At 56.6% G+C, this 69,903-nt stretch overlaps 1 protein-coding gene across 21 annotated transcripts; it reads left to right on the plus strand.

The window, feature by feature from the left end:
- Window positions 1–6,173: 6,173 nt before the first annotated feature.
- TLE3 (TLE family member 3, transcriptional corepressor) lies at window positions 6,174–37,786 on the plus strand. 21 transcript variants are annotated; one of them, XM_086849793.1, is made up of 21 exons: window positions 6,247–6,525; window positions 7,017–7,159; window positions 7,273–7,373; window positions 7,461–7,524; window positions 8,413–8,457; window positions 19,012–19,074; window positions 19,420–19,524; window positions 24,991–25,195; window positions 26,881–26,897; window positions 29,012–29,131; window positions 30,537–30,587; window positions 30,725–30,880; window positions 30,971–31,103; window positions 31,549–31,745; window positions 32,461–32,537; window positions 32,694–32,943; window positions 33,512–33,759; window positions 34,349–34,496; window positions 34,709–34,859; window positions 35,736–35,812; window positions 36,346–37,786. In XM_086849793.1, the coding sequence occupies exons 2-21, from the start codon at window positions 7,136–7,138 to the stop codon at window positions 36,451–36,453; spliced, it is 2,340 nt and encodes a 779-aa protein (XP_086705919.1). In that variant the 5' UTR covers window positions 6,247–6,525; window positions 7,017–7,135; the 3' UTR covers window positions 36,454–37,786. The 21 variants fall into 21 exon arrangements, with proteins under 21 accessions (XP_086705927.1, XP_086705921.1, XP_086705926.1 ...); XM_086849796.1 differs by having other exon boundaries at window positions 31,549–31,730; XM_086849799.1 differs by having other exon boundaries at window positions 6,277–6,525; window positions 19,420–19,494.
- Window positions 37,787–69,903: the final 32,117 nt, after the last annotated feature.

Below are 69,903 nucleotides of genomic sequence, written 5' to 3' on the forward strand. Positions count from 1 at the left end.
AGCCTTTGGCCGCTGGGGTTTCACAGGCGGGATCCTGGGATGTTTCACGGGTCACAGCCCTGAGCCGGCTCCTCCAGAGCATCCCAAAGCCGAGCCCGGGCGCTCGGGGGATGCGGGGCTGCCGTGATCCCAGCCTGGAGTGGGTACCGGCTCCTCCAGAGCATCCCAAACCTGAGCCCGGGCGCTCGGGGGATGCGGAGCTGCCGTGATCCCACCCTGGAGTGGGTACCAGCCCCTCCAGGGCATCCCAAACCTGAGCCCGGGCGCTCGGGGGATGCGGAGCTGCCGTGATCCCACCCTGGAGTGGGTACCGGCCCCTCCGGCCCCTCCAGAGCATCCCAAAGCCGAGCCCGAGCACTTTGGCGATGCGGCGCCGCCGTGATCCCGGCCCCGCCTGGGTACCGGCCCCTCCCGTGGCCACCGGCGGGCTGGGAGCAGTAGCCACGCAGCTCAGGCAGCGTCTGCAGCCACGCTTGGCAGGAGAGCCAGAGAGAAACCTCATCCCTGAGCGAAACTGCGGAGTTTCTGCTGAGTCACAGCCATCAGGGAATGGGGAGAGCAATTACAGCCGAAAACTGGGAAGGCATCCCAAACAAATTGGTTATAATTAACAAGTAGAAGAATAACACCAGTAATACCATTAGCAGGCCCAAAAGCCATTTGCAATATAATATCTGTAATTAGACAGCGCTCAGCAGCAGCCGGGGCTGAGCTGTTTGCCCCGGGAGGGGAGGGCAGGTGAGCCCGAGGGATCGGGGCTGGGATCCGGGGGTGGCGGGCACGGGACAGCACCCGGGAACATCCAGGAACATCCAGGAGTATCCAGGAGCACTCGGGAACACCCAGGAATATCCGGGAACATCCAGAAACACCCAGGAACACCTGGGAACACCCGAGAGCACCCAGGAAAATCCAGGAGCATCCGGGAACATCCAGGAACATCCAGGAGCACTCGGGAACACCCAGGAGCACCCAGGACTATCCAGGAGTATCCAGGAACACCTGGGAACACCAGGGAGCACTCAGGAATATCCAGGAACACCCGGGAACATCCAGGAACATCCAGGAACACCTGGGAACATCCAGGAGCACTCGGGAACACCCAGGAGCACCCAGGAGCACCCAGGAACATCCAGAAACACCCAGGAGCGTCCAGGAACACTTGGGAACACCCAGGAGCATCCAGAAACATCCAGGAGTATCCAGCAACACCCAGGAACACCCAGGAGCACCCAGGAACATCCAGGAGCACTCGGGAACATCCAGAAACACCCAGGAACACCTGGGAACACCCGGGAGCACCCAGGAATATCCAGGAACACTCGGGAACACCCAGGAACATCCATAAGCATCCCAGAGTGACCTGGCTCCAGCCACGGGGCAGGAGGGGGATGTCCATGGGATTGAATGTCCTGGGCCATTCCCACCCCTGGCAGTGTCCAAGGCCAGGTTTCCCTGCCCATGGCAGAGGTGCCACTGCATCAGCTGGGAGCTCCCTTCCAGCCCAACCTGGAGCTGCTGGGGCTGGACCCAACCCAGGATCCTCCTTCCCGCTGTCCCAACTGCCCGGCCAGAACAATTCCAGCTCTTTGGAGCCGTCTCTGCTGCCGGGAGGCTCCGGGGGGCTCCCCCTGTCCTCAGCGCCCCCAGCCCAGGGGGACACGCGGTGGGGCTCCCGGAGCCGCCGGGAAACCTCACCGGGCCCGGAAGGGTCTGGAGGGGACGGCAAAGGTCTCATCCAGCCCCTGCACCCTGCAGGGACATCTGCGGTCACACCGGGCTGCTCCAGCCCCATCCCGGTGCTCCTCAGCGCTCCCCGGTTCTCCCTCTGCTCCCCAGTGTGCCCGGTTCTCCCCAGTTCTCCCCGGATCTCCCCGGTTCTCCCCGGTTCTCCCCGGTTCTCCCGGTTCTCCCGATTCTCCCCGGTTCTCCCGGTTCTTCCCGGTTCTCCCCGGTTCTCCAGGCTCTCCCCGGTTCTCCAGGCTCTCCCCGGTTCTCCCGGTTCTCCCGGTGCCCGCGGGTTCCCGTGGCCAGCCCGGCGCAGCCCCGCGGCCGCAGGGCTCGGTGCTGAGCGCTGTCCGGAGCCCAGCGGGGCTGAGCAGAGCTCCCCGCCCGGAGCGGATCCGGCTCCCCGCAGAACCGAATCTCCGGGCTCGCTCATTCCCGGCCGCTCCCCGCCCCGAAATCCCCGCTCGGATAAACCGAGGGGAATCTGGCAGGCAGGGTCCTGCCCTGCGCCGAGATCGTGTCACCTGCAGTGTAAACACACACCTGAGCGGGCTGGCACCGCCCCGGCAGCGATAAAGTCACCTCTGGGGCGGCTCCCGAAGGAGGGGACACGAGGGACACTCGCGGCGTGTGCGGCCTCTGTGTGCGCCCCGCCACCCGCAGCGCCCCGGGGAGCGGCCGGGGGACATTCGGGGTGTCCCCGCGGGGTGGCCGTGAGGGTGTTCAGATCCTTCCAGAAGGCTCTTCCCGAGGGATTCTCCCTCCCTCGTGTCCCACAGCCGCCTCCTGGGGGTTTGGGGGGGCTGTGGACACCCCCGAGGGGGCACCGGGGCCGGGGCTGGTGGCGCACGGGAGCTCCGGGAAGGGGAAGGAAGGGCAGCTCCGCCGGTTCCCCGAAAGGCTGCCGGGGACAGGACAGTGTCACCGAGTGTCACAACACCCCCGGCCAGAAGCTGGGCCCGAGGTTTCCCCTCCGAGGGGAGGGAACAGCTCCCGCTTCCTTTCCCGGCTGTGCCACCTCACAGGGCACCGGGAAGGGGACACACGGGGGCAAAGCCACCCTTGGGGCTGTGACATCCCCGGGGAGGGATCGTCACCCTTGATGTCCCCACGATGTCCCCATGATGTCCCCACGATGTCCCCACTGATGTCCCCATGATGTCCTCACTGGTGTCCCCATGATGTCCCCATGATGTCCCCATGATGTCCCCACTGATGTCCCCATGATGTCCCCACTGATGTCCCCATGATGTCCCCATGATGTCCCCACTGATGTCCCACTGATGTCCAGCTGGGACAGCTTCTCCCACCGAGGCTTTTCCTAAGATCCCTCAGAAAAAGAAAGCCCAACTCGGAAAAAGAAGAAGAAGTTCTGGGAAAAGATCACGGCTTTCTAATTGGGATGTGCAAATATCAATTTAAGCAGACCTTAAATCAATATGAACCAGAACGTTTCCTTTCACCCCTAATCGTTCTTTTGATTCTTTTATTTTTTTTTTTTCCCCAACCAGGTGAGTTTTAATAAGCTAAAATAAAACATCTCCTCTTTCAGTGCAGTCCCAGCATGAGGAATATCAATTAACGAGAGCCATCCTCGGCTGTTGGAGTTCACCACAACAGCGCTGGAGCTGCGGCTCGATGGGAATGGGAAGAAAATTACAACCTTTTCAGGGAAACCATTAAGTAAAAATCAGAATTTGTCCATAAGTACCACGGGGGGAGGGGCACAGCCCAGCTAATGGCTTCTATTTTGAGCAATAAAGTGAATTTTCAGTGCAAAATCGCCGCTTTCTGTTCCTCTCCCCGTGGCCTCACGTCCCCCGAGTCTGGCCCCGGAAAGTCCCTGGGACAGGGAGTCTGGCTCAGTCCCACCACGGGAATCACCCCCTTTCCCACATTTTCCAGCTCAGTGGGAATGGTGAGGACTGGACAGAATCCTTGAATCCTCCCAGTTCCAGCCTGGCCTGGGACATTCCAGGGATCCAGGGGCAGCCACAGCTGCTCTGGGAATTCCATCCCAGCCCCTGCCCACCCTGCCAGGGAACAATTCCTGCCCAAGATCCCATCCAACCTCTGGAGCCATTCCCTGTGTCCTGTCCCTCCATCCCTTGTCCCAAATCTCCAGCTCTCCTGGAGCCCCTTCAGGCCCTGCAAGGGGCTCTGAGGATCCCCATGATCCTTCCCTTCTCCAGGTGAACATTCCCAGCTCTGGAATTGCTCCAGCAGCTCCACATCCCTCGGATGCTGGGATCTCAGTGGGGTCTCACCTGGGGAGGCAGAGAGGGACAATCCCTGCTTTCCTGCCGGGAATGAGCCCGGGATGAGCTGGAAGGGCAGCGTGTCCCATCCCCAGTCCCTCCCCGAGGACAGGAATTCCAGGTGCTGTTCCCTTTGCTTCGGGGTCTCCTGGCAGCGATGGCAGTGTGTGACACCGGGAGCTTGGCCACGTCCCTCCACTCAACCTTGTCCCCCTCGGCGGCAGGAGCGACGGAGGGAGCGCTTCGCAGCAGGAATAAGGCTCAGTTTCACCAGGAATATTTCCAAGCTTGTTCCTTGCCGTTAATTTTCCTTGTTTCCCTGGCACCGGCGCTTCCAGGAGCTGCTCCAGCTCCGAGTGCTTCGGAGAGCTGTGTTCCCACATTGTCCCAGCTCCCAGGAGCTGCCTGCCAGGGGGGCTGTCCCCAACACGGGGGTCCCGGTGGGTCACTCGATGGGCACCCCAGGGGGACTGCAGTGTCCATCCTGATGGATGCTCCAAAGAACATCCAGTGTCCATCCTGATGGATGCTCCAGTGGACACCCAATGTCCATCCCAATGGACACCCCAATGGACACCCAATGTCCATCATGATGGATGCTCCAAAGAACATCCAATGTCCATCCCGATGGATGCTCCAGTGGACACCCAATGTCCATCCCAATGTGTTCCCCAACGGACACCCAATGGACACCCAATGTCCATCCCGATGGATGCTCCAATGGACATCCAATGTTCACCCCAAAGGACACCCCAGTGGACACCCAATGTCCATCCCGATGGGTTTTCCAATGGACACCCAATGTCCATCCCGATGGACACCCCATGTCCATCCTGATGTCCATCCCAATGGGTGCCCCAATGGATCCTCCAACTCCACCCCATGCAGTGCAGGGGATTCACAAAGATCTGCTGCCTCGGCAGAGGAAAATCCAAACTCCAAAGGCCGAGAGGCGGCAGAATGTGGGAATTAGGAAGAGCTGGGAATGGCGGAGGAGGCGGGAAGGGCGCGGGGGTGACTCCGCTCCGTGTTTATCCGCACCGCGTTTTGCGGCGCTCCGGCCGCGCCCCACGTGGGGCAGAGGCGTGGCCTGGCGGCGGCAGCCAATCAGCAGCGCCGGGCGCTGACAGCGCTCGTCACGTCAACAACCGGAACGCGCCCAATTAGCGGCGGGCGGGGGGGGGGACCGGGGCACCCCCATCCCGCAGCCCGGGGGTCAGCGGGGCGCTCGCACCCCCGCGCCGGGGAACCAGGAGCGGGGCGGCGTTTCGGGGCGTTTCGCCCAACTGTTTGTTATTTAAACGGCGGCGCTTGGTTCTGCTCGAGAAAGCGGCGAGGCTTGGCGTTGGCGCAGAGATCGCGGCGGTGCCGCGGCCCGCCCGGCTCGGCGGTGACAGATTGTTTGAGCTGGAGGAAGCGCCGGCCCGGGCTAATTACGCCGCCATGGCGGGCGGGCGGCGGGCGGGGGCTGCGCGCCGGCGGCCCCGCGTGGCTTTGATTGACAGCGCCGCTCCCGCCGGCCAATAGCGTTGGAGCGGCGGTCCGCTCCGCGCTGTGATTGGCGGAGCGCCGGTGAGCGGCGCGCGGCCCCACGTGGGGCGGAGGCTCCGTCTGACGCGCGGGCCAGCGGCCATTTTGTGCGCTGGGCCGGGCCCGACCCGCCCGTGGGGCCGCGGCCGCCCGGGCCCCGCTCCTCTCGGGCCGCCGGCACCGGGGCCGCTCCCGCTCCGGTGGGGCGGGCGCGGGGTGTTCCCCGAGGGCGCAGCCGGGTGTCCCCGGGGCGCGGCGGGAGGCTCTGACGTTAACGCCATTACCCGTGTTCCTCGTTAAACCCCCTCGGGCGTGAGGGGAGGCGCGCAGGGGGAGCAGCGCGGCCCTCACCACACATCAAAGGGGCCGCGCGGCCGCCGGGGGAGGCTGGGCGGCCTTACCGCCGCCCGCCGGTGCGGGGGGCTCGCACCGAGCGCTTTCTCGGCGCGGCGGCCCGCGGAGCGGAGGCGTTCCGCTCTCCACGGCTCCGGTGCGCGCCGCGCAGCCCGAACCGGGCGGCGGGACCGGGGTTACGGCAGCGCCGGGCCCGAGTCACGGCCGGGCCGGGGGGCGCGGGGCGGGGCGGGGCCTGCGCGGGGCGGGGCCCTCGGTGGGCGTGGCCGGCGACCGCCCCTCCATCAGACACAAGCTGCCATTGTGACGTCACGCCGGCGATAGCCAATCGGCGCACCCCGCCGGCGGCCCCACGTGGGCGCGGCGCGCAGCCATTGGCCGGCGGCGGAGAGGCCGCCCGGGTTTTGTCCCCCGCCCGCCGCCCCGCTCCGCCCGGGCGCTGTGGCGGCACCGCGTGCTCGGGCGCCGCTGCCCCGCTCCGCGCCCGCTCCGCGATGGCTCCCGGAGTTACGGCGATCCCGGCTGGACGCAGCTGAACGGCCGCCCCCGGGCGGGGGGACCCGCTCGCACCTCGCATGTCCGCGGCGCCCGGGAAGTCGGATGTGTACGGCCTTCCTCCCCCTCCTCCTCTCCTCCATGGCCGTCGTGCTCCGGCGTTAGTTCCTGGCTTTGCTTCCCCTTCTCCCGGCCGCAGGAATACCGCGGGACCCTCCTCCCGCCGCCGCGTTGTTGTTGTTGCCGCTGTGGCTTTTTGATCTATTTTATTTTTATTTTTTATTCGGGTTGTGGGGAGGGGGGGGTGATTTTTTTTCTCTTTTTTTTTCTTGATTTTTTTTTTTTCTTCTTTTTTTTTTTTTTTTTCCGCCAGCGAGTGCCGGAAGGAGCGGGGGGGGGGGGGGTGAGGAAGCGGAGGCCCGCGGAGCGCGGCGGCCGGGGGGGGGGTCGGCACCTGGCCCCGGCGCTGCGGGGCTGGGCTCGGCTCCGCGGGCGCCTCCCCGGCGGTGCGGGGCCGGGAGCGGGGGGGGGAGCGAGAACGTGCGGGGGGGAACCGGCCGGGCCCGCTCCTCACACCCCCCCCCCCCGCAACCCCCTCCGCCCTCCCTCCTCCGCCCCCCGCACGGACTTTCCTCTCGTCCCTTTGTTCAGTTCTCGGCCTCTCCGGGAGCGCTCCGAGGCCGGCGGGCAGCAGCGGCAGCTCCGCACGTCGCGATCGCCGTAGCGAGGCTCGGCGCGGCTGCTTCCAGTGACCGCGCCCCAGCCCGGCCATGTACCCCCAGGGCCGCCACCCGGTGAGTGCCGGTACCCCCCCGGTAACCCCGCAGCTCCCCTGCCCTCCCTCCGCCCGCCCCGCCCCGCTCCCGGTGTGCCCCCCCCCGGTAACCCCCGCGGGCGCTTCCCGCAGGCTCCGCACCAGCCGGGCCAACCGGGCTTCAAATTCACCGTGGCCGAGTCCTGCGACCGGATCAAGGACGAGTTCCAGTTCCTGCAGGCCCAGTACCACAGGTGAGCCCGGAGGGGACCCCCGGGCGCCCCCCCGCCCCGAGCCCCCCCCGCTTCCCGCGGGGTCTCACCGTGCGCTCTCCCCCCCAGCCTCAAAGTGGAGTATGACAAGCTGGCGAACGAGAAGACCGAAATGCAGCGCCATTACGTTATGGTGAGAGACTTTAATCAGATTTCGGATCAGCCTGCAAATGTCATTAGCTTGCGAGCCTGCGGACGGGGGGGACCGGGGGACCCCCCCCCGGCACGGGCGCTGCCTGCCCGGGGACCCCCGGCGCGGGGGGGCGGCGGTGCCCGGCGCTCCGAGCTCCAGACGGCTGGAAGCGCAATCCCAAGTTTCCTGTTAACCCCTTTGAAGCGCTCCTGCGGCCGCCGAGGGGGAGCAGAGACCCCGAGCTCGGGGGGGGGGGGGGGACCCTGGTGCTGCTGGGGGTCCCCCCCTTGCTGCCCCCGAGGCCACCCGGGAGCCATCCCAGCTTTTCCTTCCCGAGGGAAACGGGCACTTTTGTTGGCTGGAAAGGCTCTTTTTTTAAAGCTAAATTTGCATGGCGGGCACCCGGGTGGGCTCGGGGGGGTTCCCGAGGGGCTTGGCAGGATCCAGCCCCCCTTTCCCGGCCTCTCCCGGGGCTCCCCCGCTCCCTGCAGGGGGAACAGATCTCCCCCCCCTCGGTGAGAAGCTGGATTTTTGGCCAGACTCCGGGCTGTACCTGTTCTGCCAGGGCTGAGCAGACGCCTGTCACCCAGCTCTGCACCTCTTTGTTTTTCTAAGTAGCTTAGGAGGAGAAAACAGGAGTCAAAAGGAGTGTCCCCTCGTTAAGTGCCTGCCAGTTAAACCCATAAACATCTGCTTATTATAAGGTGTAATTTCCTTGGCTACCCGTGCTTTAAGCCCAGTTTTTGCCCAGGATGCTTTTTGGTAATGACCTTATGCAAATACCTCCTGCGAATTGAATTCAAATCCTCCTTGGTTCTCGTCTTTAATTGAATTTATTTCTTTTTTTTTTTTTTTTTTTTTTCCTCTTTCTTCCCCCTCCTTCCCCAGTACTACGAAATGTCGTACGGTTTGAATATTGAAATGCACAAACAGGTGAGTAATTTCGAGGGGGGAAGTTGTGATTGATTGATCTCCTGTTGCCCTTTTCCTCCACCTGAGGTAAAATCGGCCCTGATTGCACTAAATAGGGAATAAGTGCTGGAGGCAGGGATGTGGCTCCAGGTGGGATCCCGTGGCCCGGCTGTTAAATTGGCAGCCGCGGCTCCACGGCGCTGGCTGGGCTTATTTTGTCGATATTCACCAGGAATTTGGGTTTTTAGGCAGGGTGTTTATGCAGAGAGGTGAGAACAGCCTCTCCTCCCGTGCTGGGGAGGTCAATACCTGGAATAGCGCGTTCCCAAGGCTTGGAAAACACCGATAGGGGCTGCGCCGGCCTCCGCTGGTGTTGTGGGTACAACAGGGCTGTTTGTAAGGTCATCCCCTGCTCCCGGCCCTGCCGGAGCGTGAGAGCGAGCAGGGAATTATCTCCAGAGCTCCCCGTGTGTGTTGCTCAACGTCACCGGGCTGTCTTTGCATCTGGGAAGTGAAGCAATGTTTTGGGGCTGGCTGCTCGGGGTTTTGTCGGTTTGGGTTTTGTTTTCTCCCTCCCTTCCAGTCTCCTCTAATGTGTAACTTGCCCGAAGGAAAAAAAATAGAGAAGGCCCCAGCAGAATGTGGTGTGCTACCTTGATAAGATTATCGGTAAAGAGCCTAAAGGCTGCGCACATGATGGTAAAACTTAAAGGAATAAAGTTATTACTGAGATTAGACCCGATTATTTGTGCTGCTGCTGCTTACTGGTTTTAGAAGGAGTTCTAATTAAGAACTTAAGGCAGATAGAAGTTGACATCAACTTCTGGGCTGGCAAATCAGCCCCATTCAACTCCAGAGTGCTTTGGTTTAATAGCGGCATCGCCCTCCTCGCCGGGCGCTGATGAGATGCAAAGCAGGAACGCGCCTCTCTTCTTCCCTCCGGAGTCACGGGGCAGCCAAAATAATTCCTGCTTAGTCTTCAGTTTGTTATAAATATCTGCTTCCCGCTCGGGGCCCGGCTGTCCTGCGGCGGGGCACCCCGAGCCCGGGCAGCGCGGCCGGCTCGGGGCTGGGGAACGGCCCGGGCTTCGGGATTGTGATGGGGAACGGCACGGGGTTCGGGATTGTGGTGATGGGGAACAGCCTGGGGTTCGGGATTGTGATGGGGAACGGCCTGGGGTTCGGGATTGTGGTGATGGGGAACATCTCGGGATTTGGGATTGTGGTGATGGGGAACGGCCCGGGGTTCGGGATTGTGGTGGGGAACAGCCTGGCGTTCGGGATTGTGATGATTTAGAACAACCCAGGGTTTGGGGTTGTGGCGATGGAGAACGGCCTGGGATTCAGGATTGTGATGGAGAACGGCCTGGGATTGTGGGGTAGGCCTGGGAATGGCCCAGGATTCAGGATTGTGGCGATGGAGAACAGCCTGGGATTCGGGATTGTGGTGATGGGGAACGGCCCGGGATTGTGGGGTTGTGATGGAGAACGGCCTGGGATTCAGGATCGTGATGGAGAACGGCCTGGGATTGTGGGGTAGGCCTGGGAATGGCCCAGGATTTAGGATTGTGGCGATGGAGAATGGCCTGGGATTTGGGATTATGGTTCTGGGCCCTGGAATGGCCCAGGATTCGGGATTGTGATGGAGAATTGCCCGGGATTTGGGATTGCAGTGATGGAGAATGGCCTGGGATTGTGGGGTGGGCCTGGAATGGCCCAGGATTTGGGATTATGGTACTGGAGAACGACCTGGAATTCGGGATGGCAGGGTAGGCCCGGGAACAGCCCAGAATTTGGGACTGTGGGGTAGGCCCTGGAACAGCCTGGGATTTGGGATTGTGGTGCTGGGAACAGCTTGAGATTTGGGATTGCAGTGCTCGGGAACGGCCCAGAATTCGGGATTGTGGGGCAGGCCTTGGAACAGCCCAAAGTTTGGGATTGTGGGGCAGCCTCAGGAATGGCCTGGAATTCGGCACTGTGGGGCAGGCCAGGGCGGCCTCCTGTGAGGAGGGGATGGGTTTGGGGTGGCCAGAGGGACACGGAGCCTGCGGCCACCTCAGCAGCACCTGAGGGACCCTGGAGGGACCCTGGAGGGATGGAGCTCGGGCTCCTGGGGCAGAGGGGCTCCTCTCCCCAGCCTCTTCCTACCTGGCTGCTGGACGGCTCCGCTCGGTCCTGGGAGATGCTGGAATGACACCCCAGGATGTTGGGTTGATTCGCTCGGTGGAGATGTTGGAATTGTGCTCTGGGATGTTGGGTTGATGCTCTTGGAGATGCTGGAATGACATCCCAGGATGTTGGGTTGATTCCTTTGGTGGAGATGTTGGGATGACACCCTGGGATGTTGCGTTGATGCCTTTGGTGGAGATGTTGGAATGGTGCTCTGGGATGTTGGGTTGATTCCCTCACTGGAGATGTTGGAATTGTGCTCTGGGATGTTGGGTTGATGCTCTTGGAGATGCTGGAATTGTGCTCTGGGATGTTGGGTTGATTCCTTTGGTGGGAGATGCTGGAATCCTGCTCCAGGATGTTGGGTTGATTCCTTTGGTGGAGATGTTGGAATGGCACCCTGGGATGTTGGGTTGATGCTCACAGTGGAGATGTTGGAATTGTGCTCTGGGATGTTGGGTTGATTCTCTCAGAGATGCTGGAGTTGTGCTCTGGGATGTTGGGTTGATTCTCTCAGAGATGCTGGAGTTGTGCCCTGGGATGTTGGGTTGATTCCCTTGGTGGGAGATGTTGGAATCCTGCTCTGGGATGTTGGGTTGATTCCTTTGGTGGAGATGCTGGAATGGTGCTCTGGGATGTTGGGTTGATTCCCTTGGTGGGAGATGTTGGAATCCTGCTCTGGGATGTTGGGTTGATTCCTTTGGTGGAGATGCTGGAATTGTGCTCTGGGATGTTGGATTGATTCCTTCGCTGGAGATGCTGGAATTGTGCCCTGGGATGTTGGGTTGATTCCCTTGGTGGGAGATGTTGGAATCCTGCTCCGGGATGTTGGGTTGATTCCTTTGGTGGAGATGTTGGAATGGCACCCTGGGATGTTGGGTCGATTCCCTCGCTGGGAGGTTCTGTTCCCAGGACACGCCGAGTGTTTTCCCGCCGGTCCCGGGTGCATCCCGAGGTTCGGCAGCGCGGGATGAGCCCCGGGAGGTGCGGGCAGAGCATCTCCATCCTCCGCGGGGGGCTCGGGGGTGGCCGAGGAGCCTCAGAACTGCCGGTCCCTGCCCGTGCCGGCCTTTCCCGGCCCCGGCAGCCCGGGAGGCGAGCTGTGCGAGCTCCCAGCAGCATCCCGTGCCTGGCCGGGCCCTTCCCGGCGGTGACATCTGCTGCGTGCCCGCTGGAGCCCGGGGAAGCCGGAGCCGGCTCCTTCTTTTAATTGACAGCAGCGCGGAGCAAACAAAGCCAGCCCGGCTGCGCTTCCAGGCGAAAATGGGGCGAGCGGGGAGGGTTTTTGGGGAGGGTTTCCCCCCTTTTGGGGCCGCAGCATCCCCTGAAAGGCATCCCTGGCGCAGCATCCCCCCGGCAGGCATCCCGCAAGGCATCCCGCTAATTGCGGCGTGGTCCTGCCGGCATCTGGCTGAGGGTGGCTGGTCCTGAACAAACAAGTTTATCAGCTGACCTGTTTAGCGGTTGACTTGTGTTTATCTGCACACAATCAAGTAGACTGAAGTGCTTGAATTATTCATGCAGTGTCCTGCCCTCCAGACTTGACTGCTTGTGATTACATCTGCTCCAGACAAACATTGATGGATACTTCATCTTTAAGCAAAGGGGGATTGTCTGTCTGTGGGCTTATATAACAGATTATCTCTTCCACGCTGAATATTAAGTGTGTGCATATGTGGCTGCGTGTGGGGTTGGGTTTTTTTTTTTTGGGGGGGTTTGCGGTGGGGTTTTTTTTTGGCCTTCCCTTCCCCCCCCCCGCCTTTCTTCTCGTTTTGTTTCTCGTTAGGAAAAAAATGGAGTTTCATAAACAACTCCATATGCAAAGGAATATTTAGGAGGTGATTCCCCAGTCGGTTGCGGTGAATCGTTCCTTACATCAGTCTTCCTGCTGAACTCCATTCCTTCCTAAACCCGACTCCAATCAGGAATTTATTTTTTTTTTCTTTTGAAACACCGGCAAAACTTTTTTTTTTTTCCTTTTTTTTTCTTTTTTTTTTTTTTTTTTGTTCGGCTTAATTGATTTTTCCAAAAGAAACTTCTCTTCCCCCCCCCGTGGGCCACGCAATTGTTTCTGTGCAGATCTCCGTGGATAATCGCCGAGGGCAATAAACCATTCCAAAAGGAAAACTCATTTTGCTTGGGGAAACGGGACACCTCGCAGGACAGAACCTTTGTGCTGCCTTTGATTCCTTGTTATGGCTGAGAACGCTCCAGAGAAGCGCTTCTTGTTTTCCTGCCTTGTGCTTGGAACCAAACCTCAACCCCCCAGCACTTCCCGGGGAAGAGAGGCAGCTTTTTGTCTGTGCCTTTCTGGAATATTCCAGGAGCACAATATCCTTTCTGTCGCGCTCGTTAGCAAGGAGTGCCAGGTAATAATTTGCTAAATACTTCACAAGCCGAGTGATTTGTGCGCCGCGCTCTCAGCCCTCCCGAGGCAGAGGGGAATTCTCTCTCGGATCTTGGCTTTTGGGGGGCTCCTGGCTGAGTTTTGGGGGGGTCCGGGCGAGCTTTACCCCGTTGCCGGTGGTAATTCCCTAATGAGGGGTTGTGTCCTGCCCCTCCACACCCCCGCCCTGAATTTAATTCTCATCAGCCAGGCTCTCCACTTTGCTAATAACGATAGCAGCCACAAATAGCTTTCAACATGCCATTGACAGCCCGCTTGGAGAGAGCACTTGAAATAGTGGTAGACAGCTGAAAGTACCCATAATTGTGCGCCCGAGTGAGAACCACACTGCTCAAGGGCCTGATTTTCATGTGCTTAAAGAGACAATATCCTGGTTTCAACAAATGCTGCTGGTGCTTCACGCCTCGTGTGATTTACTCCTCCTCCTGTGCTGGGGAGGAGGGTTTGGGGGATCTGGGGGCTGTGGGGTGCTCCTCCTGTGCCGGAGAGGATCTGGGGGCTGTGGGGTGCTCCTCCTGTGCCGGAGAGGATCTGGGGGGCTGTGGGGTGCTCCTCCTGTGCATGGAGGAGGGTTTGGGGGATCTGGGGGCTGTGGGGTGCTCCTCCTGTGCTGGGGAGGAGGGTTTGGGGGATCTGGGGGCTGTGGGGTGCTCCTCCTGTGCCGGAGAGGATCTGGGGGGCTGTGGGGTGCTCCTCCTGTGCATGGAGGAGGGTTTGGGGGATCTGGGGGCTGTGGGGTGCTCCTCCTGTGCTGGGGAGGAGGGTTTGGGGGATCTGGGGGCTGTGGGGTGCTCCTCCTGTGCCGGAGAGGATCTGGGGGGCTGTGGGGTGCTCCTCCTGTGCATGGAGGAGGGTTTGGGGGATCTGGGGGCTGTGGGGTGCTCCTCCTGTGCTGGGGAGGATGTGGGGGCTGTGGGGTGCTCCTTCTGTGCCGGAGAGGATCTGGGGGGCTGTGGGGTGCTCCTCCTGTTCCAGGGAGGAGGGTTTGGGGGATCTGGGGGCTGTGGGGTGCTCCTCCTGTGGTGCCAGTGCTCCTGCAGCCCCGTTTGCAGGGTTCAGGGGTGCCCTGTGTGTGTGAGTGTAGGGATGGAGTTGTTCTTTCCCAGGGAACGGTGGCGTTCCCGAGGCTGCCGGAGCTCCGGGAGCGCTGGACAAGGCTGGGGTTGGTGGTGAGGTGTCTGTGCAGGGCCCTGGGTAATCCCTGGTGCTCCACCTCTGGAGGTTCCTGGATTGGAGGAGGTGGAGATGGTGGGTTTGGGGTTTTCCAGGAGGAGGGAGGGCAGCGTTCTGCGCCTTCCCCCCCCCCCCGTCCTCGTGAGCCCAGGAGCGAGGGCAGGCTGGGCTGGGGCTGCTGTGGCCCAAAATCTGTTCTGGGGCTCCAGCTGCCATGGCCTGCTGAGCTTCCCTTCCCCACAGAGAACGTTTTCCATCTGGGGACACATGGAGGGGTGTGTGGTGTGCGTTTTGGGGTGTTCTCTGCAGGTTCGGGGTTGCTGTTTGGGGTTGTTTTTTGGGCTGTCCTGTGCAGGGTTTTTGGGATGCTGAGCAATGCCCAGGAGGGGTCTGTGTCCTGTCCTGCGCCACGGGGGCTCTGCCTGGGGGTGTCACCCCGGGCTGGGACATCCCTGCAGCCCCCTTAGCCTCGGGCCCATCCAAACCCAGACATTTTGCCAGGAGGAGCGTCCCCATCCGCCCTGGGTGTCCCCCTCACCCCCAGAGCTCTGCCCTCCCAGATTTTGGGTCAGTTCTGAGCCTCTCCCATGACTGACACGTGGTGGGGGTGTTTCTAACCCCCCTCTGCCCCATCCAGCTGTGGGACGGGAGGTGTGGGGCACCGTGGCTGTTGAGCAGCGCGGAGCCGGCGCCGCTCGGGGCCGGGAGCAGCTCGCGGTGTCCCCGAGTGCTCGGGATGCTGCTGCTGCCGGCTCTGGCCATTTTGAGAGCAGGTGACAGGAGCCTGAGCCGGGGCCAGGCGGTGCCGGTGTTGATTTATCACCGGTGCAGATGTTTTCTCTGGTTTCGCTGAAACCCCACGCCGGGAGCTTCTGAGCAGGCTCTTGGCAGGGCCGCGGAGCGAGGGGGGGAATTCATCGGGATTTCAGCTTCTCCCGACCCCTTGCCCTTTTTAACGAGCGGGACTATCCCGGGATTGGCTCCTGGCGTGGTCGGGAGCCTCTCCCCGTGCCCGTCTCCGGGCGTTTCTGGTCCAGGGAAGATGCAGGGCAGCGGAAGGGGATGCGGAGCTGGGATTGCCATGGCAACCCGCGGTGGGAACGGAGCTTTCCTTGGCAGGAGCAGCTCGGGGGCTCTGGGCGAGGTGATGAACGAGCCCTGTGAAGGGGAAGGTGTTGGGCACGGAGCTCTCCCCCATTCCCGGTGCTCCCCTTGAAGTTTTGATGGGGACGACCAGAGTTGAACGTGCCAGGGAATGGGAGAAGGGAAAGCGAGGAAATATTTAAAAGAGGATTAAATCTCGTGTTCACGGCTGTTAATGTAATATTTGGGACATCCAATATCCCCGTGCTCGCCGGATCCCGCGTGGGAAGTCTGAGTGGAGCGGGGAGTTTGGTTCACGTCTGGCTTGGAAGTTTTGTGTTGAAGGGTGGAAGCATCACGTGTGCTCCTGGGCAGGGAAAACGCAGCTCCTTCCCTTCCTGCCCCCTGGAATCCGCTTTTCCCGGGATGCAGCCCAGGGGGGCAGGTGCTGGCAGTGCCGTTTTCCCCTCGGACGTGGATGGGATTTGTTCTGGAAGCCGGGAGCTGCCGGGGCCGGGCTCCCGGAGCATCGCCGCATCCCGGCTCCGATGGCTGGAGCTGCAGGAATAAATCTTTAATGGAGCCGCAGCTAAATATAATCTGATCAAAGCTGCGGTGCCAAAGAGCCTGGAAGGAGCTTTTCCTGCGGCTGGGCACGGAGGTGGCCCCGGGGCTGCGCTGGGATTCAGCAGCCGGAGCTGTTGTGTGAGCGTTGGGTGCTGAAAGGCTGGTGCTGGCCAGAGCCTGCTGCTGGGGACAGGGCTCCCAAGAGCCAGGTGTCCTGACAGGGACACAGAGCCAGGTGTCCTGATAGGGACACAGGGCTCCTGAGAGCCAGGTGTCCTGACAGGGACAGCAGCAGCGGCTTCCCGCCGCCCGGGGCCGGGAAAGGCGGGATACCGGCAGGGAATCCTTCCTGGGGGGCTGCCGGGACACTGGTGTCCGTCACTGCCCCGTTCCTGGAAGAGGCCAAAGCCAGGCTGGAGCAGCCTGGGCTCCTGGAAAGGTGCAGGGAGTGGAACTGGACGAGCTTTGAAGTCCTTTCCAACCCAACCATTCCAGGATTCCGTGGTGCCCCGGCTGCCCGCTGGATCCGCGCATCCTCACGCTCGGGGCCGCGATGATCCCGGTGGCTTGGCCGTGGCCGGGGTACCTGAGTCCAAGCCGTGGTCACTTCCCGCCGTCCCTGCCTTGGCACGGTGTGCCAGCACGTTCCCGGCCTCTGGAATTGCTAAGAAAAGCATCAGGTGTAACCCAATCACCGGGAGTGCTGCTGGAGACGAGGATAGCCGGGAATGTTCCATGGGCTTTGCAGCTCCGTGGGGAGCCCCTGGAGCAGGAGCCGGAGCTCTGGGGGGCTCCAGGCAGGCCAGGGCAGGATTTTCCCGGTGTCTCCTGGGCTCAGGGGCCTTCGGGATTTTTCCTCCAGATCAGGATCTTTGGGGTTTCTGAGAGCAGGTGGAGCCGAGGGCTCCTTTGGCTTGGCTGGGATTCCAGGGTGCTGCCGGACGTGTCCTGGAGCTGTGGGAGCAGGAGCGCAGGATCTGGGGAGCACAGCGGGGTTTGGGGCAGGATTTGGGGCAGGATTTGGGGAGCACAGCGGGGTTTGGGGCAGGATCTGGGCAGCACAGCGGGGTTTGGGGCAGGATTTGGGGCAGGATCTGGGGAGCACAGCGGGGTTTGGGGCAGGATCTGGGGAGCACAGCGGGGTTTGGGGCAGGATTTGGGGAGCAGAGTGGGGTTTGGGGCAGGATTTGGGGAGCACAGCGGGGTTTGGGGCAGGATTTGGGGAGCACAGCGGGGTTTGGGGCAGGATTTGGGGCAGGATTTGGGGAGCACAGTGGGGTTTGGGGCAGGATTTGGGGAGCACAGCAGGGTTTGGGGTAGGATTTGGGGAGCACAGCGGGGTTTGGGGCAGGATTTGGGGAGCAGAGTGGAGTTTGGGGCAGGATTTGGAGAGCACAGCGGGGTTTGGGGCAGGATTTGGGGAACACAGCGGGGTTTGGGGCAGGATTTGGGGATCACAGCGGGGTTTGGGGCAGGATTTGGGGAGCAGAGTGGGGTTTGGGGTAGGATTTGGGGAGCACAGCAGGATTTGGGGCAGGATTTGGGGAACACAGCAGGATTTGGGGCAGGGGGTGGCCGTGGCTCTCCGGGGAAGGAGGCTCCTTGCCAGCAGGAGGCCGGAGCTCTCGCGGTTAATCGCTTGTGTTATTGATAACGAGCTGCTGGGGCTGGCGGAAGGAATTTCGGGGCGTTTGATTCCGTGCCAGCACTCGGCTCCGGCCATTGTTGTGGCGCTGGATCCTCGCGGCCGCTTGGCCGTGTTTGACTTGGAGCTGGAGCTGTTTTCACAGCTGCCTTGGCCAGGAGCAGCCGGAGTTAACCCCTGGGAGCCGGGACACGGCTGCTCCTGCTGGGAACATCCCTGGGAGCCGGGACACGGCTGTCCTGGTGGGAGCATCCCTGGAATGGGACACGGCTGTCCTGGTGGGAACATCCCTGGATTGGGACACGGCTGTCCTGGTGGGAACATCCCTGGAATGGGACAGGGCCATCCCACCAGGAGATCCCTGGATTGGGACACAGCCATCCCACCAAGAGATCCCTGGACTGGGACAGGGCCATCCCACCAGGAGATCCCTGGATTGGGACAGGGCCATCCCACCAGGAGATCCCTGGAAGCTCCCACAGAGCCAATTCCAGGGAAGAGCACCAGGTGTAACCCAATCACCGGGAGTGCTGCTGGAGACGAGGATGGCCGGGAATGTTCCATGGGCTTTGCAGCTCTGTGGGGAGCCCCTGGAGCAGGAGCCGGAGCTCTGGGGGGCTCCAGGCAGGCCAGGGCAGGATTTTCCCGGTGTCTCCTGGGCTGAGGGGCCTTTGGGATTGGATTGGAGGCTGTTGCTGGTTGGGGATGTGAGGCTGGCGAAGGGAATGCCGCCCGGGGGGAGGGAGCAGAGCAGGGCCCTGGTGGGGACACCCTGTGCAGGGCAGGCGGATTTGGGAGAAACCAAATCCCCACCACAGCCCTGGGAACGGAGGGGGATGGAGAGGGGGATGGAGAGGGTCTCCAAACTCTGGATTTCCTGGGATCCAGCCCCTCCAGGGAGCAGCAGCTGCTCTGGGATGGCTCTGGCTGTGTTTCCTCCAAGCCCAGGCTGGTGTGGCAGGGCCAGGGCCGCTCCAGGACGCTGATCCCGTGGTGGGAAGAGGGAAAACAGGGATGTGTCCCTGGGATGGAGAGCCTGGGGGGCTCTGCTGGGAGCTGCTGCTGCTTCCATGGACAGGGAGAGAGGGACAGGAGGGGATTTTGGGAAGGGACAGGGAGAAGATGCACAGGAGGAGATTTTGGGAAGGGACAGGGAGAGAGAATGAAGATGGGATTTTGGGAAGGGACAGAGGGAGGGGATTTTGGGAAGGGAGAGGGGACAGGGAGGGCATTTTGGGAAAGGACAGGGAGGAGATTTTGGGAAGGAACAGGGAGAAGATGCACAGGAGATTTTGGGAAGGAATTTTGGGAAGGGACAGGGAGAGAGAATGAAGAGGGGGTTTTGGGAAGGGACAGGGAGGGGAGGCACAGGAGGGGATTTTGGGAAGGGAGAGGGGACAGGAGGGGATTTTGGGAAGGGACAGAGGGAGGGGATTTTGGGAGGGGACAGGGGACGCTGTACTGCTGCCGGGAAGCCTCGTGGGAGGTTGCCGGGTGCTGACTGTTGCTTTTCCTTCTTCCCTTTTTTCAGACAGAAATTGCTAAAAGACTGAACACGATTTTAGCCCAGATCATGCCTTTTCTGTCACAAGAGGTAAGGATTTCTCCACGCCCTGCTCGAGGGGTGCAGCTTCTCCCAGGGGTTTCCATTCCCCCACAGGCACTGCTGGGTCCCTGGGGGGGAGAAATGGGATTTTAATCCTGCCTGGAAAACCCTTGGGATGGGCAGAGCAAGGGCTCTGCTCAGCACTGAGCCCCCCAAAAAAGGCTGTGAGCGGCTTCCCCTTCTCCCCGAGGAGCTGGGAGCTGCCCCCAGGCTGCTGCACCCAAAAAAGGATGAAAAAATGGGGGAAAACCGGGCAAAATAGGGCCCAAAAGTGGGGGGACCTGCCTGGGGGGCTCCTGGGCTGCGGCTGACGCGGCCCCCGTGTCCCCACAGCACCAACAGCAGGTGGCCCAGGCTGTTGAGCGTGCCAAGCAAGTGACAATGACGGAGTTGAATGCTATCATCGGGGTACGTGGACTTCCCAATCTGCCTCTCACCGTGTGTATTCCCCTTTTATTCCTATCATTTACCATGTCCAGAGGCAGCCCTGCGCTCAGGAGGGCAGGCAGGGCGGCTCCCAGTGCTCGGCCATCCCAAAAACACCAAAACTCCCCAATCCAACAGCTCCTGGCTGTCCTAAAAATCCCAAAACTCCCCAATCCCACAGCTCCTGGCTGTCCTAAAACTGCCCCAATCCCTCAGGTTCTGGCTGTCCTAAAACTGTCCAAATCCCACAGCTCCTGGTTGTCCCAAAACCGCCCCAATCCCACAGCTCCTGGCTGTCCCCAAAACACCAAAACTGCCCCAATCCCACAGCTCCTGGCTGTTCCCAAAAACACCCCAAAACTGCCCAAATCCCTCAGGTTCTGGCTGTTCCCAAAACACCAAAACTGCCCCAATCCCACACTCCTGGCTGTCCCCAGACCCCAAATCCGCCCCGATCCGGCTCTCCAGGGTTGCAATTGGCTGTTCCCGGCGGGGCTGGGGATGTTTGGGATGGAGCCTCCCGCAGCCCCTGAGGCCAGGCCTGTCTCTGCCGGGTGTGGAATGTGCTGTGCCCTCGGCGGCGTTGTTGTCCCGTGCATTGACCCTTTCCCGCGGTTCTGATTGAAAATTAACCATTTTAATCATTTCCTTAATTGCTGTCGCTGTCTTGGTCCTGCAGCAAAGCCCGGCACGTGGGAATTCCCGATCCACCTCCTGGGCAGGTGGCTCCAGAGCTCCTCTGGCTTCCTTCCCCAGAAAACACTCACTGATAATTAATTTTATTTTTTAATAACCATTTACGCTTCCTCAGCTTCACGGACCTTGGGAGCTCTCTGCGTTTATCTCGCTCTTCCGTCCGTTCTCCCGCGCTTCGCGGGTCTCACCGCCGCGGGATCGCGCTCCTGCCGGTTTGGGGAGTGGGGAATCAGCCGGATCCCTGGTGGTGGGGCTGGTGGGAGCGCCAGGAGCGGGAGCTGGCACTGGGGGGACGCTGCTGACGGATTCGGGGTGGAGCGGGAGCTGCTGGAAGCGGCAGATGTTGGAATTCAGTTAACACAGCATCCCATGGATTGAGGGAATGGGGATCCCAGGGTTTGAGAGAATGGGGATCCCATGGATTGAGGGAATGGGGATCTCATGGTTTGATGGGATTGGGGTCCCATGGTTTGAGAGGATGGGGATCCCATGGATTGATGGGAATGGGGATCCCATGGTTTGATGGGATTGGGGTCCCATGGATTGAGAGGATATTGATCCCATGGTTTGAAGGAATGCTGATCCCATGGTTTGATGGGATATTGAACCCATGAGGGGATTGGGATCCTATGGCTTGAGAGGATGGGGATCCCATGGTTTGATGGGAATGGGATCCCATGGCTTGAGAGGATGGGAATCAATCCCATGGATTGAGAGAATGGGAATCCCATGGTTTGGGATTGGGATCCCATGGTTTGATGGGATATTGATCCCATGGATTGAGGGGATATTGATCCAATGGTTTGATGGGATTGGGATCCCATGGCTTAAGGAGATTGGGATCCCATGGTTTGATGGGATATTGATCCCATGTTTTGAGGGAATGCTGATCCCACGTTTTGAGGGAATGCTGATCCCATGGTTTGAGAGGATCTTGATCCCATGGTTTGAGGGAATATTGATCCCATGGTTTGAGGGAATGCTGATCCCATGGTTTGATGGGATTGGGATCCCATGGCTTAAGGAGATTGGGATCCCATGGTGTGAGGGAATGCTGATCCCATGGTTTTTAGGGAATGCTGATCCCACATCCCCCCATGGTTTTTAGGGACATTCCAGGCTCATCCCGGAGCCTGGAGCTGCTTTGGGTGGCAGCTGCAGCCGCTGAGCCCCCCAAAGGCGGAGGATTTGGGGTTTTGCCCTGCCCTCAGCAGGTTGTTCCTGTGGGGTTCCCGCACCCCTGGCTGGGTTTGCTCTGCTCAGGGGTGTCCCTGGCTCCATCCCCAGCCTGCCCCACCAGCCCGGTGCACCCAGACCCCCCCAGAAATGGTGCAAAGCTCTTCTTTTGCCCCTTTTGAGGTCAAGAACTGTTAATTTGATGCATCTGGGCCGTTGTCTCACGGCTCCTGCGCTCGAGGCTGGGCTGAAATGGAGCCTTGATTTGGTTGTAGCCCTGGAAATGATTTCCCTGGAAATGATTAAACCCCGTCACTAAATTTAACGCCGGCGCTGAGCTGAAGTGCTGAACCATTAAATCGGGAACAAAGGCACGGAGCGTGATGGACATAATCCAATTAAAGCCACTCCACCAGCAGACACTCCCTGCCAGCCTTCCTCCCAAATTTGGAGCCTCCTCCCGTGTCCCCATCTCCGGCCGAGGGACCCCGGGAGCTGCGGGGGCGCTGCCGGAGTCCCCCCGGGCTGGATGGGCAGGATTGTTATCCCCAGCCTCCCATTTTCCCGGGATATCGGGAGCCTGCCAGCGCCCAGCTGAGGCTGGAATTGGGTCGGAGGGATCCGGGCTGTGCCTGGGCTCAGCCGCTCCCAGATCCTGGAATGCTGCTCCGAATCCTCGCCCAGCGTGTGCCGCTCGTCCCCCGGTCCAGGGGGATTCAGGGTTCCCCAGGAGCTGCTCCGAATCCTCGCCCGGCGTGTGCCGCTCGTCCCCCGGTCCAGGGGGATTCGGGGCTCCCCAGGAGCTGCTCCGAATCCTCGGACGGCGGCTCAGCCCCTCTCCAGGCTTGGGATGAGGGATGGGCCCTTCCCAGCAGAGGACACCCGCAGCAGACAGCACCTGCGAGCTCCAGCTGCGCTTTGTCCCCCTCCACGGAGCCTCCAGCACCTTATTCCTGAGGGATGCTCCAGAGTGACGGGAATTCCCCGTCCCGGGATGGGCTCCTTGGCTCTGGCTCCTCTCCTGGCGCCGGCATGACGCACCCTCGGCAGCCCCCAGGACACGGAGCCTTCGGGACATCCCACACGGATCCTGCTCCTCGCTTCCCCAAATCCCACAGCACCTGCGGATGTTCGGGACCACCAGGGATGTGTCCGGACCTCGGTTCCCAGAGCCCCAGGATGGATTTATCCATTGGAAGCCTAAAATCCAGGAAGAAATCCCGGTTTTCTGTTCTCCGCTGGAGCAGCGCTGATTCTCCTCCCCTGGATGCTGCTGCCTCGCTGGTGCTGGGGCTGTGCTGTCCCCTGGGGCTGTCCCAGGCTTGGAATTCCCAACACGGACATGCTGGGAACGGGGTGGAAAGCTGCTGGGATGAGTTACGGCGTGCAGATGTCGCTGAGGATAAAACATCAGCTCTTGGAGTATTCCAGGGATGGGCACCAAGGGAGAGCTCCCGGGAGAGGAAATGTGGGAACGGCTGGAGCTGCTGGAAAAGCGCTGGGGGCCGTTCTGTGGGACCACGCCACGGCCAGCCCTGCCTCTCCCTCGCATGGGTGGGAATCCCGTGAAGTTGGGATCGGGAAGAGACGAGGATCTGTTGGGTTTGTTTTGGTGCCGGAGGGTTGATCCCGGCCCTGAGGAGCTGCTCGTGTTCCCCTCAGCCCCAGCTCCACTCCTGCTTCGGGGACGCTCCGGAATGTCCGTCCCGAGGGTCTCCCCACCCTGCTCCCGCTTCCTGAGGGCTCAGGGATTTATGGATTTCCTTCTCCGTGTGGCCGCTGCTCCAGCCGGGGTCTCGGAGCTGCTCTCGTGGATCTCCTGTGGGTCTCCTGTGGGTCTCCTGTGGATCTCCTGTGGGTCTCCTGTGGGTCTCCTGTGGGTCTCCTGTGGATCTCCTGTGGATCTCCTGTGGATCCCCTGTGGATCTCCTGTGGATCCCCTGTGGGTCTCCTGTGGATCCCCTGTGGGTCTCCTGTGGATCCCCTGTGGGTCTCCTGTGGATCTCCCGTGGATCTCCCATGCCTGGAATGCGGCCTCTGCCTTCAGCTCCCTGCTGGAATCTTGGTCTGGATGGGGATTTTCCTCTGCATCCCACGGGGATGAGGGAGCAGCTCGGGGAGGGCTGGGTGACCAGCCACCGTCCTGCTGTGTCCATGGATGTCACCTCTGCTGCCCAGCACGGCTCCTTCCACCGGGAGCTGTTCCCCAAAACTTGGACTTGTTGTGGGGAATCTTGTCGTGGAATCCTGCAATGGTTTGGGTTGAAGGGACCTTAAATCCCTCCAGTGCCACCCCTGCCATGGCAGGGACAGCTCCCCCTGTCCCAGGTGCTCCCAGCCCTGTCCAGCCTGGCCTGGGACACTCCAGGGATCCAGGGGCAGCTGGAAGTTTCCCTGCTGGATCCCTTGGGAACAGGGATGAGCCCTCCATCCCTGGGGCTGTCCTTTGGGGTGTCCTTTGGGGTGTCCTTTGGGCTGGCCTTGTGCCAGCAGGTCCTGCTGCCCATCCCTGCCCCTCGGAGGGCAAATCCTGATCCCGGCTGCTTGTGGGGCCCAGAGTGGCCTGGCCCACCCAGGTGTGTCCCCTCGCTCCAGGTGTGTCCCCTCACTCCAGGTGTGTCCCCTCACTCCAGGTGTGTCCCCTTGCTCCAGGTGTGTCCCCTTGCTCCAGGTGTGTCCCCTCACTCCAGGTGTGTCCCCTCACTCCAGGTGTGTCCCCTCACTCCAGGTGTCCCCTCACTCCAGGTGTTCCCAGCCGTGATTCCCGTCGTGCTTTCCTTCCCCGGGAGCTGCTGGAGGGGCTGGGGGTGCAGGCAGGAGGGTCCCGGGCAGGACCAGCAGCTCCAGGACCCTCCTGGCTGGACCGGGGGGCTCTGGGGAGCGGCTCCTAGGATTTCTCCTTGGATTTCAGCTGGTTTTGCGTTTCAAGTAGGGAACGGGTCTGCTTTCCCCTTCCTCTCCCCACAGCTGCTTTTCCCGGCTAAGCTGTGTTGGGTGGTGGATCTCCATGGCTGGATGAGTGCTGGGATGGTGGGATTCACTCCCAAAAAACCCCTGGGAGCAGCTGGGGGCCCTCTGCCATCCTGGCTGGGCTGCAGCTCCGGGAATGTGGGGGTGAGGTGGGAACAGAGGATCCCTGCAGGATTTATCCAGTGCCCTTCTGCTGTCAGAAGGGGTTGGGAGCAGCAGGATCCTGGGATCCAGCACATTCTGTGGAATTCTCTCTTTGCCATGAAGCACCTGGAAGCTGCTCCTGAGCAGATGAGCAGAGCTTCCCTGTCCTGGGCTGCCCGGGAGGCTCCTGAGGGCTGGAATTTCCTCTCTCCCACCACTTTGGCCGCTCCCCTCCAGCCATGGAGCTTCTCCACCTCTTGGGTGGGATTCCCGGGGGGTTTTTATTTCCCTTTTACCGCTGGAAAAGCCAAACCGACCGTGTCCATCCCGGGGAGCGAGCCCAGATCCCGGCCCCTGTCCTGGGGCACCTCGGAGCTAACGGAGCTTCTCCTTCCAGGCGTCCTGCGGGAGCGTCCATCCCCGGGACCGTCCCTTCCCTTCCCGGGAGCGCCCACGGCCGTTCCCCGGGGCTCACTGGTGCTTTCATTGCAGCAGCAGCAGCTCCAGGCCCAGCACCTCTCCCACGCCGCCCACGGGCCCCCGGTCCAGCTGCCGCCGCACCCCTCGGGGCTCCAGCCGCCCGGCATCCCGCCCGTCACCGGCAGCAGCTCGGGGCTGCTGGCGCTCGGCGCGCTCGGCAGCCAGGCTCACCTGGCCGTCAAGGACGAGAAGAACCACCACGACCTGGACCACAGAGGTGAGGGGGCTGCGGCTGATGAGGCTCCCTGCAGCTCCTGCAGCTTCTGGAGCTCCTGCTGCCCCTGCTGTCCCTGCAGCTCCTGCTGCCCCCTCTGCTCCTGCAGCTCCTGCAGCTTCTGGAGTTCTGCAGCTCCTGCAGTTCCTGCTGCCCCCTCTGCCCCTGCAGCCCCTGCTGCCCCTGCAGCTTCTGGAGCCCCTGTGGCTCCTGCAGCTCCTGCTGCCCCCTCTGCCCCCTCTGTCCCCTGCAGCCCCTGCTGTCCCTGCAGTTTCCACAGTCCCAGGATGTTTCACTTGGAAGGGAGGGGAAGGTTGGAACTGGCACCTCCCGCTGTCCCAGGGTGCTCCCAGCTGGGTTTGGGCACTTCCAGGGATTTGTGGCTGCTCTGGGCAGGCGGTGCCACCTGTGCCAGGGCCTGCCCCACCCTCACAGGGAGCAATTCCTGCCCGATATCCCACCCAAATCTCCCCTTTTCTGCTACAAAGCTGTTCCCTGGGTCCTGTCCCAGCTCTCCTGGAGCCCCTTCAGGCCCTGCAAGGGGCTCTGAGCTCTCCCTGGATCCTTCCCTTCTCCAGGGGAACATTCCCAGCTCTCCCTGGATCCTTCCCTTCTCCAGGGGAACATTCCCAGCTCTCCCTGGATCCTTCCCTTCTCCAGGGGAACATTCCCAGCTCTCCCTGGATCCTTCCCTTCTCCAGGGGAACATTCCCAGCTCTCCCTGGATCCTTCCCTTCTCCAGGGGAACATTCCCAGCTCTCCCTGGATCCTTCCCTTCTTCAGGGGAACATTCCCAGCTCTCCCAGCCTGGCTCCAGCGGGGCTCCAGCCCTGGGGCAGCTCCAGGTCCCCCTGGTGCTGGGGGAGCGCTCTGATCCTGGCATGGCTCGTGTGCCACCGCCCCATCCCTCGGGTCAGCTGCATCCAGATCAGGGGATTGCACTTTCAGGGATGCAGAATTCCCTAAAAGCCGCTCATTTGGAGCCTGGCTGCAATTCCTGTGCCGTGCCTTAATGGGAAAGCAGCCTTCACCCTCCTCCTCCTCTCCATCACCACCAGAGCCTCCCATGGGCAGGGGTCCCGGGGAATTCGGTGGGTTTTCCCATTTTTAGGGATTTAGAGGGTGGATTTGTGATTCCAGGTGCAAATCAGCAGCGTTCAGGATTGTCCTGGCAGGATTTGGGATCTTTCCTGCGGGCAGGGCAGGTTCCCACAGCCTCTCTGAGCTCTCGGGCTCTGCTGGGGGATTTGGGCTGGGAAAAAACAAAGCAGTGAGACAAAACTATTGGTAATGCAATCCAGTTCCGTTCCTTTTCCTGCGTGGATTGTCAGAGATTCCAGGGAAATGTTCATTCCTGGGTGTGGAGCTGGGCACCCAGGGCTGTGGGCTGGCTGCAGGGACAGACAGACAGACAGACAGACCTGCTGCAGAGGGTTCAGGGCATTCCCAGCCGTGTTTGGCCAGAGAAATCACAGGAAGGACAAGAAGGGGCAGGGCTTGGATGGGAGGGAGGGATGGAGGGAGATTTTAAAGCTGGAGAGAGCCCGGAAAGGGTTTAAGGGTTTGAGTGAAGAGTGCAGGAGAAGGTTCTGGGTTTATTTTTCTGGTTTGAGACTCGTGCTAACTTGCTTTGTTTCCCTGTCTCTGTTTTGGCCGTGCCCTGCCCTGTGCCCTGGCATCTCCTGAAGAGCGAGACTCGAGTGCAGTAAGTCCCACTCCTTCCTTTTGCTCCCCCTTTTCTGCAGGTTTTTATTTACCCCTTAAAAACCCACCTGGTGCCTGGGAGGAGCTGCAGGGCCGCCTTTGGCACGGCTCTCACTAAAGCATAAACCAGGCAGTAAAATCCCTCATCCTGCCTGGAGGATGTGCTGGGACGAGCGGAGTCACCTTCCCCGTGCTGCTGGCGGGTTGGGAATGTGATTTAAACCTCTCTGCCCGTGGCAGGGGGTTGGGAAATGCCATCTTTTGGGCTGAGTGAGCGGGGTCAGACCCTCCTCGGGGGCTCAGGGTCGTTCCCAGTCGCTCTCTGTTTATCTGGGGTGGGTACTGAGCAGGACTTGGAAGCTCAAGCTGTTCCCAGGCAGGGAAATCCCTGGATTTTGGAGAGCTCCTTGGGAGCAGCCATGGAGAGGATGTTGAGGGTGGCAGGAGCTCATGGAACAACGGGGCCGAGCCCCGTGTGCAGGGAAAACGGGACAGGGGCAGGAATTTCCGCAGGGAAGGGGCTGTGGAACACGGGCAGGGGAGGCCTGGACGCGTCCCTGAGCTCCCCGTGGCACGGCGGGACCGGCCCAGCATCCCGGAGCTCTCTCCCGAGCCCGGCCTTCCGTGTGAAAAGCTGCCAGGACAAAACCCGGCCGAGCTGCGGCTTTGGCAGCGATTTCCTGCCAGCTCCGAGCCCACAAACGGCCCTTTGGAGAGCGGGGAAGGGAAGTGCTGGGCCGGGGGGGAGAGGCAGAGGGGAATTGGGCATCATTAACCCGCTCCTCCGGCGGGCAGGGGGCCGTCGGAGCCGGGCAGCTTCCCAATCCATAAACTGCGAGCCGGGCTATTCCCCGTGGAGGTTTAATGTGTGCGATAATCAGCGTTAGTCATTCATATTTTCCCCAGCCTTTGCCTGTGCAATAAAAAATATTTAGTTCCTTGGCGGCGGGCCAGGAGCGGGGCTGAATGGATCGATGCCTCTAAATGCCTGACATGATTCTCTGGGAGCTGCAAGGGTTTTCAGCATGACTGCCTGGGAAGAAAGAGCTCCGTGTTATCCAAAGCTGCTTAGTGGGGACCGAGGAGAAACATGAACTGCTTTGCTTCTCCCTTTCAGCCGGGGAAGAGAGGCGGGCACGGCTGGGGAGCGGCGCTGGGGAGCGGGGAGAGACCCCGCTGCTCGCGGGGATGGAGGGAATGCGCGGGCTGGGATGCGGGAGCGGCGCCAGGCGTCCTCCTCGCCCTGCTGCCGGCGTTTCCCGGGAATGCCGCGTCTCCCGGGCTTTGCCGCTCGGAGCCAGGGCAGAATTCCCCCCGGTGGATCCCACGGCGCTGCCGGTCCTGCTCACGTGGGATCCCCAGGAGGTTTTGGGGATGTCCTTCTGCTCCAGGGCTGGGAGGGGGCTGTTGTTGGCTCCTCCTGGATGAGGCTCCCAGCTCTGCCAGGGGGAGAGCTCCTGGGCTCTGGAGCTTTCCTGGGAATGCCAGCACGGCCTGGGCTTGGCTGCTGGGAGCAGGGACAGAATTCCCGATGAGCCGTGCCACTCCTGGCCACGTGGGTTTTCTTCCCAGATGTTTTCATAAACAACCTCCTGCCAAAAACATTTTCCTGCAGCCAAGGCACTCGGGTGTCCATGGGCACCCTGACGGCATTCCCAGCTCAGGTGTCCATGGACATCCTCACAGCATTCCCAGCTCAGGTGTCCATGGACATCCTCACAGCATTCCCAGCTCAGGTGTCCATGGACATCCTCACAGCATTCCCAGCTCAGGTGTCCATGGACATCCTCACAGCATTCCCAGCTCAGGTGTCCATGGACATCCTCACGGCATTCCCAGCTCAGGTGTCCATGGACATCCTGATGGCATTCCCAGCTCAGGTGTCCATGGACATCCTGACGGCATTCCCAGCTCAGGTGTCCATGGACATCCTCACAGCATTCCCAGCTCAGGTGTCCATGGACATCCTCACGGCATTCCAAGCTCAGCTCAGGTGTCCATGGGCATCCTCACGGCATTCCCAGCGGGGTGATGCTGGATCAGCCCTGGATCCCACTGCTCATGGAGCTCCGTCTCCTCCTGCCACCCCCTCCAAAGCTTCTCCCACCTCCGCAGAACAATTCCGTGTCCCCCTCGGAGAGCCTGCGGGCCAGCGAGAAGCACCGGAGCTCCACGGATTACAGCATCGACTCCAAGAAGCGGAAAGCGGAGGAGAAGGACAGCATGAGCCGATATGTGAGTGACAGCCACGGGGACACCTGGGGACAGCGTCTGGGGACAGGGGGCGGGGCTCGGGTGATGTTCTCCAGGTGTGGTGTGGGTGAGCTGGGGCTGGAATCTGTGGAGTTTTTATTTTATATTTGTATTATTGTTATATATTTATATTTCTATTATTTATATTTATATATATTTAATATATTTTTTATATTTTTATATATTTATATATTTTATTATATTTTATTCTATTTTTACATATTTTATATATTTACATATATTTATATATTTTATATATTAAATATATTTTATATTTATTTATATATATTTCTATTTTTTCATTTTTATATATTTACTTAGATTTTATATTATTTGTATATTTAATATACTCTTTTAATATGTATAATATGTATTCTTTTAAAATGTATATATTCTTTTACTATATATAATATAATTAATTCATACATATTCTTTTAATATGTACATACTTTTAATAAGTATAATATAATTGATATATTATTCATATAGTTGAAGTATTTATATTATATATAGTATAAAATATATTTTACTATATATAATATATATAAATGTTATATATAGTATAATATAAATAATAATTATAAATATATTATAAATAATAATATATACTGTATTTAATATAATAATATACTATATCTTCTATAATAATATAAATACATGCTATATATGCTATAATAATATAAATATACATACTATATATATAGTATAATAATAGAAATATATAGTGATTTTATTGCGTAGTAGTATCATTGTATAATAATTGTATTTTTATGTATATATGTATACAGATATGAATATAGATATTATAATTATATGATAATACTTCAGGCTGGAAAAGGCCTTGGGACCGTTGGGTCCCACCATCCCCCAGCGCTGCCAAGTCCACCCTAATCCATGTCCCCAAATGTCCCCAAGTGCCACATCCCTGCCCTGACCGGCTGCACCCCGGCCCTGGGCAGCCCCTTCCAGCTCCTGACGGCCTTTTCCATGGAGAGGCTTTCCCAGATCTCCATTCCCTTTTCCATGGAGAGGCTTTCCCAGATCTCCATTCCCTTTTCCATGGAGAGGCTTTCCCAGATCTCCATTCCCTTTTCCATGGAGAGGCTTTCCCAGATCTCCATTCCCTTTTCCATGGAGAGGCTTTCCCAGATCTCCATTCCCTTTTCCATGGAAAGGCTTCCCCAGATCTCCATTCCCTTTTCCATGGAGAGGCTTCCCCAGATCTCCATTCCCTTTTCCATGGAAAGGCTTCCCCAGATCTCCATTCCTGCCTTTTCCACGGAGAGGCTTTCCCAGCTCTCCCGTTTGGGGGAGATTTGGCTCCCCGGGGGGCCGATCCCCCCAGTTTGTGAGCTCTCTGCGGGCTGTGACACGGTTTGTGTTGCAGGACAGCGACGGTGACAAGAGCGATGACCTGGTGGTGGACGTCTCCAATGAGGTGAGGAGCGGCTGGCTCTGCCCCTGGCACGCTGTGGCTCGGGGGTTTGGGAAGCGATTCCTTCGGCACCGGCCGGAGGGAGCCCTTCCTTCCTTCCTTCCTGCCCTGGGAATTCCAAGGCTTTTCCCATCTCACAGGACCCCGCCACGCCCCGGGTGAGCCCGGCCCATTCCCCCCCGGAGAACGGCCTGGACAAAGCGCGCGGGCTGAAGAAGGGCGACGCTCCCAACAGCCCGGCCTCGGTGGCCTCCTCCAGCAGCACTCCCTCCTCCAAGACCAAGGACCTGGGCCACGTACGTCCCTCCCGCGGGGTCCCCGCGGCGCCGCCCGTGGATCCCGGCAGCTGCAGCTCATCCCTCCATTTCTGTCCCTTCTCCCCCCAGAACGACAAATCCTCCACGCCCGGCCTCAAGTCCAACACTCCGACGCCCAGGAACGACGCTCCCACCCCGGGCACCAGCAGTACCCCGGGGCTGCGGCCCATGCCTGGCAAACCCAGTGGCATGGACCCCCTGGGTGGGTACCGGGGTCACCCCAGCCCTGGGGGATTGTCCTCCGGGGGTGAGGTTTATGGGGACTCCATCCAGCTGGTGGGGTGAGGAGAAAGGTGCAGTCAGCGGGGTTGGGATGAGGGGATGCGGCCTCAAGCTGTGCCAGAGGAAGTTCAGGTTGGACATCAGCGGGAAGTTCTTCATGGAAAGGGAGGTTGGGATGGGCTGCCCAGGGAGAGGCGGTGGAGACCCCATCCCTGGAGATGGAACGCTTGGATGTGGCACTCGGTGCTCTGGGCTGGGAGGAAGGCAGTGTTGGGCCTGGGGTTGGACCCCACGGTGTTGGGTTTTTCCATGGCTGGGTTCTGCTTTCCTCCTTGCCCGTGTCACCATCCCAGTCCCATCCCTGTCCCATCCCTGCCCGTGTCCCCATCCCAGTCCCATCCCTGACCGTGTCCCGCTCTCGGCAGCCTCGGCCCTGCGGACGCCCATCTCCATCGCGGGCTCCTACGCGGCGCCCTTTGCCATGATGGGGCACCACGAGATGAACGGGTCCCTGACGAGCCCCGGCGCCTACGCGGGGCTGCACAACCTCCCGCCGCAGATGAGCGCGGCCGCCGCCGCCGCCGCCGCCTACGGCCGGTCGCCAATGGTGAGCTTTGGAGCTGTACGTAGCACTTTTAGCTCCTTTCTCGCTGGGGGGAGGGCCTGGGGGGCGCATGTGGGGCTGGGATGCTGGGGCTCCTGCTCCCTACAGCCAGCTGTGGTTTGGGTTGGAGGGGTGGGGATGGGGGTGTTTCTTGGTGGGGGTGACGTGCATGTGCCACGGGATTGGGGTTTCTCCTGCCATTCCCATTTCTCCGCCCCACATCCCATCCTCAGCCCCGTTTCCCATTCCTCGGCCCCATATCCCATTCCTCAGCCCCATATCCCATTCCTCGGCCCCATATCCCATTCTTCAGCACCATATCCCATTCTTCAGCCCCACATCCCATTCCTCAGCCCCCTCCTGTTGCCATTAGAGTAGGGATTGGGGTTTCTGCCCTCGCGGTGCCGGGCACAACGTGGCTGATCCCGTCCCTGGGGCCTTGGGATGGACACGGGGACAGGGAGCACGTCCCACCTGCTTCTGGCAGACCCCAAACCTTTGGCAGGTTCCCGTTCCTGCCGGGGGGACACCGATTATCTCTGAGCAGCAGGGGCGGGGCGGGGTCTGCCCGGTGTCCCCGGGGGTGATGTGTGGGGAGCTGGGGGCGTTCCTGGGGGACACCGATGATCTCTGAGCAGCAGGGGTGCCCGGTGTCCCCGGGGGTGATGCGTGGGGAGCTGGGGGCGTTCCTGGCCCGTGCCCGGCCTCACCGTGTCCACGCGTCTCTTGGCAGGTCGGCTTCGACCCACACCCCCCCATGCGAGCCCCGGGCCTGCCCTCCAGCCTGGCCTCCATCCCCGGAGGGAAACCGTAAGGCCCGCTTGGATTTCTGTGGGATCGGGGGGCACGAGCTGCCGGGAGGGAGACGAGGGTGGGGGGCTTCACCCGGGGCCGGCATCGCGGACACGACGTGACAGCCCCACGAGCCGCGTCCCTGGAGCTGAGGCGCCTCTCCCACCCCGGCAGGGCCTACTCGTTCCACGTGAGCGCGGACGGGCAGATGCAGCCGGTGCCGTTCCCGCACGACGCGCTGGCGGGGCCCGGCATCCCGCGGCACGCGCGGCAGATCAACACGCTGAGCCACGGCGAGGTGGTGTGCGCCGTCACCATCAGCAACCCCACCCGCCACGTCTACACCGGCGGCAAGGGCTGCGTCAAGATCTGGGACATCAGCCAGCCCGGCAGCAAGAGCCCCATTTCCCAGCTGGACTGCCTGGTGAGGGCTGCCTCCCCTCGCTGCCCGCACCCACCCCTGACATTGTCCATCGGCTTCTCCCCAGCAGCATCTCTGCCCCACGTCACTCTCTGTGTTCCCTCTTTGCCCTCCCTTTCCTCTTCCCCCCTTAACATCCTCTCGCTCTTCTCCGTTCCCAACTCTGCCTTCCGTTACTGCCTTTTTCCTCTTCTTCTTAGTTCTTTTCTCCCTTTAAATGTCCCTTTCCCTCTTTCCCCATCAACGTCCCCTTTCCCCATCAACGTCCTCTTTCTCCATCAATGTCCTTCTTCTTCTCCCCATCAACATCCCTTTTTCTCTTTCCCCATCAACGTCCTTCTTCTTCTTCTCCCCATCAATGTCCCTTTTCCTCTTTTCTCACCCTGTTGCCCTTTCCCCATCAACATTCCCTCTTCTCCCCATCAACATCCCCTTCCCTCTTTCCCCATCCAAATCCCTTTTCCTCTTCCCTCTCCCCACCCCTTTTCCTCTGCCCCCTCCACCTCCTTTCCCCATCCCCAGCCCATCGCTCCTCCGGGCTCAGGCCCCTGAGTGTCCCTTGTCTCCCCAGAACAGGGATAACTACATCCGCTCCTGCAAGCTGCTGCCGGACGGCCGCACGCTGATCGTGGGGGGCGAGGCCAGCACTCTGACCATCTGGGACCTGGCGTCGCCCACGCCGCGCATCAAGGCCGAGCTGACGTCGTCGGCGCCCGCCTGCTACGCGCTGGCCATCAGCCCCGACGCCAAGGTGTGCTTCTCGTGCTGCAGCGACGGCAACATCGCCGTCTGGGACCTGCACAACCAGACCCTGGTCAGGTGAGCCCCCGGCCGGGCCCCGCCACGGGTGGGGCGGCGGGACCTTGGGGATCGGGGGGTGGCACGGAGCTTAAAGGGCGTTTGTACCCCGTCATGTTCTTCTTTGTCTTCTCCTGTTGGTGTTCCTTTCCTTCTTCCTCCACAACGTCCCTTTTCCTCTTCCCTCCCTCAGTGTCTCTTTTCCTCTTCCCTTCCTCAATGTCTCCTTTTTTTTTTTTTTTTTTCTCTCCCATTTCCTCTTTTCCCATCACGATCCCATTTCCTATTTTCCCACCATGGTCCCTTTCCTCTTTTCCTTGGGCAGAATCACCTCCCACTATCCCAGAATGCTCCAAGCCCTCTCCAACCTTTCCTTAAACCTTCCAGGGATGGGGAATGCACCGTCCTCTCTGGGTGGTGCCAGGAGCACCCTCTGGTGCTGCTGCACCATCTCCTGGTTCTCATCCCCAAACCAGCCCAGTCCTTGGCCAGGACGCTCCCGGATGGATTTCCAGGGACGTTTGGCGTGGGTGAGCCACACAAACGTAGCCTGAGCCCCTTTTTCCAGCGCTCCCCTTGCAGAGTTCCATCCTTTTTTCCCGTTCCCAAGGCAATTCCAAGGCCACACGGACGGGGCCAGCTGCATAGACATCTCCCACGACGGTACGAAGCTGTGGACGGGGGGCCTGGACAACACGGTGCGATCCTGGGACCTGCGGGAAGGGCGGCAGCTGCAGCAGCACGACTTCACCTCCCAGGTACGGCACAGGGATTCATCCCCTGGAAAACACGGAGTCCCGCTGTGGGACCGGCCTTTTCCTGCTGGGAAAAGCCCTGTGAGCTCCGAGCATGGCTGTGCCACAGATCCCTGAACCCTTGGGCTGGGAGGCTCCTGGAGGATCTCTCATCCCAACCTTCCGCGGTGGGGCTGGGAATTCCCGCTGATCTCCCCATCTGCCGCTTCCCGCAGATCTTCTCTCTGGGGTACTGCCCCACGGGCGAGTGGCTGGCGGTGGGCATGGAGAGCAGCAACGTGGAGGTGCTGCACCACACCAAACCCGACAAGTACCAGCTGCACCTGCACGAGAGCTGCGTCCTCTCCCTCAAATTCGCCTACTGCGGTGAGCCGCTCCCACCCGGAGCCTGGGATCCCGGGATCCCGGGATCGTGGATGGCTTGGGCTGGGAGAGTCCTTGAGGCCCCCCGGGATCGCTCGTGGAACTATGGAATATTTGGGGTTGGAAGGAACCTTGAGCTGGGAGAGCTCCCGCTAGCCCTGGGTGTTCCCATGGGATCCATCCCATGGATGCTGCCCTTGGGGTCTATCCCCATAAATCCATCCTGGCTGTGGCTGTGGTTATTCCCATAAATCCATCCTGGCTGTGGTTTATCCCATAACCCCATCCTGGTTTAGGCAGGGATTATCCCATAACCCCATCCTGGTTTAGGCAGGGATTATCCCATAACCCCACCCTGGTTTAGGCAGGGATTATCCCATAACCCCACCCTGGTTTAGGCAGGGTTTATCCCATAACCCCACCCTGGTTTAGGCAGGGATTACCCCATAACCCCACCCTGGTTTAGGCAGGGTTTATCCCATAACCCCACCCTGGTTTAGGCAGGGTTTATCCCATAGCCCCACCCTGGTTTAGGCAGGGATTATCCCATAACCCCACCCTGGTTTAGGCAGGGTTTATCCCATAACTCCACCCTGGTTTAGGCAGGGATTATCCCATAACCTCATCCTGGTTTAGGCAGGGATTATCCCACAGTCCCATCCCGGCTGTGGCTGCAAACGGCCACGAGGCCCCGCGGGATTTGGGAAGCGGCACTCGGATTGTCCCGGCAGAGCAGGGCTGGGCAGGACCCTCCAGGGAATCTCCAGCTTTTCCCATTTCTCCCAAATCTCTGGGGTCAGACGAGCCCAAGGGGCCGGGGAAGGGTCGGGGAGGTGGCGCCGGCAGCGTTCGGCTGCTGATACCAAATTCCCGGTGCAGGGAAGTGGTTTGTGAGCACCGGGAAGGACAACCTGCTCAACGCCTGGAGGACGCCCTACGGAGCCAGCATCTTCCAGGTGGGACAGCCGGCAGCGCCGGGGGCTCCTCCCACATTCCCATTCCGGAGCATCCTGGAGAGAGGGGAGATCCTTCGGGATGGCCGGACTGGTGTCAGGGTGTGGGATGGGGTGGTGCCCCTGGCATGGATGCTGCTGGGGAGATCCTGGAATTCCAGCCTGAGGGATCCTCTCCCAATCTCAAGGGATCCTCTCCCAATCCAGAGGATCCTCTCCCATTTCTGTGGATCCTCTCCCAATCCAGTGGATCCTCTCCCATTTCTGTGGATCCTCTCCCAATCCATTGGATCCTCTCCCATGTCTGTGGATCCTCTCCCAATCCAATGGATCCTCTCCCAATCCATTGGATCCTCTCCCATCCTGACGGATCCTCTCCCAATCCAATGGATCCTCTCCCAATCCAGTGGATCCTCTCCCAATCCATTGGATCCTCTCCCAATCCAATGGATCCTCTCCCATCTCTGTGGATCCTCTCCCAGTCCATTGGATCCTCTCCCATCCTGACGGATCCTCTCCCCTCCCGCTTTTCCCAGTCCAAGGAATCCTCGTCCGTGCTGAGCTGCGACATCTCTGCGGATGACAAATACATCGTCACGGGCTCTGGGGACAAGAAGGCCACGGTCTACGAGGTCATCTACTGAGCCTGGGAATTCCAGCCCTCGGGAACGCTCCGGGAACGCTCCGGGAATGCCCAGGGGAGGCCCCGGGCCCGGCCCAGCTCCGCCCGGCACCCGCCACACCTGGATTTATTTGGAGATCTGCAGCAGCTCTGGCACACACGGAAGCCCTAAAAAGGATTTTTATTTGGTTTTAAGGTTTTTTGGGGGTTCCTTTTGATTTTTTTTTTTTTTGTTGTTGTTGTTTTCCGGTTCTTTCCGTCTGGCTTTGGTGGCACTATAAAGGACTCCTTTTTTATTGGGACTTTTATTTTTTTTTGGTTTTTTTTTTTTGTGCATCCCGCATAAGACTTGTGAAAAATGTAAATACTGGACTAGGAAATAGCGTGGGAAGGGGGGAACCCTCCCAGTACACTTAGTTGTGTATTTTTGTCTGCTGTAATTGTATCCCACTGATGGTTTTTGGTGGTGGCAATTTTATTCTGGGGGTTTTTTTTTGGTTGGTTTTATTTTTATTTTTATTTTTTTTGGGGGGGGGGTTTCTATTTTTTTTTTTTCGCCCCCTTTTCCTTCCCCCTCCCTCCGGAAGCATCCACGGGGACTTTGCCATCCTGAGCAGAGATGTCCAGTGGTGAAAAGTTGTTCCTCCTGTCGTGCGTCGTGTGTTAGTGATGGTGGGGAATCGCTGGGATCCTCGGCTACTGACGGGACATCGACACAACCACCTTGGGGTTTGTTTTTTATAGATGGATTTATGGATTTATCCTCAAATTTTTTTTTTTTTTTTGGGGGGGGTTTTTTGGGGTTTTATTTTTTTCTTTTTTTGTTTTTTTTTTTTTCCCATGCTTGGATGTTTGAAGAAAAGGGGAAGCCCACGCAAGCCCTTCTTGGTCTTCGGACAGAAGCAAATGAGGAGTGATTTCAAAGAAAGCTTAGAAAATTCAGCTCAGGGAGCCACGAAAGATAATAGCAAACTTATGTGTTTTGTATTCAAATGAAAGTAAAGAATTAGAATTGATAACCTTGGAGAAAAAAAAAAAAAAAAAGAAAAAAAAAAGACAAAAAAAAGAAAAAAATTACAAGTTTTTTTTTTTTAAAAAAAAAAGAAACAAAAAGTTTACTAACAAGTAGGGTTTGTGTGTGGTGGGGGGGCTGCTTGTGGTCCTTGTGGGCTTTATGGTCTTGTGTCTTCTGGTTTTATGGAGCAACTCCCTCCCCCCACAGGCCTTTTGTACTAAAGGGTTCCAAAAAGGACAAAAAAAAAAAAAAACAAAACCCAAAAAAAAAAAGACAAAAAAACAAAACAAAACAAACAAAAAAAAAGACCTAAGGGGAAAATAAAAGTATTTGTGTAGCAGAAGTGCTCGCCTGTATCGTAGCACACGGCAGAGGATTTTTATACCGCATTTTTAAGGATTATTTTTGGCGAGTTGGATCTGGTCCCAAGGAGGAAATGGCAAACGTTTAGGGTTGAGTGTGGGGAGAAGGGTTTGGAGAACAGGATGGAGAGGTGGGAGCTGGAATTGCAGCCCTCCCTGGAATTCCATCCCGTCCCTCTGCAGGATCCATCCCATCCCTCTGCAGGATCCATCCCATCCCATCCCATTGAGGGATCCATCCCAGTGAGGGATCCATCTCGTCGAGGGATCCATCCCATCCTGAAGGATCCATCCCATCCCATCCTGAGGGATCCATCCCATCCCATCCTGAGGGATCCATCCTATGCCAATGAGGGATCCATCCCTCTGCAGGATCCATCCCAAGGGCTCCATCCCAAGGGATCCATCCCTCGGGTTCCATCCCATCTTTCTGTGGGCTCCATCCCATCCCAAGAGCTCCATCCCATCCCCTCCTGAGGGATCCATCCCATCCCAATGAGGGATCCATCCCTCTGCAGGATCCATCCCATCCCAAGGGATCCATCCCATTCCAAGAGCTCCATCCCATCCCAAGGGATCCATCCCCTCCCTCTGTGGGATCCATCCCATCCCAATGAGGGATCCATCCATCCCTCTGCAGGATCCATCCCATCCCAAGGGATCCATCCCATCCCGAGGGATCCATCCCATCCCGAGGGATCCATCCCATCCCAATGAGGGATCCATCCATCCCTCTGCAGGATCCATCCCATCCCAAGGGATCCATCCCATCCCGAGGGTCCCATCCCATCCCGAGGGTTCCATCCCATCCCATCCCTGCGGTCGCTCCCAGGGAAGCTCTCCTGGGCGCTCCGGCCGTTCCCATCCCGGTGCGAGGGCTCGGAGCTGGAATTGCGGGAATGTTCCCGGCGGGAGGGAGGGAGGAAGGGGCTCCGTGGGACGCCGGGATCAGTTCGGGGCGCTGCCCATCCAAGGAAGGAGAAGTTCCCTGCAGCTCTTTGTAGGGAAAGGCGTTTTGGGGCACCCTGGCTCCGATTGACCTGGCCCCGGAGCCTCCAGGGCCAGATTTTGGGATCTGGGGGGCAGCTCTGCCCCTTCCCAGCTCCTCCAGGAGCCTTCCAGGGCCCCCCCGGGCTTTGGGGTCACCCCCAGGCTCCCAGGGGGGATTTTCCTCCCCGAAATGCCAGGAGCGGAATGCAGGAATTGCAGGAATCGCAGGAATTGCAGGAATCGCAGGAATCGCGTGTTCCGGAGCCTCCCGGAGCCGGGCTCTCAACTTCACACCAAAGTATGTAGCAGAACCTGTACAGCTGTTAATAACTACCGCTGGTTTTTTTTGTAAAAAAGGGCCAAAAAGAGGAAAAAAAAAAAAAAAAAAAAAAAAAGAATAAAAAGTCAATGTACCGAAGCTCAAGCGCGAGCCAAGTGTCTCTGAAGCCTCTGATCCAGGGAATTCCATGGAAGCGGGGAGCAGGGAGCAGGGTGGGGGGCACGGGAGAGCCGCGCTGCCGCTGGAGCCGGGATGGAGCCGGGATCGATGGGAGAAGATCCCAGCCCGGGGATCCTCATCCCTGGGGATCCATCCTTGGCTCCTTCCCCGGGATTTGGGAATGCTCCCAATCCCGGATCCCTGCGGCATTCCCGAGCTCCCGGCAGGAGACAGAGCCCTTCCCGGGCAGGAGCGGCTCTGACCGCGGAAAGCCTGGAATTGCCAGGAATTCTGTGCTGGGAGAGCCCGGCAGGGGAGGGGAAGGGACCCCCAGGCTCCCCTCGGGCGCCCAGGTACGATATATTAATATTTAATAATAATTATTGATATTTATTAATATTTATTAATAATTATTGATATTTATTAATATTTATTAATATAATTAATATATAATATAGGAATTTTATATAATTTTGTCAGCACACAAAGGCACGGCAGGAAGCGAAAGAGCCCGGCAGGGAAAATCCCAACCCTGCGGAGCCCCGGATCCCTGGGAGCGTCCCTGGGCCCGGCTGTCCTTCCATCATCCCTCCCCGCAATTCCTGCTTTTCCCTGGATTCCTTCTTTCCCTGAATCCCGCTTTTCCCCGGATTCCTTCTTTCCCTGAATCCCGCTTTTCCCGGATTCCTTCTTTCCCTGAATCCCGCTTTTCCCCGGATTCCTTGTTTTCCTGAATCCCGCTTTTCTCTGGATTTCTGGCTCTGGAAACCTGGTCCCTGGCACCCCGGGCTTGGATACACCCTAAATCCCCTCCTCTGTCCCCAGCACTGGGATCAGCGCCTGATTCCTGCCTGGAAAAGCCCATCCAGGATTTGGGAATGCTGGGATGTTCGGGATGGGTTTGGGGGCACCTCTTGGCCCCGCTCTCACCCCCTGCGGGATCTACGGGAATAATGACATTATTATTATTATTATTATTATCATTATCATTATCATTATCATTATCATCATTATTATCATCATTATTATTATTTTTATTTTATTTTTATTTTATTTTTATTATATTTTATATTTTATTTTTATTTTATTTTATTTTTATTTTATTTTATATTTTATTTTATTTTATTTTATTTTATTTTATTTTATTTTTAAACAAGATGAGTTGGTGAACAGCCAGCGTCCTCCGGGGGAATTCCTGGGGAGTGTTGATCCCAGCTGGAATTTACCTCGGAAGCGGGAAAAAAAAAAAAATTAAAAAAAAATAGGAAAAAAAATAAAAAGAGAGAAAAAGAAAGAAAGAAAACAACCAAAAAAGTGAGGGTTTGGAAGGCTGAAATGCTGCTTTTCATAACAGCGTGAGATGGAGCTCAGCCTTTTCCTGACAGCTCCCAGATGGAGCCAAGGCTTTTCCACAACACTTCCCTCCGGAGCCAGCTCCAGCCCCAAACAAAAACCGGGATCACACAGGCTCCTTGTTATCCTGGAGAGATCCAGGGAGCAGCGGAGGGGCTGGAATTCCCAGGGCTGGATCCCTGCAATCCCTGCAATCCCTGCAATCCCTGCAATCCCTGCAATCCCTGCATCCCTGCAATCCCGCAATCCCTGCAATCCCGCAATCCCTGCAATCCCTGCAATCCCTGCAATCCCTGCATCCCTGCATCCCGCAATCCCTGCAATCCCTGCAATCCCTGCAATCCCTGCAATCCCTGCATCCCTGCAATCCCTGCAATCCCTGCATCCCTGCAATCCCTGCAATCCCTGCAATCCCTGCATCCCTGCAATCCCTGCATCCCTGCAATCCCTGCAATCCCTGCAATCCCTGCAATCCCTGCATCCCTCCATCCCTGCAATCCCTGCAATCCCTGCAATCCCTGCAATCCCTGCAATCCCTGCATCCCTGCAATCCCTGCAATCCCTGCATCCCTCCATCCCTGCAATCCCTCCATCCCTGCAATCCCTGCAATCCCTGCAATCCCTGCAATCCCTGCAATCCCTCCATCCCTGCAATCCCTGCATCCCTGCAATCCCTGCATCCCTCCATCCCTGCAATCCCTGCAATCCCTGCAATCCCTGGAATCCCTGCAATCCCTGCATCCCTCCATCCCTGCAATCCCTCCATCCCTGCAATCCCTGCAATCCCTCCATCCCTGCAATCCCTGCAATCCCTGCATCCCTCCATCCCTGCAATCCCTGCAATCCCTGCAATCCCTGCAATCCCTGCAATCCCTGCAATCCCTGCAATCCCTGCATCCCTGCAATCCCTGCAATCCCTGCAATCCCTGCAATCCTGCAATCCCTGCATCCCTGCAATCCCTGCAATCCCTGCATCCCTCCATCCCTGCAATCCCTGCAATCCCTGCAATCCCTGCAATCCCTGCAATCCCTGCATCCCTGCATCCCTCCATCCCTGCAATCCCTGCAATCCCTGCAATCCCTGCATCCCTCCATCCCTGCAATCCCTGCAATCCCTCCATCCCTGCAATCCCTGCAATCCCTGCATCCCTGCAATCCCTGCAATCCCTGCAATCCCTGCATCCCTGCATCCCTGCAATCCCTGCAATCCCTGCATCCCTGCATCCCTGCATCCCTCCATCCCTGCAATCCCTGCATCCCTGCATCACTCCATCTCTGCAATCCCTGCAATCCCTGCAATCCCTGCAATCCCTGCAATCCCTGCAATCCCTGCAATCCCTGCAATCCCAGCCTCTGGAACGGCCCCGGTGCCTCTCCAGCTCCACCCGGAATTCCCAAAAGCGGCTCCGGATCTCCCGGGAGCGTTCCCAGCCTGGAATTCCCGAGGCCGGAGCTGCCCCATCCCTGCCTTCCCCCTCCCCTTTCCCCCCCCTTGGATCGCGGCTCTGGCACGCACCGGACCACCCTGGGATTCCAATCCCGGGAATTTATGGAGAGGCTCAGCTGAGAACAGCCCGGCTGCTTTTGGGGTCGGCTTTCTTTGTTTGGGTTTGTTTTGTTTTGTGGGGGTTTTTTTTCCCCTTTTTCCTTTTTTTCCTGCCTATAAATTTTTCATGGAATTTACGAAGCCCCGGAGGAGCCGGTGACTCCCGGGACATTCCAGAGCCCGGAATCCAGGGATCCCGGCAGGAGCGGGGGCAGCAGCGCTCCCCCTCCTCACAGGGACACAAGGGATATCCGGGATCCCACATGGATCTGACCCTGAGATCCCACATGGATCCCACATGGATCCCACATGGATCTGACCCCTGCAATCCCACATGGATCCCACATGGATCCGACCCTGAGATCCCACATGGATCCCACATGGATCCGATCCCTGTGATCCCACATGGATCCCACATGGATCCCACATGGATCCGGTCCCTGTGATCCCACATGGATCCCACATGGATCCGACCCTGTGATCCCACATGGATCCCACCTGGATCCCACATGGATCCGGTCCCTGTGATCCCACATGGATCCCACATGGATCCGGTCCCTGTGATCCCACATGGATCCCACATGGATCCCACATGGATCCGACCCTGTGATCCCACATGGATCCCACATGGATCCGACCCTGTGATCCCACATGGATCCCACCTGGATCCCACATGGATCCGGTCCCTGTGATCCCACATGGATCCCACATGGATCCCACATGGATCCCACATGGATCCGACCCTGTGATCCCACATGGATCCCACATGGATCCAATCCCTGCGATCCCACAGCTGGCCCGGGCCTGGGGACACACGGGGGACACGGGGACAGAGCAGCTCCAGGCTGTGATGAGCCAGAGTCTGCCTGTCCCCACCCCAAACACCCCAAATCCTGCCTGTCCCCATCCCAAACACCCCAAATCCTGCCTGTCCCCAAATCCTGCCTGTCCCCACCCCAAACACCCCAAATCCTGCCTGTCCCCATCCCAAACACCCCAAATCCTGCCTGTCCCCATCCCAAACACCCCAAATCCTGCCTGTCCCCATCCCAAACACCCCAAATCCCAATTTCCAAGATCTCCCCCTCAGGGAGGGGCTGCTGGAGGAGGATTTGGGGTAACCAGGGAGGATTTGGGATAACCAGGGAGGATTTGGGGCTGCTGGAGGAGAATTTGGGGTTGTTGGGGGAGGATTTGGGGGGGCTAGGGAGGATTTGGGATAACCAGGGAGGATTTGGGGCTGCCGGAGGAGGATTTGGGGTGGCCAGGGCGGGTGTGGGGAGGGTTTGGGGTGGCCAGGGAGGATTTGGGATAACCAGGGAGGATTTGGGGCTGTTGGAGGAGGATTTGGGGTGGCCAGGGCGGGTGTGGGGAGGGTTTGGGGTGGCCAGGGCGGGTGTGGGGAGGGTTTGGGGTGGCCAGGGCAGGTGTGGGGAGGGTTTGGGGTGGCCAGGGCAGGTGTGGGGAGGAAGCTGAGGTAGCCAGGGCCGAGGCGGGGCCGGTGCCAGGGATTTTTGGGGAGGATTTGGGGCTCCAGGAGCGCTGCCAGCAGCGGCGGGGAGGATGCCGGGGCTGCGGCTCGGAGCCATCCATCGTGGCTGCCGAAATGTTTCGGAATCAGCCGTTTAATGAGAACAAAAGAAATTAATTGGTGGTTTAGGCCTAATGAGACCGCTGTGCAAATTAACAGCCCTCATCAGCAGAAACAAACAGACTCCTTAAACGAATCGCGGCCCATAAAGAGAGGGGGGCGGCCGGGGGGGGCTCGGCACCATCTGCGCAGGGAGAACCCCCCGCCATCCCCGCAGCCATCCCCGCTTTATTCAGCCCGGCCGGGAGCGGGATAAAGGAAAAAAACCCCGGAATTTGCATCTGAAAGGGGCGAGACGCGGCCCCCGGCTCGGGGGGCTCGGGGGGCGTTTAGCCCCCATTGAGGCGGCACAAAGGGACCCCCCCGGGCCGGCTGCCGGAGCCTGCGGATCCTCACACAGCCCGTTTGTTCCCGCTGTTTACTTAAGACCTTCCTCAATTCCCAGCGAGGATTTGGATTTCGGGGGCTTGGTTTTGCTTTCTGCCGGCAGGGCAAAAAAAAAAAATAAATAAAAAATTTAAAAAAAAAAAAAAAAAAGAGGAGGAGGAGGAGGGGAGGGAAAAAAAAAAAAATCTGTCTGATCTTTAATAATCAAAGTAATTAGAATAATCCTTTCAGGGCTGAATGGGGGATTATTTCTTCGTGTCATTTTAGTTTCATCCTCATTTTGGGCTCCTAAAACGTGGAAAAAACACTTCAAAAGCCTCGCTGGAGTCCCGGGCCCTCTCTTGACGCTCCTGGAAATTCCCAACCGGAGCCCCCCGTTCTCAGGGATGAAAAAAAAAAACCCAACAAAAATAAAAAAAAGCGCCTGTTTGGCTGCAGCCGATTTATTTATTTCGGGCCTGGCCAAATAAACAGCGAGATTTGGGGCTGGTTTGTTGTTTGGCTGTCTCGGGCAGATAAGGAAGCCTTTGATGGAGAGCAGGGACTTTGTGTGTCTAATCTGAGCCCGGCAGCGGCGCTGAAACGCGGCCGAGCCCGCGGGGAGCAGTAATTACATCGGGGGATTAAAAGGTCCGAAACCTCACCTATATTTCACTTTTGTAAACCAGCGAGGAACAAAGAATTCCTCGGCTCGCCCCGAGGAAAGAATAATTGACACAATTGGCAGGCCGGGGATGATTATAATGTAAATAAACGCGGCCGTGGGGCTCGGTTATAGCCCGGCGAGTTTTCGGCTGGGTTTTAACGAGGGGGATAAACTTCGAAAAAAAAAATCCCACCGCCACCAAATCGCTCCTTTTTTCCCCCCTTTTTTCCCTCTCGGGATGCAGCTCTCCAGGGATTGTGGGGTAAAATCCAACGGGGAGCATGCCAGGAGTGAAATTCCCGGGAATTGTGATGGGCAGCCCTTATCAGGAATGGTTAAAATTGTGGAATTAGGGAATTATTTTGGCTGGGAATGTCCTCGATTTCAACCGCTCCTCCATCCCCGTCAAGGCCACATCCACGCGGCTGCTGCTGGAATTAGACAGGAAAAAAATCCCTAAAAAAATAAATAATATTTATTTTAAAAAACTTTTTTTTTTTTTTTTTTTTTGCCAGTTTGACTCCTGATTTCAGGTAGGAAAAGGGAACAAGTTCCCACTGGAAGCTGAAAGTCAGGAAGGGTTTCAGGGGTGCAGGGATGATCCCAAATCCAACCCAGGAAGGATTTAAGGGGTGCAGGATTGATCCCAAATCCAGCCCAGGTTTAAGGAGTGCAGGATTGATCCCAAATCCAACCAGGAAGGGTTTGAGGGGTGCAGGGATGATCCCAGATCCAAGCAGGAAGTTTTTAAGGAGTGCAGGATTGATCCCAAATCCAATCCAGGTTTAAGGGGTGCAGGGATGATCCCAAATCCAGCCCAGGTTTAAGGAGTGCAGGATTGATCCCAAATCCAGCCCAGGTTTAAGGGGTGCAGGATTGATCCCAAATCCAGCCCAGGTTTCAGGGGTGCAGGGATGATCCCAAATCCAGCCCAGGAAGTTTTTAAGGAGTGCAGGATTGATCCCAAATCCAGCCCAGGTTTAAGGAGTGCAGGATTGATCCCAAATCCAGCCCAGGTTTAAGGGGTGCAGGATTGATCCCAAATCCAGGCCAGGTTTAAGGGGTGCAGAGATGATCCCAAATCCAAGCAGGAAGTTTTTAAGGAGTGCAGGATTGATCCCAAATCCAGCCCAGGTTTAAGGGGTGCAGGGATGATCCCAAATCCAGCCCAGGTTCAATGAGTGCAGGATTGATCCCAAATCCAGCCCAGGTTTAAGGGGTGCAGGGATGATCCCAAATCCAAGCAGGAAGTTTTTAAGGAGTGCAGGATTGATCCCAAATCCAGCCCAGGTTTAAGGGGTGCAGGGATGATCCCAAATCCAGCCCAGGAAGTTTTTAAGGAGTGCAGGATTGATCCCAAATCCAGCCCAGGTTTAATGAGTGCAGGATTGATCCCAAATCCAAGCAGGAAGTTTTTAAGGAGTGCAGGATTGATCCCAAATCCAGCCCAGGTTTAAGGAGTGCAGGATTGATCCCAAATCCAGCCCAGGTTTAAGGGGTGCAGGGATGATCCCAAATCCAAGCAGGAAGTTTTTAAGGAGTGCAGGATTGATCCCGGCTCCTCTGGACTCCCCGAGTCCGGGATGAATTTCCCAACCCCAGATCCCCCTCCAAGGAGCCCGGGGTCTTTCCCCACGGGAAATCAAGGCTGGCAAAGCAGGGCCTGGGAGGAGCCGGCTGTTCCTCCCGGGTTTTTCCCGGCAGGGGGAAACACTCCGGGTTCGGGGCTGGAAACGATTCCCAGTTCTGAGCAGGAAAACGGCCGGAATGGGAAATGGAGGCGGGAGCCGCATCCAGGGGCTGAATGCCGGCCATAAATGCATTCCTATTAGGAAGTCAATCCCCGGCTGGCAGCTCCTGTCTGTGCCGATCCCTCATTAGACAAAGCCTTGACCTTGACCTCATTGTCCCGTTTGCCGGGAGCCAGAATCCCGGGACAGCTCGCATTGGCGCGCTAATCCATAAATATTGATTCACTGTTTGCGCTGTAATTTAAATGTCAGTTAGGAGCCCGGGGCAGATCAAGATCTGGATCAACAATAAACTGGAGAGGCCATAAATCCCTGGGGCTTCCAATGGAGGCCCGAGAAAGGAAAAGCAGGAACAAAGGAGAGGCCTCCCCGAAGCTGCGGTTCCAAGGACGGGGATCGCGGAGATCCCTGCTCCGGCAGGGCTGAGCCCCAGTCCTGCTGAGCCCCCTCTCACTCCTCCTCCTCCTCCTCTTCTTCCTCCTGGTTCTCCTCCTTTTCCTTTTTCCTTTCTCCTTTCTCCTTTTTCCTTTTCCTTTTTCCTTTTCCTTTCTCCTTTTTCCTTTTTCCTTTTTCCTTTTCCTTTTCCTTTTCCTTCTCCTTCTCCTTTTCCTTCTCCTTCTCCTCCTTCTCCTTTTCCTTTTCCTTTTCCTTTTCCTTTTCCTTTTCCTTTTCCTTTTCCTTTTCCTTTTCCTTTTCCTTTTCCTTTTCCTTTTCCTTTTCCTTTTCCTTTTCCTTTTCCTTTTCCTTCTCCTTTTCCTTCTCCTTTTCCTTCTCCTTCTTTTCCTTTTCCTTTTCCTTTTCCTTTTCCTTTTCCTTTTCCTTTTCCTTTTCCTTTTCCTTTTCCTTTTCCTTTTCCTTTTCCTTTTCCTTTTCCTTTTCCTTTTCCTTTTCCTTTTCCTTTTCCTTTTCCTTTTCCTTTTCCTTTTTCCTTTTCCTTCTCCTTCTCCTTCTCCTCCTCCTCCTCCTCCTCCCTCTCCAAGTCCTTCTCCCACCGTCCCCCCATGTTCTCCCTAAATCCTGTTTATTTTCTGTCCACCCCCAAGAGGAGAGGGATAAACCTTCGGATTTGCCCCGGAGAACCCCAAGGTTTTGCCGGCAGCGGTTTCTTTTTCCTTTTTGGGGTTTTTTTTTTCCCCATTTAAATAACAACCACCGAAATGTTTTCCACCTTCCGGTATCTCCGGGAAGCAGCCCCGGAGCTCGTTATTTATTGAGCTCCATCAGCGACTTTAAAGGGAATCTTTTCCATCAGATTTGCGGCGGGATAATCTCCTTACTCCGCCTGACGGGAGGAAAAAGCACAGCCCGGAGACGCCTGCGGAATTTCGGGCCAAAAAAGGACTTTTTTCCAGGGCTGCAGGAGAAAATCCTGGAGATTAAAGGGAATGGGGTTGCTCCCTGCAGGGGGAGGCTCCCAGGGGTTTATTCCCAGTTTCCCAGAGGGCAGGGACAGCCGGGATATTGGGAGAGAATCCTTGGGAGAGGCTGGGCTGGAATTCCCAGAGAAGCTGCGGCTGCTCCATCCCTGCAAGTGTCCGGGGCGGTGGGAGCTGTCCCTGCATCCACGGGCAGATTCCAACCAGCCACATTTTACGGGAATTGGAAAGGATTTGGGTCCTGGCAGGGCAAACCCAGCCCCAAAGCCAACCCCGTCTCCGTGTCAGCGCTTTGATGGGATCAGGAATCCCAGGGGGATTTGCCGATTCCGTTGGCGTTTGTTATCCCAAAAAGCAGCTCGGGAAAGGCCTGGCTGCTGGGAATGCACCCTCTGGAGCGGCCAAGGGAAAAGTTCCCAAAGTTTTAACCGTGATTCCCAGGGGAAAATCAGATTTGGCCTGGAATTTGTGTCTCATGATTTCATTTAATCCTCACAATCCTCTTAAGGAGCAGGACAGCAGGAATTATCCTGGGACAGTGGGAATTATCCCAGGAGGAACAGTGGGAATTATCCTGGGACAATGAGAATTATCCCAGGAGGAACAGCAGGTATTACCTTGGGACAACGGGAATTATCCCAGGAGGAACAGTGGGAATTATCCCGGGACAGCAAAAGTTATCCCAGAGAACAGGATCCTCAGGATCTGTAATTCCACCTCCAGAAAATCCCAAACCTGGAATTATCCCCGCTCCTGCCAGATCCCATCACCAGCACGGGATGAGGAGGGTGCAGCTCCAGCCCCGCTGGATCATCCCAAACTCCCTGGAGCAGAGGGAATTTCTAGGATTGGAGTCCTTTCCTTGCTTTCCAGCCTATCCCAAAGCTATGAAGAATTTCACCCCATCCTGATGGACATTCCCAAGGATGCTCCCTGTGCCTTCCAGGATGGATTTATCCCAAAATTCCCTTGGAGCAGGGAACCCAGGCAGGGCTCTTTGACCGCTAATGGAGCATTCCCAAAGCCTCCAGGCTTCCTCCTGGATTTGTCCCTGTAATTACAGGGAAAAGGCGTCCTTTATAACGATCGGATCCGGATCAATCCGGAGCCACGACCTATTTTCCAACCAACCCGCCAAAAAAAAAACCCCAAAACAAACCCAAATCCACACAAACCCTTCTCAAATGATTTGTTGTGATCCCCCCAAGCATTCCAATCCCTCCTTCCCGATCCTTTATCCCTTAAGGTTCTTTCTAATTCAATCACCAGGATTCCCAATCCCGGCCCCGCCGTTCCCGGAGCTCCCCCCCGGTTAAGCCGTGTGGGATTACAGCCCCGTAATCTTTGGGAACACATGTTGGGAAGGATAAAAGCAATTTTGTTGGGAAAACCGAAGGCCACGTTCAGCCAGAATCAGCTCCGGCCTCATGGAGCTCCCACCCCTGGGAGGCCCCATGGGAGGAGGGAATTAAGGGAAATAAAACTCCCCCCAAAAAAAGCGGAATTTTGGCCGTTTTCCCCCGGCTCGGCCCAATTTTCCGATGTGTGCCCGGGCACTCGTTCCAGCCGGGGTTTTCTCGGGCTCGGGGCTAATCTGGATGTAATTCCCGGCTGGGGATTAGGGGTTATATAAATGTAATTTCCTAATTAATCAGCGCGGGGCCAGCCCCACGCAGGGTTTGTCACCAGCGGTGGCACCTGGAGCTGGGGAGGGGTTACATAACCGGGAAAGATCCGGAAAATCCACGGCCATTCCCACCGCCCTCGGCCGAACCCCCAAAGTGACACCAGAGAAACCCCGAAAGGATCGGGACACCCCAAATTCCCGGGATTTCCTGAAGATCCCAAACTCCCCCCGAGCTGTGGCAAGCCAAAAGAAAGAGGATTTTGTTTCCTTCCCAAATATCCCATGGAAAAACGCATTCCACGGGCTCCTGGAAAATAAACAGGAGGCTTCCTTGGCTGCCCTGTTTTTCCAGGTGTGTTCCACCAGCACTAATTAACTAATTAACTCTCAGGTAGATTGGAGCACTCCAGCTTCCAAATGCCAAAACAAATCCTGCCATAATTCCCAGGAATCCTTTTCATTAGCGGCTGCCTAATTATCCCATTAATAGCACGTCCCGGGAGACGGCGTTCGCTTGGCAGGCAAATATTTGGGATGAACTGAGCAAACACGGAGACAAACGGCTCTGTTTGCCCGAGGATCTGGGAATGCAAAAGGGGTCAATTCCCAGAAAAAAAAATGGTAATCCGTGGAAAAAGCAAGGTTTGATCCAGGGGGAGCATCCGGAGCTGCATGGGGGGCATGAGGACAGAGAGGGGACAGGGGGCACAGCTGGGGCACACCTGGGCACACCTGGGCACACCTGGGCACACCTGGGCACACCTGAGAGACCTGGGCTGGTGTTCCTTGGGGAAGATTGCAATTCCCAGGAAATGGGGGATGGGAAGCCAAGGATGACATCATTGGCATGAGGATGATGTCACAGGAGGATGATGTCACAGGAGGATGATGTCACAGGAGGATGATGTCACAGGAGGGTGATGTCACAGAAGGATGATGTCACAGGAGGATGATGTCACACTGCGTAATTAAATCATGGCAGAAGGATGATGTTGTGTCAGGATGACGTCGTGGCAGAAAGATGACATCACAGAGGGGTGATGATGTCACAGAGGGGTGATGATGTCACAGAGGGAGGATGATGAGGTGTAGGATTACGTCATGGTGGGAGGATGATGTCACAGGAAGAGGGTGTAATGGGAGGATGATGTCATGGCAGAAGGATGACATCATAGCAGAAGGATGATGTCATGGCAGCATGATGATGATGATGATGATGATGATGATGATGATGATGATGATGATGATGATGTCACCCCACAGGTCCCCTGTCCCACCTGTCCCACCTGGGCCAGGGTGAAAGCTGTGGCTCTTCCTGCCCTGCTGTATCCCAGGAGATCCCAATCCTGCTGGAGCGGGACGCGCCTGGATCTCATCCCAGTGCCCTGCCCAGGAGCTCTGGGGACTTTATTTGGGATTAGAGGGCACAGGGATTGGGCCACCCTGCTGGGACCAAACCCCTTCCTGGCCATTCCCAGCCCTTCCCGGCCATTCCCAGCCCTTCCCGGCCATTACCGGTCCCTTCCTGGCCATTCCCAGCCCTTCCTGGGGGGAAGGACCCCACCAGGTGGGAGAATGAGGCCGTGCCTGGGAAAGCAAAGGTTAATCGGAGCTTTGCCAGGCTGGCCTTGAATGAGCTGAGCCTAAACCACGGCAGGAGCACAAAGGGGCTTTGAGGCCATTGTGAGCCCGGGCTGGGACCACCCAGGGGACAGCGACAGCCGGGAATGGGAATGGGAACGGGAATGGGAACAGGAACGGCTCCTCCTTCCCTCCCTCCCTCCCTCCCTCCCTTGGAGTTCCAGGAATCCCTGCCCAGAGCATCCCCTGGATTTCCAGGAGCCCCTTGGAACTCCTGGAGCCTCCAGCCAGAGCATCCCCTGGAGCTCCTGGATCCCATCCCAACCCCATCCCAACCCCATCCATTATTCATTAAAAATCCGAGCAGTGATGAATATGCAGAAGCTCCAAGGAACAGATTTGTCGGATTGTCCATCCTTCATCCCCAGGAAGGAAAATCTCCAGAGGTCCTGGAATTGCAGAACTTCCCCCCAAATCCCAGCGTTATTGTTGGGATCTCAAATTCCTCTCTTCCCGCATCCAAATGGGAAAATATTTGTGCTGGGATGAAGGAGCGAGGCCAGCCAGGAGAGGGGCGAGCACACGAGAGGAAATGTGATTTTCATTCACGTTGTGACTCCGCAGCCATTTAATTATTTTAATTAGGCTTAATTAGTGGTAAATTTACAATGATATGCTTGATACCTGGCATTAAATCTTCCATGCATAAATGTTTTGTTAAAACGGGAAAATAGGCGCGTGGCACCCTGCCAGCAATTAGTGCTGAATGCGCTAATGACAGATTAGGGCTGGGCCGTGATTCCCGGTGACAGCAGCGCCGGGAGCTTCCATCGGGAGCCGGGAGCTTCCATGGGGAACCGGGAACTTCCATGGGGAACCGGGAACTTCCATGGGGAGCCAGGAGCTTCCATGGGGAACCGGGAGATTCCATGGGGATCCAGGAGTTTCCATGGGGAGCCAGGAGCTTCCATGGGGAACCGGGAACTTCCATGGGGAGCCGGGAGCTTCCATGGGGAACCGGGAACTTCCATGGGGAACCGGGAGTTTCCATGGGGAACCGGGAGATTCCATGGGGATCCAGGAGCTTCCATGGGGAGCTGGGAGCTTATTCCATGGGGAACTGGAACGCCACCGGCACCCGCGGCACCACCAGCGGCCGGAGGAGCTACCAGGGCAGCACAATTCCCAGGGAATGGCCGGTGGCCAGGATGGGATTGACTCGGTGCTGGGCCCCCGGTCCCCAGCCCAAAAGCACCTAGAGCATTCCCAGCCTCTGCAGCTCCCTGCGGAAGAACCCAGCTCCATTCCCAGGCCTCTCTCTGGGAGATCATTCCCGGATCTTGGTGTCTCAGGGCTCTCCTCACGCAGCTTCTCCATCCCTCCTATCCTGCCAATTTCCAGCTGCCAGAATCCTCCTGCTCCTTTAAAATTCCTCCCAGATTTGGTTCTCCTGGATTTCTAACGGCGCCTGGAGAACCACGAGGCTGCTCCAAGCCCTGGGACCAGGTGAGGAGCGGGACTGGGGAGGGAATTAATGCTCTGCACGGAATCCGGCGCGTGGAGCCATCCCAGGGTTCCAATTACAACTGGAAATCCGGGGAAGATGAATTCCAGCGGTTCCTAACTACAGTTAAGTGCGCCGGGAGGGTTTTAACTCTCTCCCATCCCTATTGATCTTCCCGTCTCCCACTCCTACTGGAAACAATTAGAGGTCAATAAGCGACAGGAGCTGGAATTCCCAGCTGCCAGAGAAACCATTTGGAAATATTTCCTTGTCCTTTTACACCCACGGCTCTGTCAATGCCTCCATCCAATATTTTTTGATGGAAAAAAAAACGGATCTTGGAAAATCAATTCATGCTGTCTCCTGGCCCAGGAGCAGAGGGGATGAATCCAGAGGAGGGAAATCCAGAGGATAAATGGCATGGAAGCTCTGCTCCAACAGCCCCATCTGTCCTGGAGCGGTTGGAATGCCGTTACCCTGGGCATGACCCTGGTGAAGGATGGGAAATCCTTCTCCAGAGCATCCAGGGAGGAAATCCGGGCATGGAAAGGTGGGAGGCAGGTTGGAAGTGCCAAGAGGGCAGCGATTCCCTGTCTGTGGATGAGGAGGGGGGAATGCTGCAGGATCCCAGGCTGAGGCGTGCTCCCGGTGGGATGCAGGGCTTGGATTCCATGCTGGAACACGAGTGGGATGCACACGTGGGATGTGAGGGCTGGGGACAGGTACTGGATGCACGTGCTGGATCAAGTGTTGGATGCACACGTTGGATGCCTTGTGGGATTCATCCACTGGTTCCAGCATTGGATTCACGTGTGGGATCCATCCATTGGTTCCATCACTGGATTCACGTGTTGGATCCATCCATTGGTTCCATCATTGGATTCACGTGTGGGATCCATCCATTGGTTCCAGCATTGGATTCACGTGTGGGATCCATCCATTGGTTCCAGCATTGGATTCACGTGTGGGATCCATCCATTGGTTCCATCATTGGATTCACGTGTGGGATCCATCCATTGGTTCCATCACTGGATTCACATGTGGGATCCATCCATTGGTTCCATCATTGATTCCCGGATGTGCTGGGACTCCCCAGGAGCAACAGAAGCACCAGGACAATGCCCTGGGATCTGTCTCCTGCCAGGAGTGATCCAGCCTGAGGAGAGGCACCATTCCCACGTGAAAATCCCAGGATGCTCGGCAGATGTGACCAATTTCCCAAGGCACGGGTCGGTGCAGAGCTGTGGAGCACAGCTGAATTCCCAACTCAGTTCCCAGCTCAATTCCCGGCTCAATTCCCAGCTCAATCCATCAGGGATCATCCATGGTACACTGAGAGCGGCTGGGGATGAAGGGCTGGAGCATTCCAGAGCTGTTTGTCTCCTCTTTTCCCGCCTTGTTAACTCCTCCTCCCCGACTCCGCTGTCATTCCCAGCCCAGATCCCACGGCCAATGGGAAGGATCCCTCTGGGATCCTCTCCGGATCCTGGACAAGAGAGATGCAAAACGAGGGATCCGCCGGATCCCACAGATCCCCTTCTCCCGGGGATTCCCCCAGCACCGCCCTGTATCCCAAATCCCGGGATAACCCCCAGGGCACCTCCAGAGCTGCCCCAGGCACGGCCGGGAATGTGACCCGATCCCGGAGCGGCCCTAAATCCACCCCTGGCTCCCGGCCCGTGCCGAGGGTGGAACCTTTGGATGCGCCTCTGGACAGCTCCTGATTTAGGAGAGGCTTGGATTTCACTCGGATCCCACGGGCTTCGGAGGAGGGGGCGGATTTTCCAGGAGCTGGGAAAAAATAGCAGCAGCTCCCAAGGAAGGAGGAGAAGTTCCTTGCCGGGCCCCTGAAGGAGGAACCGCTCCAGAGATCATTAAGCCGAGCTTAGCTGATAATTGGAGCTTATAATTAAAAAATGATTTATTGACACAAGCCTTAGTGGGAAATTATGTTGGAGCTTCCTGTTAAATCCATGAAAGTCCTCGCTCGCATCCTTAAACTCCAGGATTATTTCTAACAGCTCTTCTCCCTGGGAGAGGAGGGAGGAGCAGCTCTGTGCCTGCTCCATTCCCCCCGGGAAAATCCTTCCTCGTGAATCCCGGGATGGGTCTGGAGGAGCCGCTCCAGCTCCGGCTCAGAGCTCCTCAGCTCGAGATGAACCTGCTCCAAACCAAGGGAAACCGGCCCAAAATCAACAGAAACCCACCCAAAATCAAGATAAACCTGCCCAAAATCAAGATAAACCCCCCAAATTCCCAATCCAAAGGATTCCCTGCTCATCCCATGGCATTCTTCCTCACCCTCCTGGCTGGAAAAGCCCAGAGAAGGTTTAATTAGGATTTAATTGCGAACTGATAATGATGAAGTGTTTAGTAAATATCAATTATTATCCGGGATATCTTTTCAATTATTTTCCAGGATCCCAAGGATGCCAGGGACGTGCATCCCACATCCCTAAACCTCCAGAAATCCTGGGATCTTTAAGGAACGAGCAGCTTTTAAAGCGCTTCCAGGAGCTGAAATGAAAGGATTAACCGGAGCCAGGCCGGGATTTCGGGGCTGGAGGAGCAGCAGGAGCAGTGGGAAGGCCGGGAAGTGACATCCCACCCTTGCTTCTGGTTTTCCAGCAGGATCCAGGGATGGCCTGAGCATCCCCCTCATCCCGGAGCTCCCCTGGGCTGGGGATGGAACCTGGAGCAGAGGAAACTCAGGGATGAGAAACGTCACCAATCTCCTCCTGGAAAGGAGGAAATCATTCCCGGTGGATTTTAGGGGAGCGGCCCGGGGGCCCCAAGGGCTGGGAGAGCGGGAATTTCTCCTCCCAGGTGCCCAAACAGCCCCGATTTTTCTTTGCCCGGAGCAGGAAAAGCCCCACGGGAGCTCCTCCAGCTCCATCCCAAACAAAGGCTCCCTTTATCCCGCGGCGTTTTGTTCCCATGGCACGGAGGTCAGCGGGAAAGGAGATTTATTAAGGCATAAACAAACCTCGGGAATGCTGCCGGTAATTCCACTTCCGTCCAAAAGCGCGGTGCTTTTTAAAGCTCCTTTAAATGATCTCTTCCCAAAGAAAACTCCCGTGTAATCTGCCGGGCAGGGAGGGAGGGCTGCTGAGCCATGAATAATTCAGGGAAGGCTCTCGGGAGCCTCTGGAGATTATTCCCACCATTGTCCGCCCTGATGGGTCATTATGCGCTCCCCGGATTTAATCTTTGGGGCTATCCAGCGGCACAGAAAAAATGGATGAATAACAATTTTCCTGTAATAACCTTCAACTAACCTTTCAACCGGAGTGAGTAATTCCAATCCTATTTTCACATCAATGCCGCAGTCAAAGCCAGGCAATTATCCCTTATCTCTTCCAGAACCCTCCTCCTTTAATTTTTAAAGGGATGTTCGAGCACTTACTGGAGGCAGGGAGAAGAAAGGAGCCCGGGATGGAGCTCGGGAATGTTTTTGATGAGCAGTGATAGGGATGAGCTCGGGATAATTATTAATTTCTCCCCCGGTTTTGCCGCATTTCTCAGTTCCCTGTTTCCTCGCCCTGCTGGGACAGGGAAGGGATCATCCCCCAATTCCCCGAGTCCCCCCTTTTTGTCCCCAATTCCTGAGTGTCCCCCACAGCTCGGGGCGGCTCTGGGTGACAAAGTCAGCCGGCAGCATTCCCAAAATCCCGGGATATGGGGCGGAGGAGAACCTTTCCCCTTCCCGTGTGGGGTGGCACCAAACCCGGGGTCCGCAGGAATGGGAATGCGAAATTCCCGGTCCTCGGGGCCACAGGGATAAACAGGGATGAGAAATTCCCGGTCCTCGGGGCCACAGGGATAAACAGGGATGCGAAATTCCCGGTCCTCGGGGCCACAGGGATAAACAGGGATGCGAAATTCCCGGTCCTCGGGGCCACAGGGATAAACAGGGATAAAAAATTCCCGGCCTTTGGGCCCACAGGGATAAACAGGGATGCGAAATTCCCGGCTTTTAGGCCTGCAGGGATAAACAGAGTTGGGATGAAGAATTCCCATCCTTTGGGTCCCCAGGGATAAACAGGGCTGTGAAATTCCCGGCCTTTGGATCCCGCTGTGCCCGACCAGGTCCCGGCTCTCCGGTGGGAATTGGAATCCCGGGAAAAAACCTCGGGAAGGGACTTTGGATCAGCCGAGTTTGGGGAGCAGTTCCGGCCTCGTTCCAGCCCTGAGCTCTCCCGGATCTCAGCTCCACACCCGTTCCAAGCTCCTTTCCCACCGGAGCCGGAGGAAGGAAAAGCACCCGGAACATCCCTGGCAGAAAACAACCGGCCCGTTCCGTAATTCTGTGATTATACACAAATGTAAAATACATTTTAAAAAATGTATAAAAATATATAAATATATAAAATAAATACGTAAATATTAAACATGTATAATTTGTTAGATTATATGTTAAATATATATAAATATATAAAAATATATATTCATATATTATATTACATTATATTATATATTATATAATACATAGTATGTATTATGTATATTATATATAATTATATGTTATATATTATATATCTTATAAACAATACATAAGATATAATATAACATATAATGTATTATATATATGTTATATATGTTATATATTATATATTATATATTATATTATGTATTATGTATTATATATTATGTATTATATATATTATATATTATATATTATATATTATATATTATATATTATATATTATATATTATATATTATATATTATATATTATATATTATATACTATATATTATATTATATATTTTATCTATTATATTTTGTATATTATATATTGTATATTACATATTACATATCATATCTTATATCTTATATATCTTATATCTTATATCTTATATCTTATATATTATATATTACATGTATTTTAAATATCTATATAATATAACATATATAATATATCATCTATGTTATCTATATAGACCCGCAGAGCCAATCGCTCCAATCCCGGCATTCCCAGATCCAGGAGCGGAGATTTCCCAGCCCGGAGCTCCATCCCAACCAGGCACAAACACACATTTTGTCAGCGCTGACAAAGCTGAGCTTTTAGGAAAACGTGGGGGGGATAAAAAATAAAAAAGGGAAAACAGGAAAAAAAAAAATTAATTGGGACAACTTCCAGCGGGGAGCCCGGTGCGCCGGAGGCAGGAGAAGCATCCGGAGCAGGGAATGATTTAGAGGGAAGCACGGAGAGGATTTGGGAAACCATGGCACCGGGTCCCCACGGTGCTCATTAGGCTTGGACAGATTGCAGCTCCCAGCTCTCCAAAGTGCCTGTTATTAATCCATAAAAACATCGCCCGAGCGATAGAATCCGATGATTACTGCAGCAGCCAAACACGGGAGATGGGAAAATATCCCGGTGCTCTCCTGCAAGGCTGGGGGAGCAGGGAAATAAAAATAAAAAAAGATGGAAGAGGAAAAGGGAAATGCTGTGAAATATTAATGAGAGCTGTTTGCCCGCGGGCACGGAGCGCAATCCAGGCTTTCCCAGGGACATCCAGAGGAAGAGCTGATTACCGGGGATAAACACCCCCGAATATTCGGGATCTTTGGATTTCACCTCTGGTGTGGCCACCAAAGCCGATTCCCTTATCAGCCCTCGGCAGGCGCGGCCCCGGGGGATCCGGAGCGCCCGGAATGGAGCTGAGCCTCGCTCCGATGGAATTAGCACCGGGATGAGCCTCTGGAAGATGGCGTGGGAGCCTCGGGCAGAGCAGGGATTGATTGCCGGCTCGGATCCCTGGAAGCGTAACCAATGGATTGAGGACACCTCGGGACTCCCAACAATCAGCAGGAATTATGGAAGGAGGGGAGCTGATCGTGCCAGGCAGGGCTGGAAGCACCATCCAGCAGGACTCAGGGATTCCGGAATGTTCCCGGGAGCGAAGGCAGGGAGGGGACAACTCCAGGATCCCGGAGCACTCAGCTTGTGCAAATTTGGATCCAGTCTGATTGTCCCAGGGATAATTGGGAATAAACATCCACGGTGCTGGTTTCCCATGGATGGGGATGAGCTCCCGGAGCCACCGGACAGGGGACACGGAGGGTGACGTCACACGGTGCCACATCCACACACCTCTCCTTTCCCGCCTTCCTCCCAACATTCCCTTCTCATTTTTGTTCTGATTTTCCCAGAATCCCAGAATCCCTGAGGCTGGAAAAGGCCTCCAAGGCCATCGATCCCCTGCCCAGAGCACTGAGTGCCACCTCCAGGAATTCCTTGGGTATTCCTTGGGAATTACCCAGGGATGGGCACTCCAAACCTCTCTGGGCAATTCCAATGCCTGACCACCTTTTCCATGAAGAAATTCTTGCCTGGAATGGTTTTGAGCAAGCAAAAGGCACTGCTGATGGGAGAACGGCCCCATTCCCACCGGGATCCAGTGGGAGAGAATAGCCCCATTCCCACTGGGATCCAGTGGGAGAGAACAGCCCCATTCCCACTGGGATCCAATGGGAGAGAACAGCCCCATTCCCACTGGGATCCAATGGGAGAACAGCCCCATTCCCTCCGGGATCCAATGGGAGAGAACAGCCCCATTCCCACTGGGATCCAATGGGAGAGAACAGCCCCATTCCCACTGGGATCCAATGGGAGAGAACAGCCCCATTCCCACTGGGATCCAATGGGAGAACAGCCCCATTCCCACTGGGATCCAATGGGAGAACAGCCCCATTCCCGCTGGGATCCAATGGGAGAGAACAGCCCCATTCCCACTGGGATCCAATGGGAGAGAACAGCCCCATTCCCACTGGGATCCAATGGGAGAACAGCCCCATTCCCGCTGGGATCCAATGGGAGAGAACAGCCCCATTCCCACTGGGATACAATGGGAGAGAACAGCCCCATTCCCACTGGGATCCAATGGGAGAACAGCCCCATTCCCACTGGGATACAATGGGAGAGAACAGCCCCATTCCCACTGGGATACAATGGGAGAGAACAGCCCCATTCCCACTGGGATCCAATGGGAGAGAACAGCCCCATTCCCACTGGGATCCAATGGGAGAGAACAGCCCCATTCCCACTGGGATCCAATGGGAGAACAGCCCCATTCCCACTGGGATCCAATGGGAGAGAACAGCCCCATTCCCACCGGGAGTTAAAGAGAAAACTCCCAGCGAGGAGGGAGCCGAGCTCCAGGATCCCCAGAAACAACGGAGCTGGGATGCAGCGGAAGAGCTAAAATTAACCCGAGAGCTCGTTAGCGAGACGAGGGAACATCCAATAAAGTGACATTTTCCTTGTAACACGTCGCACTTGGAGGCTTTTCCGTCCTTGGCAATGGATTTGCCGCTCGGAGGTGCTTCCCTTCTGCTCAGCCACCGAGCCCGGGCTCATTAGGGAATTTTTAATTAGCTTTTCTTTTGCAGGGAGACTGGAATTGAAGTTTCCACGTGATTTGTGGATATTCCCATTAAAATCCCGGTCTGCCTGTGGTCTCTCCTCGGCTTGTCTCCATCCAGGACTGGTGGTTTATTCGTCCAAATCCCAACGAATCCCAAAAGGATTGCGGAATCCGGCCCCTCTGGATGCTCACTCGAGGAGACAGGTTACTCATTCCTTGGGCTTTTCCCATAGGAAAGGTTCTACCCGGCCAATCCATGAGTTCCCAGACTGCACTGGAGCTCATCCACCCATTCATTCATCCCGAGGGATGAGGCAGGGAAAGGAATCCCGAGGGCTTTGGGAGAGAATTCCAGAGAAAGCAAAGGCTTGACCTCAGCAGATAACGACTTGGGAATTACCGGCCCCGTTCAATGGAAGGGCAGAGAAAGGGAAGCTGGGAAAAGCCTTCCTCTTTCCCGAAATCCTGCAGCAGGTTTTCATGGATAAATCCAACCCTGGAATTGTCGATGGCCCAGAAGGGAAATCACTTGGAGCTGTGATGTTCCAGAGGCGCCGTGGTGGAAGGGGAGAGGGAGAACAGGATGGAGAGGACGGGAATGTCACCAGGAAGGGAAGAGGGAACATGTGACGTTCTGGCCGTGCCAGATCCAGCTGAGCTTCCTCCATTATTCCCTTTTTTTCCCCCCAAAAGACGGGAAAAGTTGAAGAAACAGGAGCAGAGCCTTCTCGGATTAAAACATTCCAGGGTCACTTGAATCTTGCCAAAATAAGGAGATGCTCCCCTTGGAAATCTCCTGGGAATCAGGAGAGGGGCAGAGCCAAGCCAGGCTGCAAATTCCATGGGCAAAAATTCCAGGCAAAAACCCCGGCGAGGTTTGGCTCCAACTAAATCCAGCCCCATTCCAGCGCCGTCCCGAACATCCGGGGCTCGCTCAGATAAACGGCTCCACTTTTGGGTGGTGATAAATAAATCAAACAACTCCATAATTAAATAAATCTCTCGGGAAGCCAACGGAGTCGTTAAAAAATTCATTAAAGAGCCAGAGCCTGGCCGAGATCGCAGCCCCAAAGCCTCTTCCAGCACCAGCTCCCGCTCTGATTTCCCGGGAAGCGAAGGCCGAGCTCTCCTCGCAAGCCCCAGCGGGCAGCACCGATCCGGAGAGAAATTTCAAGGGACGTAATTAATAAGAATTAATTAACCCGACGGATCGGGCTTGCTGCTGGTGGCCTGATGCGCCAGGGGGGTTTTCCTCCCTCTCCCTGTTTTCCACGCGGATGAGGAGGCGGCGGCAGCTCCAGAGCTGTGGGGATGGCGAGGGGATGGAGCCAACGAGGCACTTCCATGGTCCAGTACACCTGGAATGTCGGGAAAGGAGTTAAAGCGGGAGACAAATTCCTCGTCAGGCGGCTCCGTGCAGCCCGGATTTCCTTATGCATGGATGGGCTGATGCGCGGATCCGTCATAAAAGCGGCATTAAAAATCAGCCGGAGCTCTTAGGCCGGCGCGGCCGAGCAGATGGTTCGTGCTCGGAAGTGTTCTGGGAATCTCCTTTTATTGTCCGTGGATTTTCATTATCCACACTCCACGGAGCAGCGGGATGGGATGGGATGGGATGGGATGGGATGGGATGGGATGGGATGGGATGGGATGGGATGGCTGGAGAAGGGCACAGGTTGGTGCCATGGCCACTCCTCAGGCATTTTCCTGCTCCAGCTGTCCAAAACCCTCCTGGAGTGGAGCTGTTGGAACCACTGGGGGCTTGCTGGGATTTTGGGAATGTTCTTGACTCACAGAATCCTGGGATGGGATGGGTTGGGACCTGAAAGCCCATCCCACCCCTACAGCTCCCACTGTCCCAGGCTGCTCCAAGCCCTGCCCAGCCTGGCCTTGGACACTTCCAGGGATGGGAGCCCTTCCAGGGATGGGGCATCTGAGGAGGATTTGAACTCTCCTGGGAGAGCTCCATTCTGTATCCCAAATCCCACATTCCTGCTCCATTGGTGGGATCAGAGCCCCCATCCAGGAGCTCCCCGGGACCCCCAAACCCACCCCAAAGCAAACGGGACGAGGAATCCGTAGGGATGGGGAGGGAATCGGGCGTGAACCCACCCTGAGTCGGGGCGGGAGCCCCAAGGCTCCCTCTGCGGTGACAAAAGCCGCCCCTAATTAGCATAATTAATGATTCTGTGGCCTCCGCAGGCTGCAGGCTCCCTCGTTCGTTATCTCTAATTAGGCTCCCCAGCACCGCGGGCGGGGCGGAGCCATCCGTCATTCCTTAATGATCTCCCCATTCCCGGGAGCAGCTCCGAGGGATGCGGAGTGCCGGGACACAAAGGGCAGCTCCTCTTTCCAACGCGTCCCTCGATCTCCTGGAAAAAGGGGGGAAAAAATGGAAAATTTTCCAGGGATGAGGACAGCACGTGGGAATTGCTGTCCCCCCGCTGCAGCTCCTCCTGGAGCGGTTTATTCCCTCCTGGAGCAGGAATCCTCCCGGGATCCCGGTGCTTTGAAGGCATCCAAGGGAAGCAGGGAGGGATGGAGCCGGCTGGGATCGGGATGGGGAAGGAATTCCCCATTTTTCAGGAGACAAAACATCAGAGCTTCGTTTCCGTTAAGGCCGCACACATCCCGGGCCTGAAAAGTTTTCCTTAAAACCCCACAGTCCTCATCCAACGGATCCAATGGATCCATCCTCCTCAATCCCGGGATCTCTCCCTGCATCCCTCGACACGGATCTGGCAGCCCGTCGGCATCGCAGCTCCTGCGCCATCCCGCGGGTTCTTCCCCAGGTGGGATGAACTGTGGAATTCTGGAACGGGTTGGCTTGGAAAGGACCTTAAAGCTCATCCCATTCCACTCATTCCATGGGCAGGCGCAGCTCCCGCTGTCCCAGGCTGCTCCAAGCCGCATCCAACCCGGCCTTGGCCATTCCAGGGGTCCAGGGGATCTCCCCACCCCCACAGGGAACATTCCCGATATCCCGCGTAGCCCTGTCCTCCGGCACCGGGAATTACACCCTGATGCCAGCAAGGAGCATCCCGATGGTTTTCCAAGGATCCCGGTGTCCATCCCAGCCTGTGCTCCGCATCCATCTCCGCTTTTTCCGCCAGCCCTCGGAGCCTGGGTGGGATGGGATTCAAATGTGCCGAACAATCCTCATTTCTCCCTGGCAGCTCCCAGCCTCCTCCCTCTCCACTCCTGTTTTCCTCAACCGCTACCTTTATTTTTGCAATGTGTCTATAATTACCAAATGTTCCGAGATTCCGCCCAAAATTCCTCCCCTCGCAATCCGGGGATGTCTCCTCGCTGCTGTCAATTTGGGCTCTAAATGTTGTGATTGATAAAATTAAACTGTGAAGCGAGGCACGAAATCTGTCTCGTAGACACCGCTCCTCTTCAGGGCTGGCACGAGGAGAAAACAACGCCAGGAAGGCGGGAGAAAAAAATAAAAAAATTAAAATAAAATAAATCCCCAAACGATTCCCTGGAGAACGGGGAGGGGAATTCATGAGTTTTTCCTCGAGGAGCTTAATGAGACATCCCGAGCTGGAATTTTTATTCGGTTCCTTATGAGATCCCGAATTTCTCCACTTTAATTGCTCCGAGCAGGGAAGCTTTAGTCACAGTGTAATGTACCCAGGCATGTTCCGGCTTTAATGAATCATCCCAACTCTGCATTCCAAGCAATTAAGGGAAATCCGGCTGTTCGTTAGTGAGGCGGAAAATAAATTTAATCTCTCTTCTAAAAAATCAATTATCCTGCTGTAATGGAGAATTCAATTTGGGTCATGCTCCATAAATTTCCCGGGTTTCGGATGTTTGGTGAGCGCTCGTTATTAGGTTGTGCGCGTGGGGGAGATCCGGGAATGGGGACGGCTTGGGAAACGTCCTGGAAGTTTCCTCGGGAGCTGGAGGGGGTTCGGAGTGGGAGAGGGGAAGTTTAGGATGGAAATAGGGAAGGAATTCCTGCCTGGGAGGGTGGAGAGGCTCGGGAGAAGGGAAGGATCCAGGGAGAGCTCAGGGGTCCAGGAGAGCTGGGTTTGGGATAAGGGATGGAGGGACAGGACACGGGGAATGGCCTCAGGTGGAAAACGGGAGATTTAGATGGGATATCGGGAAGGAATTGTCCCCTGGGAAGGTGGCAGGAGCTGGGATGGAATTCCCAGAGCAGCTGTGGCTGCCCTTGGATCCCTGGAAGTGTCCGAGGCCACCTTGGAGCAGCCGGGGACAGTGGGAGGAGTCCCTGCCATGGCAGGGGTGGCCCTGGATCAGTCCCTTCCAGCCCAAACCATTCCAGGGTTCCGTAATTCCCTCTTTGGGAGAGCAGGGAATTTGTGGTGTGGGATGTCGAGGCCACCCAAACCCGTCCCTCCACCGCTGGGGGAAAGCCGGGAAAAGGAGCCGCTGGATCCACAGGGATCCTCCTTCCCAGGCCGCTGGATCCCGGATCCCGACGGCCACGGAGCCTCCGCAGGAGCCGGGATGGAATCCCTGGAAAGGTGGAAATCCAGCAGGGAATCCACGGCAGGCTCCTCCCCAGAGCATTCCCCCTTCCCAGCCCCATTCCCGGCCGCCAGCGCCGCATTCCAAAGGGACACAGAACAGCTGGAACAGCCGGGACACCTGGAGGAGCCTGGTTCTCCATCCCGGGCAATGCAAGGGAGGGAATCCAGCGGCAATCCCGGCGCTTCCCGGCACTCGGGAGCGGCTTAAACTCCTGACTGAGCTCGGCTTTCAGCAGCTCCTAATTAATCCCGGCTCTCCGCGGGTGATCAGGGCTTCGCAGCTCATTAAAGCCTTTCCTCCTTGGAGAGCCTTTTCCTCCGCTTCCCTTTCCCCGGGATGAAGATTCCATACAAATCACCCCGGCCGTTTTTAGGATCGGGAATTTTTCCACCCCCACGCCTCTTTTTTTAATGGAAAAAAAAAAAAAAAAAAAAAAAAAAAAAAAGGATATTTTTGTTCCCATCAGCTGCATTTCCCAATCGTGATCCCAAGTTTTCCCGCGGCTCTTTCCCTATTTATTTCATGATTTGATGGAATTTTTTGGACGAGAACATCCCAAAATCCTTTGGCTGCCACCTGCATCTGCTTTGGGGTTTCAAGGCTGGCTGACAACCCCCCCAAAAACGGGAGGTGGGAATAACGCCGGGAATTCCGTGCCCCTGGAATGCGGCTGACGCACGTCTGGCTCCATCCATGAGATAAGTGTTATTCCCAATCCACGAGCCAAGCGCAGCTTTTATGAGGAATGAAACCTCCCAGCTGCAAAAAAAAAGCCAAATCTGCTGTCCCAACGAGCTCCTCGTGTTCCGAGCGCCCTTCCCTCCTCCCGGAGTTTATTCCATGCTTTTGGAGCTCTCGGCACTCAGAGGGGGATCCCCCAAGGCTCGTCCCGCAGGGGAGGGATGCTCAGGCCAGGATCCCGCGGGATCTGCCTGAATCCCGATCTCCCGTGGGAAAACACGGAGTTTTTCCAGGTTTTTATCCCAGTCCAGTGGCTCTCCCGGGATCCCATCCTGATGGATCCAGTGGTGCTCCCGGGATCCCATCCTGATGGATCCAGTGGTGCTCCCGGGATCCCATCCTGATGGATCCAGTGGCTCTCCCGGGATCCCATCCTGATGGATCCAGCGGCATTCCTGGGATCCCATCCTGATGGATCCAGTGGTGCTCCCGGGATCCCATCCTGATGGATCCAGTGGCTCTCCCGGGATCCCATCCCGATGGATCCAGTGGCGTTCCTGGGATCCCATCCTGATGGATCCAGCGGTGCTCCCGGGATCCCATCCTGATGGATCCAGCGGTGCTCCCGGGATCCCATCCTGATGGATCCAGCGGCATTCCTGGGATCCCATCCCGATGGATCCAGCGGCATTCCTGGGATCCCATCCCGATGGATCCAGTCCATCCCGGGATCCCCTCTTCCCGCTGACCTTTGGCTGCGGCCGCCGGCTGGAATGGTGCCAGACGCGAGCGCATTTCTGGGAAGCCACATCCAGTCGGAGGCTGGAGCCTTGGGAAGATTGATTGGCTCGGGAGAATCCCGTTCCCAGCCCCGCCTGGGAATCGCTTTCCCACGGAGAGGCGTTAATGACTTTGATATCAACGATCTAAATAAGTCAACCTGCGCGGGGATTAGGGAGCGCTATATTTATCCAGGAGTGCCATTAGCAGAATGCTAATTAACGGGATTCGGTTTCCAAGTAAATCCCGGCCCTTCCAAGCGCTGTAACGCAAAACTCGATCCTGATCTCCCTGGAGCTGCCGCTGTTCCCGCTCATTCCTCGGGATTAGGCGGATTGGTTTTCGCTGCTGGCACCCCCAGGCCGGGCCCGGAGCTGCTTCCAAAGGATCCCGAGACAACTCAATCCCGACTGTCCGAGTCCCGCCCGCCTGAGCGCGGCCCAGGACACGGATCCCGCAATCCCAGAATCCTGGAATGGTTTTGGGGTGGGAAGGAACCTTAAATCCATCCCAGCCCTGCCATGGGCAGGCATCCTCCCGCTGTCCCAGGTTCCAGCCTGGCCTGGGACATTCCAGGGATCCGGGGGCAGCCCCGGCTCCTCCGGGAATTCCATCCCAGCCCCTCCCTGCCCTCCCAGGGAACAATTCCTGCCCAAGATCCCATCCAGCCCTGCCCTCTGGCACTGGGAGCCATTCCCTGTGTCCTGTCCCTCCATCCCTTGTCCCAAATCCCTCTCCAGAGAATCGCTTTGGGAATGATCAGGAAAATCAGGAAAATCCGAACCTGCTCTGAGCCAGGAGCCGCCGAGGCGCTTTCACGACGGGAAGCGCTGGGGCAGCTCCAGCTTTTCCTCATAGCCAAAAACTCCCTCTTTTTCCCCAAGGAAAAAAGCAGGATGTGTGTCCAAGGCCGCGGGCGAGGGGCGGAGCAGCCCCCCCAGCGCTCCCTGCTTTTCCAGGACACCGGGACATTCCCGGGATTAAAGGCAGAGCCCGCGGGGGGTGAGCGGGGTCTGACAGCTCCCGGGAAGGATTTTCCTTGGATAATGTTGAAGGGAAGTTCCTCGGAGCCGGGGCCAAGCCCTTGGCCGAGCTCCAGTCGGGGACATTTGGGCTCGTTTTCACCCAGGGACAGATTCCCGGAGCCGGGAATTCTGGAGCGGGCGGAGGCCGGGGGGTCCCAGGGACACTCCGAGCCACCGCTTTCCCAGAGCAAGGTGGAAATCATCCCTGGAAAGGGCTGGGAATCACTGCATCCCCAAAAAATAAAAGTCGGGAAAAATTCAACTCCGTGATGCTCCTGTTGATGTTCCCAGAGACAAACCTGCACATCCCGAATGATCCCAAAGCCATCCTCACCGCTCCCAGCCGGATTTGTCCCCTCGGCTGGAAGGAATTGTGCCGGGAAGATGTCCCAGCTCATCCAGAGCCCTGGGAAGGACGGGATGAGGCTGCTTCAGCTTCCTCCCGCGCCGGTCACAGCCGGCTGGAGCAATTTTCCAGCTGAAAGGAAAGCTGTGAAAACTCCTCACGGATCACGGGAGCCGCGGCTGCAATTCCTGCTCCAGGGCTCCGGGGATTTATCTCTTGTTTAAAAAGGGGAAAAAAAAATGGGAAAGGCAGTGCTCCGTGTCCCTCCGGAGCTCCAAAGTCAGGAGAGCGCGGACTCAAGGTCGGATCCAGCCTCGGCCCATCCGACCAGGAGCTCCCGAATTTCCCTGCGCCATTTCAACTCCGACGGAGCGCGAAGCCAGGGAATTCTGCGGGAAGAGTTATCCTCTCCCCCGGCCAGGAAAAAACCACGGGATAAATAAAGTGGGGGTAAAGTGTCCCCGTTCCCAGCGCCGGGAATGTGGTTGGGATGGGACGGGAAATGTCGGCGGCAGCTGCCGAGGATCCGGAGGGATCCGGGCGTGGATGGCTCTGGCCGTGGCACCGGGACAGCTCCAGGAGGATCCTGATCCCTCGGGAACATCAGGAATGGCCACGGATGAGCCTCCCGAGATTCCAGCCTGGAATCTGCTTCTTCCCAACATCTCCTCACCCCCTCCCTCCGAGCCGGGAATTCCCGGGGCACAGGAACAACAACGATCCCGTTTTTCTGTGGGATTGCGGAGGATCCTGGAATGGTTTGGGTTGGGATTTCAGAGCTGATCCCATGACAGGGACACCTCCCACTGTTCCCGGCTGCTCCAAGCCCCATCCCATCTGGAATATTTCCAGGGATGGGGCATCAAAGCTGATCCACTGCCGCATTTCCAGCAGCTGCGGGATGCTCCCAAAGGGATTCACATCCCTGCTTTTCCCTTTTTTCTTGGCCCTCCAGGATTTCACGGATCATCGTGGATTCCTCATCCTCCCAGGATTTTTATCAAGGCCCTGTCGCTATTTTCGGCTCCACGAACCTTCCCGGCTCCTCACCTTCCAGCACCTTCCTGGATTTCCAGATCCTGGGTGGCTCCACAATCCCGAAAAATCCTCAGAAAGTTTAAAAAAGCCGAAATAAAACCTGGAATTTGCTTTAAAAATCCACCTTGGATTTTTAGGGGGGGAAAAAAACACCCAACCTTTTTTTCCTTAAAATCATATTTTTAATTTTAATTTTTTTTTTTTTTTATTTTTTTTTTTTTTTTTTTTTTTCCCCAACCTGTTTGTCGGATGCTCAAATCCCAATCCTGGAAAACTGCGCTCCTCCCCTTGGAGCCGGATCAATCCCTTCCCCGAGCCTGGAATTCCCGCCTCCAGCAGCATTCCGAGCCTGGGATCCGAGCACTCCAAAGGCAACACGTGCAACCACTTAGGAGCCAATTAATCCCCGCGGAAGGGCCCTTGTCGTTACATTTCCGGAATAATGCCGGAAAATTCCTGTTGTGTGTCATCGGGAACCATTTAGGGACGTTTGGATCCCGGTTTTTGCTGTCAGAGCTTTCAGGAATGAACAGATGACGGATTCCTGGAATGAGGCTCTGCTTGGAAGACGAGGCCGCGTTGTTTTCCCGCTGTTCCGCCCAGATAATTTGGGATGTTCCAAAATAATTAGGGCGGGTGATTAATCCCTTACAAGCTCTCTGACATGGAAGAGATCCCAGATCTTCTTAGGGATGTGGGGCAACACTTTTAGATTCCAGAATTGATCATTATATCCCAGAAAATCCATTGTGCCCCTCAACGGGCCCCCAAAATGACATCGTGGCACCCCCAAAAAAATCACTGCACCCCGAAAGGAACTCTGTGCCCTAAAAAGAATCCTGAAATGCATCATTAAACTCCAAAAAAATCGTTAGACCCCAAAAAAATCATTGTTCCGCTCCCAAATATCGGCATTGCACCCTAAAATGTATCTTTGTACCCCAAACAACATCATTATACCTTAAAGCCCACAATTTCACTCTAAAAATCATCATTGCACCCTAAACCTCATCCTTTTACCCCCAAAGATCACTGCACCCTAAAAACCATCATTGTACCCTAAATCCCACCATTTCACCCTAAAAAGAGTCATTGTACCCCAAAAAAACACCATTGCGTCCCAAAAATCATTATTATATCCCCCAAAAAATCAGTATATTCCAAAAAATATCCTTGTATCCCAAAAAAATCATTGTATCCCAAAAAACCCCCAACATTATACTCCCAAAATCATCGTTATAGCCTAACACCCCAAAAAATATCATTGTATCCCAAAAAACATCATTGTATCCCAAACATGGAAATCTGGGCTTGGAAATAAATTAAAAAAAAAAAATCAGAATTCCTGTCCTGCATTCCCAAGGAAAAGTGTTTTCCTCCCCAAAACCTCTCCGGCTCTTTGGGATAAATCCCGATGTGGGATGTGGGGTTCAGGGCACTCAATCCATGTTCTGGACATGGGGTGAAATCCAAGGAAAAAGGGATTTCTGGAGCCACCATCCCGTTTTTCCAAGGGCCCACAAAGGAATCTTTTCCGCGCCGTTAAACTTTGGG

This window comes from Cyanistes caeruleus, chromosome 13, assembly GCF_971803275.1.
Source record: "Cyanistes caeruleus chromosome 13, bCyaCae1.hap1.1, whole genome shotgun sequence".
NCBI lineage: Eukaryota > Metazoa > Chordata > Aves > Passeriformes > Paridae > Cyanistes > Cyanistes caeruleus.

Coding starts and splice junctions, on each gene's coding strand:
- TLE3 (XM_086849788.1), top strand. CDS start 7,136: ATGTACCCCCAGGGCCGCCACCCG. Junction 31,731..32,460: donor CCTACGGCCGGTCGCCAATG/GTGAGCTTTGGA, acceptor GTCTCTTGGCAG/GTCGGCTTCGACCCACACCC. Junction 32,944..33,511: donor TTTCCCAGCTGGACTGCCTG/GTGAGGGCTGCC, acceptor TTGTCTCCCCAG/AACAGGGATAACTACATCCG.